This window comes from Anolis carolinensis, unplaced genomic scaffold, assembly GCF_035594765.1.
Source record: "Anolis carolinensis isolate JA03-04 unplaced genomic scaffold, rAnoCar3.1.pri scaffold_8, whole genome shotgun sequence".
NCBI lineage: Eukaryota > Metazoa > Chordata > Lepidosauria > Squamata > Dactyloidae > Anolis > Anolis carolinensis.
This window is the reverse complement of record NW_026943819.1, coordinates 24760292-24832380: the sequence shown is the minus strand read 5'-3', so window position 1 is coordinate 24832380 and position 72089 is coordinate 24760292. Positions and strand designations below refer to the sequence as shown.

Sequence of the window (72089 nt, the reverse complement as noted above, 5' to 3'; positions counted from 1 at the left end):
GTTCTCTGCTGCTGGGAGGTGGTACTTGAGGCATAAGTTCCAATGAATCATTTGGGCCACATAGTTGTGCCTCTGTTTGTAGTCTGTCTGTGCGATTTTCTTACAGCAGCTGAGGATATGATCAATGGTTTTGTCAGCTTCCTTGCACAGTCTGTTTTTTGGGTCATCAGCTGATTTTTCAGTCTTGGCCTGAATTGCCTTTGTCCTGATGGCTTGCTCCTGGGCTGCAAGGATCAGGCCTTCTGCCTCCTTCTTCAGGGTCCCATTCGTGAGCCAGAGCCAGGTCTTCTCCTTATCAGCTTTTCCTTCAATTTTGTCAAGGAACTTTCCATGCAATGTTTTGTTGTGCCAGCTGTCAGCTCTAGTTTGTTGTGCAGTTTTCTTGTGCTGGTTTTTTGTCTTGTACTGGTTTTTTTGATTATTAGTATTATTATTATTATTATTATTATTATTATTATTATTATTATTATTACAATATTTATATCCCACCCTTCTCACCCAATAGGGGACTCAGGGCGGCTTACAATAAAACACATATATAAATTGAACAATTCATTGTAAATCAATTAAAAAGTTATTAAATTACATCAGATATTCATTAAAACACTTATAAAATACAGATGGGCATGTTCGAATCTAAAAGACTGGGTCTGTCAATTGAGTTCCAGCATACATAATAGTAATTAGTGCTGCTAATTGTTATTTGAAAGCCTGGCCCCACAACCAAGTTTTGACTTTCCTACGAAAAGATATTGATGGCCTTCATCTCAAGCTGGCTCTAAATATGCCAGATAAGCAATATACAAACCAATGGTCAGTTTTTGATCCCATGAGCTCTCTGATGCAACTCAATATTCTTTGACACATATTTCTCTTTAAAGGGGGAATCTATTCCTGCAGGTCTCCAGAAATTGTGTGTTTTTTGTCAATACAGGACTTCTATCTTCTCTGAAACTAAAAAAAATAAAAGAGCAAGGAAAGTACACTTCTGTTTCTGTAATTCTGAGCATTTCCTGGCTGTTTGCAGCCTGTGATCACTGGATAAGTAGCTTCTCAAGAGTGTTAGGGGTGAAAACTGGCCCAGCTCTTGAGAAGCTACTTATCCAGTATGCCTGGTCTACAGGAGTTCCTGCCCCCAACCCTTCTGGTGATATAACCTTGGAGGAGAAATTGTTTTTCTCAAGACCTCTATTTATCCAAGCTTGTCTCCTGTGTCTAATTTGAATGCAGGAACCAAGTGCAAGGTTGGATTTGAAAGAATGGAGATGCCAACTGGTTTACAGCCCAAATTAGTATCCAGGCTTTCCATCCAGTCTCGCCTTTTCATTTTAATTTACTGTGTTTTACTTTTGTTCAGACAAGCTATGTGACTCCTTGCCGAAATGTCTATTCATAATAAATGGATAAATAATGGAGGAGCAGCTGCTATGAAAATTATAATTTGTTGAATTCTCCAACCATCCAATGGAGTTTTATAACTGATTACAGATCGCAAGAGTAACAGCAATAGACATGGATAAACATACAGTAGAGTCTCACTTATCCAACATAAACGGGCCGGCAGAACGTTGGATAAGCGAATATGTTGGATAATAAGGAGAGATTAAGAAAAAGCCTATTAAACATCAAAATAGGTTATGATTTTACAAATTAAGCACCAAAACATCATGTTATACAACAAATTTAACAGAAAAAGTAGTTCAATACGCAGTAATGTTATGTTGTAATTACTGTATTTACAAAATTAGCACCAAAATATCACGTTATATTGAAAACATTGACTACAAAAATGCGTTGGATAATCCAGAACGTTGGATAAGCGAGTGTTGGATAAGTGAGACTCTACTGTATTTGCAACGTGGACTTAACCGTGAAATCATGAAGTCCTTTGTTGGGATTCTAGATTGAACTGTCGTAAACCTCCATTAGATGTTACTCTGCTTCCTCCTCTTCATTCTCCACCTACTACCTGTTTCCCCTAAAATAAGACAGCCCCAGAAAATAAGATCTAGTAGAGGTTTTGCTGAATTGCTAAATAAAAGGCCTCCCCCAAAAGTAAGACCTAGCAAAGTTTTTGTTTGGAAGCATGACCGCCAAACAGAACACAAGAGCATGCAGGTTTTGTAATTGTATCACCATAGATTGTTGTACATAGAAATAATGGTAGTAACAAGAAATTCTTGATAGGATTCACAGTTTGTCTGGTTATGCTGGTTTGTGATGACAACTACTGTACAGTATATAATAAATGTTCATTTTTTTTTGTTCAACAATAAATGTGAATTCTTCTTCATGGAAAAATAAGACATCCCCTGAAAATAAGACCTAGCGCATCTTTGGGAGCAAAAATTAAAATAAGACACTCTCTTTTTTGGGGGGAAACACAGTAGTATGCTGCCAAAGCAAGCCTCTTTCCATGACAATGACCATAACTGAAGTGGCCAGGCATAAATTGTCATTTAAAAAAATTAGGAGGATCACTGCATTTGAGCATGAATTTCTATCAGGGCCCTCATGCCAAGGCTTGGGGTAGTGATATGAGGTGAACCAACAAAACCTGAAGATCCTCCTGTATTTAGATAAATAGGTGATATATAGATATAGATAGGTGGTGGATAGATAGATAGATGATGATTAAAATCCCATCTCTCCATTCTCTGTGGTGGTTTGCTGAGATTATAGTTTTGTCATGTCATCATATTCCATTCATCCATCTGAAGCTTCCTCCATGTTATTTCACAATTTGTCCTGGTGCTCAAGGAGCCAGGTAACAGTTTTGCTTTGAAGAATAGGCAAAGAAATGCTATTAATTATTGTAGGTTCGAACTATCTGCCCATTTAACAATAGGATACTCTGCCATTATTACTATGCACTTTATTGACTACTTAGGCTAAGAAACTACCTCTCCCATGTTGAAATATGCTGCACCTTGGCCCAGATCCGTGTTTAGTCTTCTGTTTTTAATATTTTATGCTGTATGTCGTTTTTTATGATGGTTTTATTGATGTTGATGTTTTATTGTTGAAATATTCGCTTCACTGTTTTATTGTTGTATATGTCGGGCTTTGTCCCCATGTAAGCCGCTCCGAGTCCCTCCGGGGAGATGGGGCGGGGTATAAAAATAAAGTTATTATTATTATTATTATTATTATTATTATTATTATTATTATTATTATTATTATTTGGCATTGTGGTAGTGGTTGGCCATGTGGACAAGGTGGTGAATCCAGTTTTAGAGGAACTTTGAGGATTGGGTTTCAGCACTTTGGACAGCTACTTGAATGTGCCAATGCAAGCTGATGGTGAACATGGATTGCCTGTCAGGATAGACCTTAAAGAGCTAGAACCAGAGCCTAGTAATGTCACTTTTTTTTTTTTTACTACATCTCAGAATTTTCCATTTAACAGACTGGCTCAGGGATTTGGGGCACTGTATTCAAAAAAAATTTTTTTTTCTGAGTTCTGCTGTTGTTGTTTATTCGTTCAGTCGCTTCCGACTCTTCGTGACCTCATGGACCAGCCCACGCCAGAGCTTCCTGTCAGTCATCACCACCCTCAGTTCCTTCAAGTTCATGCCAGTCACTTCAAGGATACCATCCATCCATCTTGTCCTTGGTCGGCCTCTCTTCTTTTTTCCTTCCATTTTCCCCAGCATCATAATCTTTTCCAAGCTTTCCTGTCTTCTTATGATGTGGCCAAAGTACTTCATCTTTGCCTCTAATATCCTAAAGTCTAAGGCCATTGCCTACACTGAGTTTTTTCCATGCACCATAAAGTGACATAACCATAATATGGCAAAGAGAAGTGTAGTACAAGAAAGTGTGCTGTTCAACCCAGAACTAGCATCTCCTCTTTCAGCTGAGTTCCTACCAAGCAAAATTCCCAATGCTTAATAAAATCTGAACAAACATTTGGCTCGCGACTTTTTTCCTCACCTAATTTGTTCTTCATTCCCTTCCCGCACATCTTCTCCCTTCCTTTTTCCCCCCTCGAAGGCGAGGAGTTGCAAGATGTCAGTTTCATAAAATTCTATTACGCCAAGGGTGGGAGAGCGCAGGAGGAGAAATCGCTTGATATTGTGAATGACCTCGATAAAATATACATGGCTGGGAGTAATGAAATGTTTGCCACAAACACAAGTGCTTGCACTTGCCACACATTTCCTTTTCTGAGAATGTTGTCTCCTTTGAGTTAAAAGTACAAGAGGGCCAGATTTCATCCAGTTTAGTCAATTTCTCTCTGGCAAAGCAATAGGGGCTGTTATGTGCCTTCCTGCTGTTTTCTATAATACATAAACACACATTTTTCTATTAATTTAATGTTTATTTTTAATTAAAACTTTTAGCAATAAAGCAAACAAAAACAAAAGCAACGATACTTATAAATACATAAGCATAGACATAGACAATGACAGCCTAAGAAAAAGTAAACAATTTGCTGGAAATAAAGTAGAAGAAAAAGGGGTTAAATTTATAGCGAATCTGACAAAAGATAAGATGGAAATCCACTTCATGTACATTAGTAGTTTTAGAGTTGTAGGTAGAAATGTATTAATCTAATGTTTATGAGTGCCAACGTGATGTAGTGGTTTGAGTTCTGGGTTATGACTCTGAAGACCTGGTTTTGAATCCATGATGGAAACCCATTGGGTGAACTTCAGCAAGTCACACTCTCTCAGACTCAGAAGAAGTCAAAGGCATGTGCCTTCTGAACAAATTCTGCCAGGAAAGACCCATGATAAATTTGCCTTAGGATACTGGTTCTCAACCTGTGGATCCCCAGGTATTTTGGCCTTCGACTCCAGGAAATCCTAACAGCTGGTAAACTGGCTGGGATTTCTGAGAGTTGCAGACCAAAACACCAGAGGACCCACAGGTTGAGGACCACTGACATAGAATCATCATAAGTCAGAAATGACTTGAAAGCATTCAACAACCACAACCTCTGCATGGGACATCCTTATCCCAGATCCACTTGAAAATGGGAAAAGATCTGGAAATCAGGGGATAAGTCAGCAGGTTAACAAAAATGTTCAGGACAAAAAATTGGAGTCCAAGATGCAAAGAAATGAGGATTAGTGTCATGCCACAAGCCAAGTTAAGGGAGGATGTGGGGAGGGGATATATTCCAGACACAACTGTCAGATATTCTCTATGTACATAAAAGGTAAAGGTTTTCCCTTGACGTTACGTCCAGTTGTGTCCAACTCTGGGGATTGGTGCTCATCTCCATTTCTAAGCCAAAGAGCCGACGTTGTCCAAAGACACCTCCAAGGTCATGTGGCTGGCATTACTGCATGGAGCACCGTTACCTTCCCGTCAGAGCGGTACCTATTGATCTACTCACATTGGCATGTTTTCGAACTGCTAGGTTGGCAGGAGCTAGAGCTAACAGCGGGCGCTCACTCCGCTCCCAGGATTTGAACCTGGGACCTTTTGGTCCATAAGTTCAGCAGCTCAGTGCTTTAACACACTGTGCCATCAGGGGCCCCTAAGTACATATGTATGCTAAAGTGAAGCTTATGAGTGAACTGTATCAAAGATGTGAAAATGTGTCAAACTGGGAGTGAGAGGGAAATGCTCCCTTGTTTCTCAGCTGCAGAGCTTCTTTCTCCTCTATGAAGTCTCTTTACCATGACTGAACTGCAGCGTTGACTGCTGAGCTACCAGGTGGGCGATCCACCAAAGACTCCTTCTTTTCTTCAAAGTTGGGGGAGGCATACAATGTCTCCCAAGACAGTCTAGCCTTTTTCACATTTCTCATTTAATGTCTACTGTGGTACATTCTTCCATCACAGGTTGCCTGATGTCAGCTCTTTCAATACTTCCTACGACTCAAGAGCAAGGAGGTGCGGAGTGATTTTTCTACTCACAGAAATAGATAGAAAGGCTTTATGCACTAAAATAAGTTTGCCTCTTTTATTGTCACACAGGAGTGGACAAATTGTGGCTTATTTATTTATTTATTTATTTATTTATTTATTTGCAGTATTTATATTCTGCCCTTCTCACCCCGAAGGGTTATTGCACAACAAGCAGGTTTCAGACCAGGGAAAAACTGTACAGGTCAAATTCTTCATCTGACTGAACATATCGAGGAAGGCTACGAGAAAGGCTGCATTACGGGAACAGTTTTTGTGGACCTTACGGCAGCCTATGACACGGTGCAACATAGAAAAATGCTGCATAAAGTCTACCATATCACCCAGGACTTTGACTTTACAAAAACTGTCCAGACCCTCTTAGAAAACCGCAGCTTCTATGTGGAGTTTCAGGGCCAGAAAAGCAGATGGAGGAGGCAAAAGAATGGTTTACCCCAAGGCAGCGTTCTTGCACCGACCTTATTTAATATCTTCACGAACGATCAGCCACAACCACCACTCACAAAGAGCTTTATATATGCTGATGACCTTGGCCTTACAACACAAGCAAAAGATTTTGAAACAGTTGAAAAGCAACTCACCAATGCCTTGAAAGATCTCTCCAGCTACTACAAAGAGAACCACCTGAAGCCGAACCCTTCCAAGACACAAGTGTGTGCTTTCCACCTACGTAACCGCGAAGCCAACAAGAAACTGAAAGTTACTTGGGAAGGCCAAGAGCTCGAACACTGTTTCCATCCTAAATACCTTGGTGTCACCTTAGACCGAACACTAACCTATAGGAAACACTGCATGAACACCAAGCACAAAGTAGCTGCACGCAATAACATCCTGCGGAAACTGACTGGCAGCGCATGGGGAGCAGACCCACAAGTAATAAGAACATCAGCCCTGGCCTTGTCTTTCTCAACTGCAGAGTATGCCTGTCCTGTTTGGCACAAGTCTGCCCATGCAAAGCAGGTGGACATAGCACTGAATGAAACATGCAGAATCATCACAGGATGCCTTAAACCTACACCTGTTGATAAACTCTACAAGTTAGCTGGCATTGCCCCTCCTGACGTGCGACGGGAAGTTGCTGCTAACGGTGAGAGAAAAAAGGTCGAACACTGTGAAAGCCACCCACTGCATGACTCTCAGCCTCCTCCCACCAGACTCCTATCAAGGAAGGGCTTCATGAGAACCACCACTCCTCTTGATGTTCCTCCAGCAACAGCAAGGGTGTCTCTCTGGGCAGCTAAACCTGGCAATTCTAACTGGATGGCCCCCCAAGAGGGTCTTCCTCCAGGGGCAAACCAAGAATGGGCAACTTGGAAGTCCCTGAACAGACTCAGAAGCGGAGTGGGCAGATCTAAAGACAACTTGGCAAGGTGGCACTACCTGGAGGAATCCTCCACCTTGTGTGACTGTGGAGCAGAACAAACAACTCCGCATATGTATGCTTGCCCACAATGCCCTGCCTCATGTACGGAGGAGGAGTTGTTTAAAGCTACAGACAATGCGGTTGCTGTTGCCCGCTTTTGGTCCAAAACAATTTAGTTGCTTGTGATTTCTTTCTTTTCTTTTTTTTTTTCATTATTTGAAATGTATTTGTTGTACAATACTTTTGACACGAAATAAATAAATAAATAACCCTGAAGGGGACTTAGGGCGGATCGCATTGCACACATGAAGGCAAACATTCAATGCCATAACATAAAACAGAGACAGAGACAAACGCAGGCACGGGCGGGCCTCAAACTCATGACCTCTTGGTCAGAGTGATTTGTTGCAGCTGGCTGCTAACCAGCCTGCGCCACAGCCTGGCTTATAATTCACTTGTGGCCCCAAGCCTGTTTCTGCATGCCCCAATGGTCCCAGCTCCCATTAAAAAGTTTTAAAATCCTTCCAAATTGTTCTCCACCCTCCAATGATACAGTAGTGGAGCAATTTTGCTATATTTTGGGCCCTGTCTGTTTTTAACCAGAATGTAAAGAAAAAGTGACTTTCTCTTTGCTGATTTATCTTTTACAGAGTAAACACTATAAATGAATGAATCATTGATAAGGCAATAAATAATAGTGGATAATACTATGTAAAAGATGGTTGGCAAATGTGACCTCTCGTCAACCTCCTATCATTCATCTTCCTTCCTTCCTTGATTGATTTATATCCCAGCTTCCTTCCATTATGGGAACTCTAGTTTTTTTTCTGATCATCTGTTCGTCCAATGGTGAGCAAAGTGAAGGTCCAAAGGCTTCCAAACTCAATACCTTTGGTCCACAATGTCTCTAAAAAATTTGTCCCCAAATGCCCTCTAGTTAGTACGGTGGTCATTTTGAACACTTAGTGACTCTTCCATGTTGATAACATCTAAGTTAGATCAACGTAATACTTTCTGAGCAGAAGATAAAATGCAAATTTTGAGTTGGAATCCAGACTACATTAGTGGATCCATTTATTAGTTAAATTTATATCTTGTCATTCCTCTAACCCTGGCATGGGCAAACCTCAGCCCTCCAGGCTGTTAGGAATTGTTGGAGATGAAGTCCAAGACACCTGGAGGTCTGAAGTTTGCCCATGCCAGTTCTTACCCAGTGTTTTTCAAATTGTGCTCCTCCAGGTGTTTTGGATTTCATCTCCCAGAAATCCCAGCCAGCTTACCAGCTGTTATGAATTGTGAGAGTTGAAATCCAACACATCTGGTGGAGCACATTTTGAGAAACTCTGCTTAACCCTATGATGTAGTTCAGTGGTTCTCAACCTGGGGTTCCCAGATGTTTTTGACTTACACCTCCCAGAAATCCCAGCAAGTTTACCAGCTGTTAGGATTTCTGGGAGTTGAAGGCCAAAAACATATGGAGACCTCAGGTTGAGAATCACTGATGTAGATTATTCCAAGAAAGAAAGTGACTGCTCAAAGGGAAAGGAAAGCTGCGGGAGCAGAAAACGAAGGTATTGCATTCCCAGATGAGAATTCTGTCTCCAAATAAATTATCTTTCAGCCCCCAGTAGCTGAAGACAGTGGATATTCAGTGTGTTAAAGCGCTGAGCTGCTGAACTTGCAGACCGAAAGGCCCCAGGTTCAAATCCGGGAAGCGGAGTAAGCGGCCGCTGTTAGCTCCAGCTTCTGCCAACCTAGCAATTAGAAAACATGCAAATGTGAGTAGATCAATAGGTACCGCTCTGGTGGGAAGGTAACAGTGCTCCAGTCATGCCGGCCACATGACCTGGAGATGTCTACGGACAACACCGGCTCTTCGGCTTAGAAATGGAGATGAGCACCAACCCCCAGAGCCAGACATGACTGGACTTAACGTCAGGGGAAACCTTTACCTTTAGGCATCTAAATAAAGGGATGAAACACCCTAAAAGCAATATATTCCTTCTGATCTTGGAAGCTAAGAATACTTGAATGGGAGACCACCAACAAATACCAGGTGCCATAGACTATTTTTCAGAGGAAAGAACTAGCAAAGTCACCTCTGAGTCTTTTGCCATAAAAACTCTCTGAAATTCATGGGGTTACCATAAGTTCAAAGACAACTTGAAGGCACAGACATACACATATCTGGTCTCAAATAGACACCTTATTCTTTTTCTTGAACTGACTTTGATAGCAGGCTTTGTGATTGAGAAGTTAGATTCATAAGTAAGGTAAAGGTTTCCCCTGACGTTAAGTCTAGTCATGTCTGACTCAGGGGGTTGGTGCTCATCTTCATTTCTAAGCCAAAGAGCCGGCATTGTCCATAGACACCTCCAAGGGCCCAGGCTGTGGCGCAGGCGGGAGAGCAAGCCAGCTGCAATTAACTGCAGTGAATCACTCTGACCAGGAGGTCATGAGTTCGAGGCCACTCGGAGCCTATGTTTGTTTGTCTTTGTTCTATGTTAAAAGGCATTGAATGTTTGCCTATATGTGTAATGTGATCCGCCCTGAGTCCCCTTCGGGGTGAGAAGGGCGGAATAGAAATGCTGTAAATAAATAAATAAATAAATAAATAAATAAATAAGGTCATGTGGCCGGCATGACTGCATGGAGCGCCGTTACCTTCCTGCCAGAGCGGTACCTATTGATCTACTCACATTTGCATGTTTTCGAACTGCTAGGTTGGCAGGAGCTGGAGCTAACAGTGGGCGCTCAAGCCACTCCCGGGATTTGAACCTGGGACCTTTCGGTCTGCAAGTTCAGCAGCTCCGCGCTTTAACGCACTTCGTCACCGGTGCTCCTATTCATATTGGATTCATATTGGATACCAAAGATTGGGTCCTTTGCCTTTCTGATATAACTTTCCATGCCATTAAGCACTCGAATTTCCCCTACATGTCTTTACAAAAGGAGGCCAATTTCCCCATGAGAGAGATTTCTGCACAATCCCTGTATTGTATCTGCTAACCGAAATCCCCCAAAAGCATCTTTTCCTCCATTGTGTGCCCAGATCTTGAGCAGCTAAACAATGAGTAGGAGAGACATCGGACTCCAAACACCTGACGCTGTTAGTGACTGTGTTTTGCTATCGTAACATCAAATTCAGCTGAGTTTTGTAATTTATAAGCAGAATATGCATATGTTTAGAAACCTCCCTGCCTTTTTTGAGAAATGAAAACGGAGAGGGAAGGAAAGAGGGAGGGAGAGAGCCGGATACACAAAGCGCACCTTTCCAAGGAAGAGGCAAGGAGAAAGGTACGCAGAGACAGCTTTCAGTCTCGGCACCTGCGTTTTGTGTGAGTGACAGAATGGGGACACAATTGCATATGGTAAACGGTTTGGGGCAAGGAAGGAGGGAAGAAAGAGGAGAGAAAATTGCCTTAATATGGCAATGGGATTTAGATTCCTGCCGCAGATGCACATAAACCTGATAGTGGCCTCCGATTCAGGGGTGATTTTGTTTGGGATATTAGTATTTCTTTTAGGTTTTTTTGTGGGAACACTAATTTATATCTTCTGCCTCTAGCCAAGTCACAAATTATGGGATAATAAATAATACAAATACGAATAAATACCCATGCTATAAATACACTTCGGCATGCATATTAGGCATAATGAGGGTTTTTCTCTCGTCCTCCCTCTTTCTCTCTCTCCATCTCTCCCTCTCTCTCTCTCTCTCTCTCAAACCTTAAAATCCTCTGTTTTACAAGCCTTCATTTTGGCATAATGTGCCCATAAAACACAATGGCAGTGCAGTGTGGAGAGGGCTAAATTAAAAATTAATGGGCCCTGCCACTGTCTGGCAATCTCAGCGCCAGGCAAAGACAGAAGGGCAGAAGGGGACCGGCTTCGTGGTAGAGCATCGAGAAAGCATTATCAGCCAATAACTCAGAGTCACTCCTTATAGAAGCCTTGCTCAGATTCGAACCAGTTTTCTTGGCTCAGATGCATGGAACAATTGGCAGTTCCTTCCTTCCTTTTATTTACATTTCCCCCTTGCCATTCTCATGTTTGGAAATCATTTGACATGGAATCAAATAAAACTAGAATTGCCAGGTGTCTCTTATTCTAAGAAACCTCCCTTGAAAGTTGGAAAGCTTATTTATTTATTTATTTATTTTATTAGCGCCATTTATATCCCACCGGGCTGTGGCGCAGCTGGCTAGTAACCAGCTGCAATAAATCACTACTGACCGAGAGGTCATGAGTTCGAAGCCCGGGTCGGGTTAAGCCCCCGACCATTAAATAGCCCAGCTTGCTGTTGACCTATGCAGCCCCGAAAGAAAGTTGCATCTGTCAATTAGGGAAATTTAGGTACGCTTTATGCAGGAGGCTAATTTAACTAATTTACAACATCATAAAACTGCCAGCAAAACATGAGGAAAGGAATGAGGAAGTACAGCCACTAGTGGACAGTGAAGCAATAGCTCCCCCTGTGGCCGGAATCGTGAAGCTGGAAAAAAAATGTTAAATGCCTCTGTGTCTGTCTATATATGTCTGTTGGCATTGAATGTTTGCCATATATGTGTTCATTGTAATCCGCCCTGAGTCCCCTTCGGGGTGAGAAGGGCGGAATATAAATACTGTAAATAAATAAATAAATAAATAATTCTCACCCCGAAGGGGACTCAGGGAGGTTTACAAATATATATACATACAATATATTATATTAGTAGTATAGCACAATATAAGCACTACATAAGAATTATATATTATTATATTGTAATATACGACTGGTGGTGGCACAGTGTGTTAAAGTGCTGAGCTGCTGAACTTGCAGACTGAAAGGTCCCAGGTTCAAATCCTGGGAGCAGAATGAGCGCCCACTGTTAGCCCCAGCTCCTGCCAACCTAGCAGTTCGAAAACATGCCAATGTGAGTAGATCAATAGGTACCACTCCGGCGGGCAGGTTACAGTGCTCCATGCAGTCATGCCGGCCACATGACCTTGGAGGTGTCTACGGACAACGCCCGCTCAGAGAGCACTCTGTACCAAACTGGTGATGAAACTAGTAAACTTGCCACACTTTGGTAATCCCCTGAAACACCCCTAACCCCCAGGTTGAGAAACACTGATTTAGATAGATCACAAACAATTGAGTCGCTCCTTGGCTGCCAAATCTATGTGCCTTCAAATTCTCTGTTGACTTGTGGTGATCCCATTAATTTCATAGGTTTTCTTGGACAATGAATACTCAGAGGTAGTTTGGCGGTTCTCTCCTCTGAAACAGAGCCATCAACACATGGTATTCATTGGTGGCCTCCCATGCAAACATGAACCAGAGTTAACCTTGTTTCGCTTCCAAGACCAGACAGGGCCTAGTGTCAATCTTAGGTAAAGGTAAAGGTTTCCCCTGACGTTAAGTCCAGTCGTATCCGACTCTGGGGGTTGGTGCTCATCTCCATTTCTAAGTCGAAGAGCCAGCGTCGTTCGTAGACACCTCCAAGGTCATGTGGCATAGAATGCCGTTACCTTCCCACCAGAGCGGTACCTATTGATCTACTCACATTGGCATGTTTTCAAACTGCTAGGTTGGCAGAAGCTGGAGCTAACAGCTGGTGCTCACTCCACTCCCCGGGTTTGAACCTGGGACCTTTCAGTCTGCAAGTTCAGCAGCTCAGCACTTTAACACACTGAGCCACCGGATGCTCCTAGTGTCAATCCTACATGTCAAAAATCTCTACTGTCCCTCATTGCTATTTTGAAAACCTGACAACACCAAACAAACCAATCTAAAATTACATTGATTTAAAAAGATACTGCCAAACTGGCATTGCAAATTAATTGTTTTACAGATATTTATATTGAATGGCAATGTTATGCAGTGGAACTGAGATGCCAAAAGATGCAACTGAATAAATAAACAATTTCTGAGAGGGCCATCTGTCGGGGGTGCTTTGAATGCGATTTTCCTGCTTCTTGACCAAAGGTTGAACTGGATGGCTATGAGGTCTCTTCCAACTCTATAATTCTATGATTCTATGACTTAGCTCAATATGGCTAGTAGATGGTTTTGGAGGTTGTTGCCTGCCTGCTACTCCAGAGTTTACCAATACTATCCAAGACTCTGGATACACACTGAGGACAACCCTTCAAAGTTTAGATTAAAACCCAGGGTGGATTCCTCACCGTAATGACCAATTAGCTATTAGTAATTGTTTCCTTCATTTGGATAAGAGGTTTCTGTTTTCACAAACTGACAGTATGTGATTTTTTTTTTCATTTCCCCCCTTGTTTTGTGACTTGTTCTCTTTTCTCCTGATGCATTACATAAATCCATAAACCACTTCCAATCTTTCATAAAATCTCCCATTGGTTTCTCTTTTAAAATCCATGCCGTTTATCGACTCCACAACCTTAACAACCCATTCTTTGGTTGTTGGTACTTTTATAATTTGATATAATTTTGGAATAAATGTATTTACACGCTCTAGTCCTGCTACATATATCTGATGAACTGGATTGGAATCAAGAAATGCTTGTAATGCTGACTTGCTTTTTTCTCTCCGTTAGCTCAATATGGCTAGTAGATGGTTTTGAAGGTTGTTGCCTCCCATGTCAGTCAATCCATTATGCTTTTTACTCCAGACTTTACCAATACTATCCAAGACTCTGGATACACACTGAGGACAACCCTTCAAAGTTTAGATTAAAACCTGGGGTGGATTCCTCACCGTAATGACCTATTACTAATTGTTTCCTTCATTTGAATAAGAGATTTCTGTTTTCACAAATTGACTGTATGTAGTGAATTTTTTTTTTCATTTTTTCCCTCTTGTTTCATGACTTGCTCTCTTTTCTCTGGAGGCTGAGAAACTGTCACTGAACAAGGAGGAATGGGACTCTTTCCTTTGGGAATATTTAAGGCCAGGCGTAACAATGCAATAGACTGAATTTGGGATTGTTTGATGGAAAACCTCAAGGGAACAGCCCTCTCCCCAAATAGTTGTGGGCAGCTCAATAGCCAGCACTCTTTTCTCCGAGTCGCTGTTAAATCAATATCTCAGCTTGAAGCCGGGAGGTGCCGCAAAGCTCTTGGTGCTTCCATCACTCTCCACTCTCGGATGAGTCACAAAGCAAATTCTTTGCCGTCATTCAACTCCCAGGTGTTCTGGCCGTCTTCCATCTCTAGGGCTTCTGCATTCAACCTCCTTAAATTTTCCTGCTTGGGGAAAAAGAAAGCAAAAAGCCATACGCCAATATTTGATATATCTCAAGCAATCAGGAGCCTTTTGCAAGGGTGCCATTAGTTTGGTTGGATAGAAAAAGGTTTTTCTCCCTTTCCCCATGCCACCCACTGAAGTGGAATGGGATGAAGGAGACTAAAGAAATTACCGTATATATTCGAGTATAAACCAACCCAAATATAAGCCGAGGCACCTAATTTTACCACAAAAAAACTGGGAAAACATTGACTCCAGTATAAGCCAAGGGTGGGAAATTTCAGAAATAAAAATAAATACCAATAAAATTACTTTAATTGAGGCATCAGTAGGTTAAATGTTTTTGAATATTTACATAAAGCTCAAATTTAAGATAAGACTGTTCAACTCTGATCAAATCATTATTCTCATCTTCTTCAATGTAAATGTGCTTATGTATCCTTTTAATGAGCCTCGGTGGCAAAGTGTGTTAAAGCGCTGAGCTGCTGAACTTGCAGACTGAAAGGTCCCAGGTTCAAATCCCGGTAGCGGCTTGAGCTGTTAGCTCTAGCTCCTGCCAACCTAGCAGTTCGAAAACATGCCAATGTGAGTAGATCAATAGGTACCGCTCCAGCGGGAAGGTAACGGCGCTCCATGCAGTCATGCCAGCCACATGACCTTGAAGGTGTCTACGGACAACGCCGGCTCTTCGGCTTAGAAATGGAGATGAGCACCAACCCCCAGAGTCAGACATGACTGGACTTAACATCAGGGGAAACCTTTACCTTTACTTTTACCTTATCCTTTTAATTATAATAGAGTAAAATAATACATGTAATAATAATAATAATAAATACAGTAAAATAATACAAGTAATAATAAATAGAGTAAAATAGCAAATGCAATAATAATAATAATATCAGATTGAAATAATAAATGTATTATTAATAATAATAAAAATAAAGTAAATATAATAGTAGCAACAATAATAGAGAAAAATAATAAATGTAATAATACCAATAATAATAGAGAAAAATAATAAATGTACCATATATTCTCGAGTATAAGCTGACCTAAATATAAGCCAACCAGGACCCTCACCCAAGTATAAGTCGAGGTGGGCTTTTTCAGTCTTAATAAAAGGGCTGAAAAACTAGGCTTATACTTGAGTATATACAGTATGTCCTTTTTATTTATACAGTGCATAGTTAACCTGTGGAAATCACAACCATCAGACTCAAGGAAAGCTGTTGACTTGAATGGCTCTAAAGGGGATTAGATAACTTGGGACATAGTTTTCAATGTGTTTGGCACTAAGAAAACTGGCTTTTCTTAAGCAGGCATTATAAGACCTGTATCATCCTACACAACTCCTTGAACACTTATGGTTTCGTTCTGCATCTTTCTGTGTCCTGACACATTCTATATCCTCCCACGTGTGTATATATAACCCCTGTCATTATATATCGCTCCATCAGTGTATCTGAAGAAGTAGACTGATAGTCACAAAGGCTTATGCAAAACTAAATCAGTTTAGTTGAGGATTTAATTTTTTGGGGGGAGGTGGGAAGTTAACCAGCATGAGAATATAAAGAAAATAAGGACCATTTGAGTACATGGGCTGGGCTGTGGCACAACTGATTAGTAGCCAGCTGCAATAAATCATTACTGACTGAGAGATTGAAACCTGACGTCATATTGAGCTCCCGACCATTTAATAGCCTAGCTTGCTGTTGACCTAAGCAGCTCGAAAGACAGTTGCATCTGTCGAGTAGAAAATTTAGGTACCACTTTATGTGGGGAGACTAATTTAACTAATTTACAACACCATAAAAACTTCCAGCAGCATAAGGAAAGGAATGAGGAAGTACTCCATCAAGGACTCAGTGTCACAAGTGGACGATGAAGCTGCAGCAAACCCTGTGGCCAGAACTGAGCATACCCTCATGAAGCTGGAAGCTGGAAATGTTAAATTGCTTCTGTGTCTAATGGCATTGAATGTTTGCCATGTATATGTGCATTGTGATCCCCCACCCCACCCCGAGTCCCCTTTGGGGTGAGAAGGAGGGTAATATAAATACCGTAAATAAATACATACATACATACATAGCTGCTTATGTACTGATTGAGGCTCAACACACATACATACACATGTAACATGAAGACAGCCGACAATCTCAAACTGAAAATTTCTACTTCAAATTACTTTACATTTCTACCTTCTCCAAATTACCCCCATTAAAATGTGTAGTGTAAGGAAGAAACAGCTTAAGAGAAACAATCTGATAAAATGTAATGTCAAAACAAGATTAACATCATAGCCTCTGCCGCATACAAGTGTGCATGCCCCCCCCCCCCCCCCACACACACACAACAATATTTCCAAAGACATCCCTAATGTGGGCGGATGTGCCTTAATCCACAGAAATGGCACAAAGCATTGTTGTGCTATGATTAAAGCAATATGTGACAATTCCTGGTTTCCACCTTTTCAGAGCATTAGTATTCATCCCCTGTGAGATCAGTCTGGGCAATCCTTTTTCAGCTTGGCTCCATTCGCCACCTGCTTCCCATCTTATTACAATGGTCCAAATATAGTTCCAGAACCAATGCAAACAAAATCGTGGGCGATAATGTCCTTGTTCAGCATCACGACTACTGAAACTGCATTCTAGCACTAAAGTTGCATCTACACTGCAGAAGTTTTGCAGTTTTTCACTACTTTCACTGTCACAGCTCAATGCTATGAAGTCCTGGAAACTTATGGTTTGGTGACGCACCAGCACTCTTTGACAGAGAAAACTAAAGACTTTGTAAAACTGCCACTTCCAGTATTCCATAGCATTGAGTCATAGTGGTTTCAAACTGCATTAATTCTAGTGTAGATCAGTAATTTATTTATTTATTTATTTATTTACATCACTTTTACCCCGCCTTTCTCTCCGAGGAGACTCAAAGTGGCTTACAGTAAATGGCAAAAATTCAATGCCTAAAAACAACGTAAAAACAACAATTCATATAAAACAATCTACAAACAACAGTTCATATAAAACAGATACCATTACAAAATAAAATCACATTATATAAAATTTTAAGAATGTCCATGATTAAAATCCATTCATCCAGAATCCTCAAGTCTTCGTACAGAATTCTCAACCTTCCGAATGCCGCAACCCCGTAATACAGTTCCTTATATTGTGGTGACCCTCAGCCATAAAATTATTTTTGCTGCTACTTCATAACTACAATTTTGCTACTGTTATGAATCGTAATGTAAATATCTGATACGCAGGATGTATTTTCATTCACTGGACCAAATTTGGCACAAATACTCGATAAGCCCAAATTTGAATATTGATGGGGTTCGGGGGGAATTGATTTTGTCATTTGGGAGTTGTAGTTGCTGGGATGTATAGTTCACCTACAATCAAAGAGCATTTGAAACTCTACGAGCGATAGAATTGAACCAAACTTGGCACACAGAACTCCCATGACCAACAGTAAATACTGAAAGAGTCTGGTAGGCATTGACCTTGAGTTTTTGAGTTGTAGTTCACCTACATTCAGAGAGCACTGTGGACCCCAAACAATGATGGATCTGGAGCAAAATTGGCACGAATATTAAATATGCCCAGATGTGAATACTGGTGGCGTTTGGGGAAAATAAGATCTTGGCATTTGAGAGTTGTAGTTGCTGGGATTTATAGTTCACCTACAATCAAGAAGCCCATTGAACCTCACCAATGAGAGAATTGGGCCAAACTTCCCACACAGAACTCCCATGAGCAACAGAAAATACTGGAGGGATTTGGGTTCCTAAAACCATCCGAAATATGTGTTTACTCATGAAATCCCCCATGATCCTCCCAGAGGTCCCAACCCCCAGGTTGAAAAATGCTGGTGTAGATTTACCCTCAATGTCATTGTACAGTAGAGTCTAACTTATCCAACATAAATGGGCCGGCAGAACGTTGGATAAGCGAATATGTTGGATAATAAGGAGGCATTATAGAAAAGCCTATTAAACATCAAATTAGTTTATGATTTTACAAATTAAGCACCAAAACATCATGTTAGACAACAAATTTGACAGAAAAAGTAGTTCAATATGCAGTAATGCTATGTAAATCAAATCACGTTTTATTGATTAGCCCAAAACATTTAACACATAGACATACATACAACTTACAACCCGCGTTAAAAAAGAAGTTAAAATAAACAAGCTGTTAACAAGAACCCATTCAGGTCAAATATCTGCATCATTATTCACAAAACACACTGGGACCCACATATTAAAATTTCATTTTTGCTGGCCGGCCAGAATCCTAAAATAACACACAAAACAGCCCTTTTCCTATTCAAAGCAACACAGCTGAGAATTGCATATTTGGAATCAATTGAGGTAAACAGGAATGCTATGTAGTAATTACTGTATTTAGGAATCTAGCACCAAAATATCACGCTATATTCAAAACATTGACTACCAAAATGTGTTGGATGATCCAGATCGTTGGATAAGTGAGTGTTGGATAAATGAGACTCTACTGTATCTCTACTATTAGTTGTTCCATTAAGTAATGTCTGTCTTGTGACCAGAACCTTCCTTCATACTTTTACAATGCAAAAGGATTTCACTATAAAAGTAAAACTACAGCCAAAATCCTATAAGCTATTCCCACTGAAAAATTGCCTATTGAATCAACTATTAAATAAATAAACAACCAACCAACAAATAAATAACAACAACCATGGGAATGTCACATTCTCTTTGGACTTTAAACACCTGGATGCTTTGCTTTGCCTTCGAGACACACTAGTTCAATGATGTTGCTCAGTGGTGTCGATCTGCTTTGGTTTGCTAAGCCACCTTTAACAGATTTCATTGTAAAGAAAGCTCTTCAGCATGTGAAGAACCTATTTTAAATAAATGAGAATTTAACCCCTCTAGTTAAGAGGAGCATTGTGCTATACTGGTTGTACTGAACCTGCTCTTCCTCTTGGCTAATGGAACATATTGTGGGATCTGAAGAGGAGGAGGAAAAAGTAGCATTTGACTTTGAGGACCGCTTGCATCTCATGCATAATGAACACAAGCAGCTGGAGGCCCGCTCGAAAGCAGTAATCCTTGATCAACCCCAGAGTTGATCTAAGGATGAATAAAAGGCTCCCGGGGCGACTTCAAATCATGAACAAATTTTTAATATCAGGAATCTGTTTGTGACTTAGCAGCAAGGAGAGGAGGTCAAAGTGCATCTAACAAATTATTTCCTGCAAACATTTAGCTCAGTTCTGGTTGCGAATGGCTTTTATGTGTTATGTTGGTGGAAAGAGTGAGTCAGAGACCAAAAAAGAAATAGATTTTCTTGAAAATAGCTACTTTTGTGGATATTTCCTTCAGACTCTGATTATATGCCAAAATGATAGGTAAAAATGTATAGGTCTAAGAAATGGAAGATGGATGGGAATTATCTAAGTAGACCGGAAGATAGACCAAACCTAGAAGCAGAGCTTGAAATGGGAAGGAAAATGAGGAGAAACAATGGAGAGGATAATAATAATAATAATAATAATTTTATTCTTATATCCCGCCCCATCTCCCCGGAGGGACTCGGGGCGGCTTACATGGGGCCATGCCCAGACACGACAGCACAAGTCAGATAAAACATTAAACCGAGCAGTAAAACTTCAACATGATTAAAAACAGTCATAAAAGTCAATATACACAATAATATTAAAATCCCGATTTGGGATAATCATTTGGATATGCCTTAGAAGTCGCAGACATAAACAGTGATATACAAGCAATGTACGCCTTTATTTTTACATGAATTTAGAGCCCCGGTAGCTCAGTGTGTTAAATCACTGAGCTGCTGAACTTGCAGACCGAAAGGTCCCAGGTTCAAATCCCAGGAGTGGAGTGAGCGCCCACTGTTGCTCCAGCTTCTGCCAACCTAGCAGTTGGAAAACATACCAATGTGAGTAGATCAATAGGTACTGCTCCGGCGGGAAGGTAACAGCGCTCCATGCAGTCATGCTGGCCACATGACCTTGGAGATGTCTATGGACAATGCCGGCTCTTCGGCTTAGAAATGGAGATGAGCACCAAACCCCCAGAGTCGGTCACGACTGGACTTAACGTCAGGGAAAACATTTACCTTTTACCTAGATGTCGCAGACATAAACAGTGATATACAAGCAATGTACGCCTTTATTTTTACATGAATTTAGTCAATTCACATCCTTTGGATCAATACAGGTCGAAAGGATACAGATAACATTTTCATCCAGAAACCCATATATTTCTGGTATTGTAATGCAATTCATACCAGAAAAATAAAAGGGGTTGTCATGTGCACATTTGTAAAACGCACCTATACATTTAATGCACAGAAACGTTATTTGTTGATAGCGCACATCCACTAACATTTGACAATATGCACAAAGATATACATGGCTTGTTTGCTCCATATAGAAAAATAGCATTCCCGTGAAAGCAGCTAAGTGGAGATGGAAAGAGGATATCTGTGAAAAAGGGACTTTGTGGCTTTGTCCATCCACACACAGTTTTCCAGGCTGTATGGCCATGTTCCAGAAGTATTCTCTCCTGACGTTTCGCCCACATCTATGGCAGGCATCCTCAGAGGTTGTGAGGTATGGAGAAACTAAGCAAGGAAGGTTTATATATATTTGTGGAAAGTCCAGGGTGAGAGAAAAACTCTTTGTCAGACCACTCCAACAACTATCATGTCAGACTACATAGAGAAGCCATTGAAATTCACAAGCATGTGGACAACTTCAAGAGAAAGGAGGAAACCATGAAAATGAACAAACTCTGGCTACCAGTATTAAAAAAAACTCAAAAATCAGAACAGTAAATAAAAAGCAACACTCTGAAAACAGAGGAGTTCCAAACATGGGAACCAGGGGCAGCTAACGACGCTGAACAAAGGATGCCCCAAGGCAGGAAGAAGCCAGGAGATGAAGCTATTCAATGCTAATTAAGGTGATTAACTACAACATTCACACTGGCCTCCAACTGACAAGAGTTCTTCTCTCACCCTGGACTTTCCACAGATATATATATAAACCTTCCTTGCTTAGTTTCTCCATACCTCACAACCTCTGAGGATGCCTGCCATAGATGTGGGCGAAACGTCAGGAGAGAATACTTCTAAAACATGGCCATACAGCCTGGAAAACATACAACAACCCTAGCCAGATGATTGTTCAATCTCCCATCCAATTTCCATTCAATCTCCATGAATGGCTATGGAGAGTTGGCTTCAATAGTAAGTCCATGAGTGTGTTGAGTGGCCTGTGGTAGCACAGCTCTGCATGCACAATTATGACACTAGTTTTGGAAGTTGCTTCAAGTCCCTGGGTGACTCTTATAAAGTCACAGCAATGGTTTAAACGATGTATCTTCCAAAGCTTCATTCCTTGAAAAATATGACATGTCCACCACCCAGGGATCCAAGTATTTTGTTGTGATTATCTTGCTTATTTTGGATTTCATTTCTGGCAGCCAGGAGGTCGGAATGTCTAGCTCAGCTTTGCTAACATGCCCACTGGTATCCGCTGTGTGGAGTGAATGGTCACCTAGGGAACCATTACTGAGATCTGATGGTGTCCAGGGACATGGTTGGAAGGCATGCCATTGCAGCATTTTATGAGGAGGCCTCCACAGCTTGCATCCTTGAGAGAACTTGCTGGAAAGCTAACTGTTTCCATAGAAACCTGATGGAAGTCTTCCTGCCAAGCTGTTCCTCTTCCAAGAGCAAACAAAAAAGCCCAGAGATAGCAAATGGGGAAACAATTGATACAAATAGGCAACTGCTGGCTGCTGCCTTTGGCATCATCAATGGAAATAGGAAATATGGATCTCTTGGGTATTTCCTCAATGTCTTTGTTCAGGTAATGTTTAGAGAAATTTGGACAAAACTTTCCTTAGAGCCATGGCTGCTCAAATAATCTCCAAACAATTATGATGGTTTCAGAACAACAATATAGTATAATGATCTGCATTAAGCTTCTTTAGCAACCATTCTCAAAGGATTTGTTTCCCTCTTGCAAAAACACATCAATGTGGTCCTTCTATGAAGTTTTGTGCCATACAGTCTGGACTGCAATAAATTCTTTGGAAATTTCCACAATACCAATTTGGAACACTTGGGTCAAAGACTTTTTGTTGCCTCAAAGGATCACAAGTTCTCAATGAGGATTTTCTGATCCTTGGAACCAGTTGGCATGAATCGTATTGGTTCTTTGAACTTAATAAGTCAATATTTTTGTAAGTCCCATTGAGTGGTGAGAACCTTTATATTGTAGTGGTTTGGATATTATACTAGCATTCTGGGAAACCTGGATCTGAAATCCCACTTAGTTGTGGAAACCCATTGGGTGACCTTGGGCAAATCACACAGTCTTGGCTTCAGGAGATGGTAATGGGTAAGATCAAGTAACCCAGGTCGTATCCTGGCCATCAGTTTGCGCTTTACTTATCTCCCGGCCCAGCCTCTCACAGTTATCTAGGCCCACACTGGAATTTTGACCACTGGTAGCTGAATTCACCCAATGGAATAATTCTGAAACTCGTTTTAATTTTTTACTTTTAAATGAGCATATTTGTTTTTAATAGTAACTATGTTTATGTGTTTTGTTAGGTTGTGCTGTATGTTCTTCTATGTTTGGTATTGAATGCTTTACCTATATTAGAAATCGCCCTGAGTCCCTTTCGGGGAGATAGAGTGGTATACAAATAAAGTGTTGTTGTTGTTGTTGTAATGGCAAACATAATAAATCTTGCCAAAAAAAGCCCTATGATAGGTTCTCCATAGGTCAGAAGGAAACTCGAAGGCTTGCAATACTAATAAGAGTCAATCTATTTGCTTTGGAGGACCTGTTTATGGTCCCGGTAGATATTCTAGGAGAAATGCTTAAGTTCAAGTATGGAGGTATCAATGAAAAAAGTCTAAAGCTTAAAAACATGGCTCTTTAAGCAAGCCTTTGATCTTACATTGGTTTTTAAGGATTAGTCCAAGGACTTACTGTGGGTATCACATCAGCTGCTATGTCAATTGAAACAACTTGTTTTTATCCGGAGCTATGACTGCATTTTATGAATTTTAATGTTTTACATTGTAATTTGTATATGAGTGGTTGTAATTCTGTGGTTTTATTATTTCAGATTTATGTATTATCTATATGTAGCACTTCGTGGTATTTTGTTGGCCACCCTGAGTCCCTTCGAGGAGGTGGTGGTGGAGTAGAAATACAATGTATTATTATTATTATTATTATTATTATTATTATTATTATTATTATTATTATTATTTAATGACCATGTGTTAGTCCAGATAGCTGAGAGTCAGAAAAGCTGTCCCAAAGTTCTTCAGAAACAGAATCTGATTTATGTCTTCCTTTGTCTTTGGAGCACCAAGTGCCTAAACCAGAATATCTAGTTTTGCTTCATCCTAAAGGCTCTCAATTTGCTTCTATGCACCTTTGATTAATCCTTGAAACATCTCCTTTGTTCTAAAAGTTCTGATCAAGGAAAACAGGGCCTCTAGAGATAACTGGAAGGTCTAGATTTTCATTACTGTTGCTCATTCCTTTCCTCAAAGATATGAAACAGTGTTGTGCCCAAATCCTTTTCAACAAAGGTTTATTTTTTCTTCTTCCCATGTAACAGCGGCTTCTGTTTTCCCTTTCTCATCTCAAGGTGCTTTATAATATCTTTTGAATTGCTTTTAGTGGTGGTTCTTGAGCCTCTCTTATCATTGCAAGGTGGTAGGTGTGTTTTGCTTTCTACACACATCTTTCGTTTGCTTTTCAGAGATCCCCGATGACCATGTTTGCTCATTTTTAAAATGCTGCATGGAAGAAGTTATTTTGTTATATCTTCTATTTGATGTAAATTGAAATGTGGGAAGTGAGGGAGGTCACAGGGTTTCAATGAACAATGAAGGATGTTGTGTGTGTGTGCGTGTATGCCTCAATTATCTTATAACTATGGTACAAACAAAAACCACATTTTCTTGCCATTTTGTTCTTCCCCACTCAGCATCAACACTTTCTATTTATTTTTTTTAAAAAAACATTAAAACATTTATATCATATTGCATAACAGCTCCAGGAAGGTCACAACTAGATTTTAAAGCCATTTAGAACAATTTAAAAAGGAGAAGAAAGAGTTTGCAGTAGTAGTCATGTTTATTGCTGTCATAGACCTAAGCCTATATGACTGAAATTAAAAACAGACAGAAAAATGATAATCCCCTAATGAAATTATAAACTTAATAAAACATTAAGTTCTTTGCTGTTATCAACTGCCACCCAAGTGACAAATAAAAGAAAATTGAAACAGTTTAAAATCTGTATAACACTAGGCCAAAATTAGATACCCAAAGGTCCAGATAAAAATCCATGTTTTAACTTGAAGCCACTATAGTGCCTCAAAGGGAATGATTTCCTCAACTGTTCTCCTTGCCATAGCAAAGAATAAACTTGTCCACATTCTCACAAAATGTATTGTCTAACTGGTCAGACTAAGGAGAAGGTAACTCCAACATATCTCAGTCCTTAGGAAGGTGAATATACGGAAAAATAACAGGGAGTTGTTATGTAGAAAATGAAGTGAGATTGGTTCTTGCTGCTGCACAAATGAGACATGAATTAATAGATTAAAATAAATGAGACTCCATCTAAACTTTAGAAAGAATTTCTAGATGCTAAATACTGCTTGAGAATAGAAGAGCCAACCCCAGAAGGTGGTAGGCTCTAGTTCTTTGTATGTCTAAGCAGTTACTAGATGGCCATCTCTTAGACATATTTTAGTTGTGCATGGGATTGGGCTATGTGACTTTTACCATGCCTTATGGTTTCACAATTCCACAATTCTAAGCATTCCTTCAAACGCTGAGGTCACAAAACACACAGGGCTATAAACATCAGCAGCTGCACCATGAATGAGAATTGTTGGGAAAAAAAGTGGGAGAAATTTTTGATGCCTAGTTTAGTGGCAAAAAGTTGGAAAATAGAGATGTTCTTCAATCTTATCCTTGGCTACAAAAGCCCCAATTTATCTACAAAAAGATTGTTTCCAAAGCCTAGCTTATTGAAGTAGTGGAGCCATTTTCATTCAGATGATGGGTAAGAGATTACACGCTACTGAAGGAATGGAAAATCACTCCCCACAGCTATTTGATGGATGAGGAAGGCAAAGGGCAACTGGGCAGCATTTGGGTTTGCTTCTCTAGCCAGACAAATAAGAAATCATCATAGATCTATCAAGGTCCTCTGGAAAGTGAAGGAAGATACCTCCTTCAGTACAGGAGCACAACTGAATGTTGCCTGGCCACCCTTACCCTCACCACAAATTGGCTGTGAAGACCCGTAGTTGTTGTAAACTCCAGAAGTTATAAGTTGGAAGTAAGGTGTTGGAAGGTCACTGCAGATCGACCTACTGGATGTCTCCCTATTGCATCAAAATGACATCCAAATGTGTCATTAACAATGTAGGACTTCAACATTATGTGAATGAGCTTCTGTTGGAGAAGTTTCCTAGATGTGATCTCAAATGCTTTTGGAGCAAAGATCTCACCACATTCACTCAGAAGAAATTTTTCTGTCGGAAAAGACCATAATGCAGTGTTATATGATATATCTGAATGAAAATAACTTCATCTCCAGTATCTAATCTCTCCATTTCAAGCAGCATTAGTTAACAAGTAATTTGGTTCCATGTAGTGATAGACTTTTTGTCAGGGAATCAGCGACCCCGACTGATTGATGAGCTAGGTCCCACCTCCAGCTCACCCGTCAGACCACTTTGCAAACGGCGAAAGTGGCACCGACCAAGCACGACAACCTTGTTGATTTATGTCTGCTGAAGCTAGCGGTACTAAAGCTTTATTTACATTATTTACAGTGCTGATTGACCAAAACTTTCTGGACACATGTTGCATCCACACGAACAAACACGGAGCACCTCTGTTTCTCTCAAAGTCCATTCTCTTTGTACACCGAAGCACCTCCTCTGCATTCCACAGCCTGAGATGTATCTTCCTGTCACATAGCACAAACGGAAGTCCTTGCCATTTGCCCTCCCAGCAATCAATCAGGGCTTGCCACAATTAACCTCTTGGCTGCTGGAATGCTTGCCAGAACGAATACACACAATCAAACAGCAACAATAGATTGAACATTTCACTCTATATCACAAAACACTAACACTTTTCACCTTCTCTCCAGTATAAAAGTGGTCATTTTATTGATCAGGAATCATTTTATTGATCAGGAATCATGCTTCTGCAAGTACCCAACCTTGCCCTGTTTTGATCACACCAAACTCTTTCTGAGAAGTAACTAACTAGAGAAATTTTGGCTGTTTTAAACTCAAATATTAATATGGTATAATGCTTGCTCTTCTGCCCCATTGCTATCACATATGATGAACACAGGTCCTTCTTGACTCACATGCCATTTTATGATGCCTCTAGAAGGGATCTGACCCAAATTACTCCTTAGATTACTTATTTCCAGTGTTATGAAGTTTATTATGTGAATAGTATGGCTTAAGAATGACTTTTCTGGTGGGCTGGTAGGAAAAATAAGGGTTTTCTGCTATAGTTCACACTTTTTTGAAAGGATTCCTTTGTGTAATTCCACTGACACAAGGGTATATTTGGCTTGTGGAATCTACAGCCGACTCTATTTATTAATAAGAGGGAAAGGGAAACAAACCTTCTATATTGATGAGTTATGCCTGCAAATGTCCCCACCACCACCCAAGAATTCATTTTGCTGTTCCCACTGCTGATATATTGGTTGGATGAGGCAGGAGGTATTCTGCATTCTTGCTATAAATTCCATCTCTTGGCTTTTTCTCTAGGGAGCAACAGGGGGGAGAATAGCTTTCTGGAGGATCACATTTTAAAAGAAAGGTGTATAGGCTAAAAGTACAAAACACAATAAAATGGGGAGTGAGAGTGAAAAAAATATGCTTTCATCCAACTAAACGTGGCTTCAGAAAGATCCCAAATGGATTCTTGATGGAGCAATTTTGTGTAATGCATTCACAGGAAATATGCTATTTATGGATCAATGTTTAGAGATTGTTACCTCAAGAACCAAATACAAAACTTCTAAATATATATACCGTAATAAGTCCTTAGATAAATATATATCATTTGGTCGTAGCTTTTGGAAAACAATAGCTCTGTTTTTGCAATGCAAATGTCCCTGATCCTCTTTTCAGTTTGTGCAAATTTAGTTATCACTATTAAATTGAAAGTGTTAGACAAGTTACCTTTTGTATTTAAACTCCCAGAATTCCATAGACAACATGGCCATATGCAACTTTCCCAAGTTCTGGGATTAAACTATATGGACATTAGATTTTATTTTTTTTTCTTATAGGCCATTCAACATTGTGTTGTTGATATTGATTCTTTGTTTGTTTTTCTTTCTTGGGTCAATAACTTCCCTGGTCCTACTCTATGACATCTTCTTCTGGGAAATTTTCAAAGGCTGACTCTGGGACATTGTGCACACAAAGCATGTTCTCTGTCACTGAGCTTTGGCCTTTACATCTGACCTCTAAAGTGAAAGTAAAGTTTAGACACTGAGAGCCAACTAAATTGGCTATAAAGCTAACTTTGCTGCAAACATTCAGCTCACAAAAGATTCAACATAAATATTCCCTTTCCTTGTCAGTGGAGGCCTTGTAACCATGAAGGATGGTCTGTTCCCCACCACCACCACCACCACCCCATCCCACGTGTTACACTTTAAATGAACTTCTTGAATTGGACAGAACTGTCAAAACCATCTTATTTAAGCATGCCTTCAAGCTTTTCCTTTGTTGGAAAGCAGAAGGTTCAATGGTAGTGTAGTAGTAGTATAATAATAATAATAATAATAATAATAATAATAATAATAATAATAATAATAATAATAATAATTGTGACAGCTGGACAACAAAACATTGCATGGAAAGTTCCTTGACAAAATTGAAGGAAAAGATGATAAGGAGAAGACCTGGCTATGGCTCATGAATGGGACACTGAAGAAGGAGACAGAAGGCCTGATCCTTGCAGCCCAGGAGCAAGACATCAGAACAAAGGCAATTCAGGCCAAGATAGAAAAATCAGCTGATGACCCAAAATGCAGACTCTGCAAGGAAGCTGATGAAACCATTGACCATATCCTCAGCTGCTGTAAGAAAATCACACAGACAGACTACAAACAGAGGCACAACTATGTGGCCCAAATGATTCATTGGAACTTATGCCTCAAGTACCACCTGCCAGCAGCAAAGAACTGGTGGGATCACAAACCTGCAAAAGTATTGGAAAATGAGCATGCAAAGATACTGTGGGGCTTTTTCAGTCTTAAAAAAGGGCTGAAAAACTAGGCTTATACTTGAGTATATACCGTAAGTCTGGAGGCTTTTCCATTTAAGGAACATCATAAGAAGGGAGAAATGACTCAGTGAATTTTGTCCTTTGTCCATCTGCCTCCCCAAATAAGAGAGAAATTTTTATTTTGATATGAGAGGTTCTTATGACTCAACACATTGGCTAGGTGATATTTTCACGACCTTTTCTCCTTCCTCTTCTCCTGGCTGTCAAAAACTTGAAGAATGGGTCCAAATTACCTTACGGCATTGGAACTGCTAGATCTTGAAATAGTTTCCTTTCCAGAGATGGTTGTCCCAGAGATCTTGTTCCATCTTTCATTGTAAGGAAAAGGTGTCATCTTCAATTACACTTTAAAAGCTTGTTTATAAAGTCTGTTATGCAAACATGGACCAGGCTTAATTTGTCCTGTCAATGTGGCAGAAAAGGTGGACTCTTCTTACAAGAAGCATCTTTATCTGCAACTTTTAAGGAATAATAGCTGTGACAGGTCTTTTTGTTACAGGGAAGGAGACATGGAAATTGCCTTGCCTTTGCTTCATGTTTATTCCTTTTCCACCTCACCTCCACCCCCAAATATGGGAACTTCCAATAAACAAAAGGCTTCAGAGAGCATAGGATAATTAAACATTACTGCCTTTGATTAGCCACGGGATGGAGATGCAGTGGCAATTATCACTGCTGTGTCAGAAGGCTTTGATGGAGGAACAACAGGGAGCTTTGTTGACAATCTTGTGAGAAGACTATGGGTTGAGAAGCAAGCTATTTTTTACTCACATTGACAAGCAGACATGGCAAAAATTACAGATCACACTGATCTGTAATTTCTCCTTTCAAATAATTTGAAGGCACATCACCAGCTTTTGAAACCTTTGAATTTCAATCCACTCCAAAAGGTCTACAACATGGTTCATTCAGGGAATGGGCTGATCATGTTATGCCAGCTATTCATCCCTGAGAATATATCCAGGAGTAAGGAGAGATACCGTGTTTCCCCGAAAATAAGACAGTGTCTTATATCAATTTTTGCTCCCAAAGATGCTCTAGGTCTTATTTTCAGGGGATGTCTTATTTTTCAATGAAGAAGAATTGACATTTATTGTTGAACAAAAGAATAAACATTTATTATATACTGTACAGTAGTTGTCATCACAAACCAGCATAATCAGACAAACTGAATCCTGTCAAGAATTTCTTGTTACTACCAATATTTCCATGTACAACACTCTATGGTACGTACATTTACCAATCCTGTGTGCTCTGGTGTTCTGTTCGTTGGGGATGCTTCCAAACAAAAACTTTGCTAGGTCTTACTTTCGGGGGAGGCCTTATATTTAGCAATTCAGCAAAACCTTGACTAGGTCTTATTTTCTGGGGATGTCTTATTTTAGGGAAAACAGGGTAGATTTCATCTGGCAGCCACTAGTGTGTTTCTTAAACCTCACAGCTCTGAGGATGCCTGCCACAGATATGGGTAAAACATCAGGAGAGAAAGCTTCTAGAACATGGCCATCCAGCCCAAAAGACTCACAGCATCCCAGATAAGAGTTTGGACAAGGGTAGAAACCCATTTTAAGACAGAGGAAGGGCTTCATATTCTAGCCTCATAGATCTGTGAGGATTAGCTAATTCTTATATTCAGGCTGGATTGAAACCTGGAACCTTTCGGTCTGCAAGTTCAGCAGCTCAGCGCTTTAACACACTGAGTCACCAGAAGGGAGCGGAGTGAGTGCCCGCTGTTAGCTCCAGCTTCTACCAATCTAGCAGTTCAAAAACATGCAAATGCGAGTAGATCAATAGATACCGCTCTGACGGGAAGGTAACGGCATTCCATGCAGTCATGTCAGCCACATGACCTTGGAGGTGTCTATGGACAACGCCAGCTCTTCGGCTTAGAAATGGAGATGAGCACCAGAGTTGGACATGACTGGACTTAACGTCAAGGGAAACCTTTACCTTTACCTATATTCAGGCCAGGATCAAGAAGATGTATGACACATGTGGAGCATTCATAGGTGAAGGTCTATGCCTCTGACCCAGGGAATGCCATGCTCTACTTCTTGGGAGTTCATCTTCCAATGAAGACAAAGCAGACTTGCCTTTGGAGAAGCCACAGCAGATGCCTGATAGCCAGCCAAGTCCTCCTTCATTTCTGCAGACCAAGTCAGGTTCAGAAGAAGAAGACCTGGAGGAGAAGCCCCAGAGAAAGGTGGAGGTTATATGTGCAAGGATTCAACTACCAATGGCTTAAATATATATACAGTAGAGTCTCACTTATCCAACACTCGCTTATCCAACGTTCTGGATTATCCAACGCATTTTTGTAGTCAATGTTTTCAATATATCATGATATTTTGGTGCTAAATTCATAAATACAGTAATTACTACATAGCATTACTGCGTATTGAACTACTTTTTCTGCTAAATTTGTTGTCTAACAATTATGTTTTGGTGCTTCATTTGTAAAATCATAACCTAATTTGATGTTTAATAGGCTTTTCCTTAATGCCTCCTTATTATCCAACATATTCGCTTATCCAACATTCTGCCAGCCCGTTTATGTTGGATAAGTGAGACTCTACTGTGTGTGTGTGTGTGTGTGTGTGTGTGTGTGTGTGTGTGTGTGTGTATATATATATATATCAAAAACAAAAAATGATTTTGCTATTTTATGTAAGGGGCACCATTTACCTGTATTTACTCAAATCTAATTCACCATCAAATCTAATGCGCACCTCGATTTTTAAAACCCTGAAACCCAAAAAAGTATTTACCATATTACACAAATCTAATGCACATCCTAATTTTGGGAAGGTAATTTAGTCAAAAAAGGTGAGCATTACAATCAAGTAAATATGGTACTTTACTATTGTATATAATGAGATTCGAGCATTCATGGATTTGGTATCCACAGGAATCCTGGAACCAAACCTCAGTGAATATCAGGGACACATTATGTGTCCCTCACAACCTCTGAGGATGCCTGCCATAGATGTGGGCGAAACGTCAGGAGAGAATACTTCTAGAACATGGCCATACAGCCCGGAAAACATACAATAACACTATGTGTTGTTTGCCAAATATTGATGAGACTGAAGCAAATTGAAGCAAAAAAATCTAAAGTCTTTAGGCTGGATATATTTAATCAAAGTTTTGATATAGCTGAATTAGTCATGACTAACTCAGCCCTTTGGTTTAACTGGTTCTTGTTTTAAGCATCATTCAGATTGGAAACAGCTCCTTGAATTTTCAGTGGTAAAATATTATTTCTCAGTGAAATTGAAGTCATCGTTCAATTCTGAATGGTAAAACTGGGCATTTAAACTGTTCCCAGTCATGTATAAACATTTGTTTCACCTCTGCACATTTGAAAGGATGAGAAGCAAGTAGTGAGAAAACAAAAGCATTGGTTCTTCCATCTCCAAGACTAAATAATCTCTTGTTTCTCTATTGCTTTATTTTTACCATCAGCCCTAAACTCAGCAAACTATTTAAAAAAGCAGTCAGTTCTTCCCCGAGTGTGACTGCCGAGAATGTTCATTTCTTCCTATTTCATTGCAGTATAAGCTATTGTTAGCAGAATGTGGCAATTTCTCCAAGTATTTCTGCTGGTGCCTGCCGATAGTTACACAATGTTGAATACCATGATCGGCACCACAGATAGCAATAGGATTATTGTGTGAATTTTGAACCGCAGTGTGTGCATGCAAGGTAATAGGTAGCGCATAATTCTTTATCATTCTTGCAGCCCTGCTTTTATTTGGGAGTTTTGACAGATCGAAACAATGAATACAGAATGTGGGAGGCAAAATGTATGTGGCAAGTCAAGAAATTAGTTGAATTTCATTTTTTTGGGCGGGGGAAGTGGGAATCCAGTTGCTATTGACAGTTGTGTGTGTGTGTGTCTGTGTGTGTGTGTGTGTGCATACGTACGTGTGCTTCTTACAGCTAACAGATGCTGAAAGAAAGGGAGAAGCAAACAACAAAAACACACATAAAATCAAAGCACTGCAATCTGCTCAGCAGCTCCTGCCTGACAAGATGAAAATGATCAGGGACCTTCCAGAAAATAAGTGATTGATGTTTCTGACTCATCCAGAACAGGCACACAGCACCCAGGAGTCATTTGTACAGATGTCCCATGTATTCTGAAAGATGATTCTCCATTTTTCTGCAGTAAATGCTACAATTTGTGAATGCACAGAAAAGACTGAGTTTGGTTTTATGTTCTATCACCCCATTGATGGTGTGTGGCTTCCATCTCTATGGAATGGTAATCGGTTCTGAATTTGAGTCTGTGAAAGAGCTATCCAAGGTACCAAACCTATTTTGTATGTAAGTCCAGCACCTTGGATAGTTCTTTTAAAACTCGCCTTAGCCCCACTGATATGGAAATCATCATCCAGCACTACACAGTTCTTAATCCGCCACAATAGTATTGCAGCATATACAAACAGAATCCTTGGAGCCCAGATCATGTGATGCCCCATGGGCCTCTGAGTCTTGACCCTAGCGCCATTATGGATCATGGTGATGAAGACATGGGATTTCTGCCGTCTCAGCAAGAGACTGTTCCATTCCAGATGCCTTTTGTTGACAATTCTTGCCAAGAGCTCATTAAAACGGACCTTGAACAGGCTATTCCCAGCGCTTCTCCCCCTTTCGCGAAAAGGGAGTTTTTTGAAACTAGTCTCTCAGAGAAAGCGCAAACAAGAAAAAGCGCCAGATTAGCAGCCAGACAGAGTACTAATTAGCTCGTTTCTCCTGAGAGTTTTCAGGGAGGAACGCATCTGGATGAAGATGTGTTTCAGTTCTTTTCCCTTGGGAAAAGAAGCACTGGACACCTGTTTGTAGAAAGATTTGAAGTTCTTTAAAAGTTTCCCGCACCGGGCTAGCCCGCGCGGAGTCAACAAGTCAGCTCAAGGATTAACTTAGGTTCCAGCCAAGTGTGGACTGCGTTTTGAGTCCGCTAACTCCAGTTTCATCGTGCCTTGCCTTGTCGTGTTCTTGACCCGTCTCATCGTGTTCCCAGCCTTGTATCTTGTGCCAAGTATCCAGTCTTGTCTTCAGTTTCCTGCCTTGGACTTACTTTGATCTCTAGTAAAATCTTGGACGTTTCCCCACTCAAACTGCTTGGAAGTTGAGTGTGTTTTGGTTTTGGATTATAACTTTGAACTCTAATATTATATACTGGACAATATATTTCTGGACTATATTTGACCTTCCCTGAAAGGTCTATTGATGAACTTTATTTTCTATCTGTTTTTATCCTATTTACTCATTTCCTTAATAAAGATATTAGACTGTTATTGGCCTCCGTGTGTTGGTTCTAGTGCTCTGCGGCCAGGGCGTGACAGATCATGGTTATTAGAAATAGCTGCTTTGTGGGTAAAAGGCCTTAACATGGCAATGAAGCAGATGGCAGGGGAACAAGGTGTGTTAATGACTACCTGATTATGGTTTGGAAAACATCTGCATATCTTTAAATGCCATATTGATGCATGAGACAAAAAAGTCATCTATAGGCACCTCCAACCATGAATAAGCTCCTATGATTATCATGGAAGGCTAAGAAAGAAATGATCAGAAAAGTTCTAGCTATATATCCATTTCCTTGGGTATTTCAGAAAGAATTCACATTATGGGGTTTGCAACTTGGCAAGCTTAGATGTGCCTTCCTTAAAAAAACTATTTGGATAAATGGCAACCTTAAGATTATATCTGAAGTAGGATTCCAGTGTTCTGGAATATTTAGGAGTCAACCCAAGATTTTATCAAAGTATGATTTGTTTTATTGTTGATTGACTTGTTTTATCATTGAGTTTTTTACATTGTCTGTTTTGCCTGGGCTTGACCCCATGTAAGCCGCCCCGAGTCCCTTCGGGGAGATGGGGCGGGGTATAAAAATAAAATTATTATTATTATTATTATTATTATTATTATTTTATTATGACACAGCAAACAAGATAGATATGCTGGATTTCGTATCACAAAATCACAAGTCGAACACTTCCCAAGTGTCTAGGACTATGTGATATTATTATTATTATTATTATTATTATTATTATTATTATTATTATTACACAGCAAACAAGATAGATATGCTGGATTTCGTATCACAAAATCACAAGTCGAACACTTCCCAAGTGTCTAGGACTGTGTGATATTATTATTATTATTATTATTATTATTATTATTACACAGCAAACAAGATAGATATGCTGGATTTCGTATCACAAAATCACAAGTCGAACACTTCCCAAGTGTTTAGGACTGTGTGATGTATTTTCGGATGATGCGTGCAGATCCCAGTAGGGTGGCCTTTTGCAGTTGGCAGATCATGATTTTGTCAATGTCTATTATTATTATTATTATTATTATTATTATTATTATTATTATTATTATTATTATTATGGGGGTCTCAAACACACTCTCATTTTCTCCACAACCAGAAGCTTGGGACATATTTACACTACCTTTATGGAATCTGGATGAAATGTCCAAGACTTCCCATAAAAATGTAATAAATGTATAGTTTTAGAAGGGGTGCTGAAATGAAGCTATTATTTTACCCTTCACTGAATTATATTTTCTGGGGTTCTTGACACTTACATGGGGTTGAAAGTGTATGGACATATCATGTAGACATGCCATAGGAAGAACCGAAGATCAATTTCCGGTCTATCAAGGTTTCTCTAACACTGCATCTACGCTGTGGAATTAATGCAGTTTGAGACCACATTAACTGCTGTGGCTCCATGCTGTGGAGGATTTAGTGAGAGAAGGCTAAAGTCCTTGTAAAACTATGACTCCCATGATTCCATAATACTGAGCCATGGCAGTTAAACCAGTATCAAACTATCAATTCTAAGTTTCACCACTGCAACCCAAGGATCTACAAAACAATCTTCTGTTGTTGTAGACAGCATAAGAGAAAACATATGATAACAATTTTGCTGGCCTCAGGATGCGATCAGGAGTCCCATGTGAGAAAGGAGGAGCACCAGCAAAAGCTATTTGAATTATTGTCTCATTGGATCTCTGTTTATTGAGGTCCAAATCATGTTTCCACCTTTAATTTGCAATTATGCCAGTGCACAATTGATGAGGCACTTTCAGCAAATGATTTCCATTAATGAGCTCCTTTCTGAGATAATGTTGGAGGCTGGAAAGAGCTGGAAAGAGAATGGTTCACTAGGACTATCTTATATTAGAGAAGTGGGGGGGGGGGGGAAGCATAGTGTTTTGACCTGGAAATGTGGACCTAGAATTCACAGAAGCTTCCAACCAGCTTCTGAATTAGTATGGTTTGCCCCTAGTATACACAAACACATATCCAGAGTGTTTTCCCTATATTTCTTCCTATCTGATTGTTTGGCAAGACCTGAGAGGCATGTTCCAAGCCAGGATGAAATTGAAATTCTGAATTGTTAAGATTAATTTAATTTGGTAGTAGGTGATGATATATAGATAGATGGTAGAGACAGACAGACAGACAGACAGACAGACAAATAGAGGTCCTTTTAACCACTGGACCGGTATCAGTGGTTTCATTTATCCACATCCAACAAAATATGCCCTAAGTATTTTCTAGATCCTCCAATGCAATGGTTCTCAACTGGGGTCCCCAGATGTTTTTGGTCTACAACTCCCAGAAACCCCAGCCAGTTTACCAGCTGTTAAGATTTCTGGGAGTTGAAGGCCAAAAACATCTGGAGACTCCAGGTTGAGAACCACTGCTCCTATGTAATTCTGTGATATCACTGGGCAAGAAGTCTTTCCTTTCATTGGGGTTCACTATTGTCCAAGGTTTCACTTATTCATGTGAAATCCAGGAATGTATCCCTCATGGATATGCGTGTCATATTATACACACATATATTACCTAATACTTGCAGAGGGAGGAACAACATACAACACAAAGGCTGAGAACCTGGATCAGGAAACACATAGTAAGTCATCACAAGTAGAACTATGAAATGTTTCCCATCACACCCTCATCCAACTCACCTAACTTTTAGTTGCTGCAACCTGCCTTCAAAAAGCATCAATTTACTGTCCAACTATGTTTCTATAGATGGACATGGAGCAACATGGCATCTCTTGGGATATTCCAGGAGTCCTTCAGAAGTCCTTGATAGTGTCATCAGTGCTGTGAATGTGTCCAGCCCTAAGGACATTAGTGGGACATTTTTCTACCACTTTTCCACTTTCGATCAACCAAAAATTTTGATATTTGAGTGAAGAGGTCTTCATCTCCTATAGGTGGTTTGAGGGGAATTTAGTCATTGCAGGAGATTGGTTGAGAATGCCACCTTCTGCAAATACTAAAGTACTACTTGCTTATGCAAGCATAGGTTGAGCTTACATCTGCATAAGTCACTGTCAGCCAATATTAATAACAGGGGAGGAAAAAACTATGTGAGACCATTGAGTGAGACAGATTTGGATTTAGCCTTCCCAATTCTTAGCTTAGCCTCCAAGTCAGTCTACTTCTACTATTAATAGCAGTAGCATATTCAGAGAGAACCAGTATGCTGTGGCTTGAGTAGGACTCTAGGAACCATAATTCCCTGTTTGACCTGTTCTTGAGCAAGTTTCCCACTCTCTGCCCCAAAACCCCCAAGATAGATTCATGTGTATTTAAGATTTTTTTTAAAGATATTTTAAAGATGTTTTTAAATTGTTAGATTTTAGCCTTTCTTGTAAGCCCCCCCGAGCCCTAGGGGAGTGGTGGCATGTAAGTTTAAATAATAAATAAATAAATAAATAAATAAATAAATAAAATATACTAGGGTTTCCATAAATCAGATATGACTTGAAGGCATACAACAACAACATCAGCAGCAACAGCAAGAACAAACCAATAACAACAGTAACAAAAGAATGGAACAATACTGTTTTCAGACTCCCCCAAAAATGCAGACCCTTGACATCCTTATAAGCATGTTTTGAACTTGCTAAGGCATCATTATGAAGCATTATTCTCTCAATCAATAGAAATCAATCAAACTAATAAAATATTGCAAGTGCATCAGATTTTTCTTGCAGAAACCTAATTGTCCCCTAACAGTAAATTCTAGTTTATGAGGTGGCTGAGGCCATTTATTCTAATTGTGGGGCTGACTATGAAACCTGGGGGAAAAAGTTAACATACTTGGTAAACAGGAGATGTTTTTGTTTGAGCAGCAGGCTATATATGTCAAATCACAAATATGAATGATGGGGCCATGGTATTTTCTATGTTGTTATATAATCTCTGAAGCCCATAACCGATTATGAGGTTCTGTTTTATGAGCTCGCGTTTACAAAGTAAGTCATATACTCTGCCTTGACAAATCTCTCCATGGGTAGGCCAATAATTTCATTTCACTTTGCTTTGCTTTGGACAAGAATTTATCAAAGCTCACATTCCAGTTTTGCACATTCAAGATGATAAATACTCGAGATCAAACATTTTGGTGTGAGGGACACCGAAACTGATGGATTTTTCCATCAAACCAGATGATTTGGAGTGCTTAGCTCTTAAAAGTTGAACTTTGACCCCCCCCCCTGTATTCATTAGGGAATGAAAAAATATTGTAATAATAGATTAATAATGTTTTTGCTATGGGTCATGAAGCTCTAATGAGAATTTTTAGCAGGAAGTCGTGCACTGAGCAAAGAGCTGGACCAGATCCCAATGATTCTATGACGGTATGACTCTATTCTGCACAAAATAAATTTTGATTGGGATTCTGCCTCGATGTGCAGAATGATCAAACTACTCACTGACATGATACACAATCATGTGAGACAATTGTGGTAATGTACATCAGGACCATGTGCAAAGTATACCATTGCATAAGTGAGTCATTCACCATATAATGGGCACCATGCAATGTTGTGATGCCTTCACACAATAGGGCACCATAACAGTGGAGACCTTTTTTTCCAGTTGGGTACATAGCTTTTGGCTGTTGTCCATTCTGGATCACAAGTGTCCCATAACTCTGCTGGGGGGCATTAACTTCTACTACTATCATATAAAGGCAACCTGTTGTTGTGACTCAGCAGCAGAACCAGAGTGAAGATGAGGAAGGGGATTTTGGGTTTCAGATGCAGGAGCCAGAGGATGGGATGCAGGATGAATTTCAGGATGATGTCACGGGGATGAGAAATCATGGAGTTATACAGGCTGGTTCAGAAGGGCAAGAAGCGCAGCCTGTGGATGAACTCCTGAACCAGCCTGTCATAGATAACAACCAGGGAGACATTCCCATGGGAAATAATGAGCTGGATTTGTCTCAGGCTCCTATTCAGGTGCAAGATAATGATTTAGTTGACCTTGACCATCAAGGAGCGTCATTGCTATCTAGAGCAGATCGTTTGCAATGGAAAGGAATGCCTAGGCACAGCCTGAGATTAGCTGGAAAACGGGAGGCCTCTGAAGGGAAGAGAAATGCATTTTTGGGTTGCTTTTAAAAGTGTGTGTTTAGAGACAATTCTTTGTCAAAGCAAATTCTCGCTTCATCAGAGTGGATGTGTCTTCATGCCTTGGAAATTCTCCTGTTCTTGAATCCTTGCAACCAGTGGACTAATGTTTCTTTGGAAATGGACTCATGCTTTTTAACTATAGACTATTGGATTTACTGACTCTTTTTGCAACTACTTTGGGATCTTTATTTCTGCATGCTTTGATTATATATATTCTGCTTTAGCTTAATAAAATTACAAAAGACTATTTTCGTGTGTGACTTGGTGTCCACAGCAAGGTGAACTATTCTGAGGTGCGACACCTGTCCCATAGATTAGCTATACCACTGTACATAATGTTTGATTCCATAACAATCATAGCACTGGCACAATTGTTCTGCTCATAGGAATACAACTGTTGTGCAATTCTAAACTATGTGACTGGACGTTGTTTATAAGGTCACACATTTCCAACAGGATGACAGCTATTTTATACCTGAAAAAACACCTCTCAATAAATCCCTAGGTCCTCCAGTGCAACAGTCAACCTCTACTGGAAGATGACTATCCATCTTGCTTTTGTGCCACCCCAGAGACCAGGAAAAAAATCCACCTAAACATTAGGAAAAACATCCTGACAATAAGAGCTCTCCAAGAGTATAATATGCTGCCTGGGAGTGTGGTGGAAGATTGTAAACAGAGGCTAAATGGTCATCTGTTAGGAGAGCTTGGTTTGTTGATTCTTGCATAGCAGAATGAGGTTGGATTGGGTTGTCTTCTCACTCTCATTTTCTATTATATGTCCCATCCAATGAATACAAAAAGAAAATTTCTCTCCAGTGTAGATATGAGTTACTAGATTTCAGGAGGAATACCTGTTTCATGTTTCCTCTCTCACTTTTCCATGTCACTTAAACTACTATCTCTAGACAGAAAGCCAGTGGATAAGAGAGAAGCTAGAACCCTGAGTGATGCTCTCTTGTCAGCACCAAAATAATTAAATTGGCCCCGAAGGCCTGTTCGATTCCTTCATGTCTCTGCACTTCTGTTAAGATGTTTAGGTGGCACTGAAACAATTTGTTTTAGGGGAAATATTACAGTAGAGTCTCACTTATCCAACACTCGCTTATCCAATGTTCTGGATTATCCAACGCATTTTTTGTAGTCAATGTTTTCAATATATCATGATACTTTGGTACTAAAATCGTAAATACAGTAATTACTACATAGCATTACTGCGTATTGAACTACTTTTTCTGTTAAATTTGTTGTATAACATGATGTTTTGGTGCTTAATTTGTAAAATCATAACCTAATTTGATGTTTAATAGGATTTTCCTTATTCTCTCCTTATTATCCAACATATTCGCTTATCCAACGTTCTGCCGGCCCGTTTACGTTGGATAAGAGAGACTCTACTGTATATGAAACAATGCAGCCGTAATTTTCTCTTCTATTCTACATTTTCTAGGCTGTAGACATATCTAGAAATAGCTCTCCATAAATCCATGCAAATATGCCTACATTTCCACCATCTCTCCTCTGCAGCATAACTATAAAGTGCACCAATTCCAGTAGTTTCCTAATGCATAAAATATTACAGAGAAAGAACATTTGGCATGATTATGTAGATGCAAAAGAGCCAAGGGATGAACTTGGATGGGCCCAAGATTAAACATCGTAGGTCTTGAGTGCTGCCCACTCTTATTCTCCGCTCTGTTACAGATATAGGGATGGATACTGATTCATTGCAATGCTATGATTTACACATAAACAATCACTCAATGTTCATGAATCCCTTGAATAACAGACCGGGCTGTGGCGCAGGCTGGTTAGCAGCCAGCTGCAACAAATCACTCTGACCAAGAGGTCATGAGTTCGAGGCCAGCCTGTGCCTGCGTCTGTCTCTGTTCTATGTTATGGCATTGAATGTTTGCCTTATATGTGTGCAATATGATCCACCCTGAGTCCCCTTTGGGGTGAGAAGGATGAAATATAAATACTGTAAATAAATAATAAATAAATAAATAATGTGGAGAATATAAGGTGCACCTTGAACTGCATTTGGTATTCCAGGAACCAACCATGGCTAATGCTTCAATGTTGATAGAGTTGTTTAAATCCACTCTGGGTTTTAGTTTGAACTTTAACAAAGTTGTCCAAAGTGCCAGACATGGGTGCTGATGGATACAAGGGCAGGCACCTTGGAAAGATCCTTTCAAGGTCAGAATAAAAATGGCTTTCTCACCACATCGACCTCAGAATTTTAGTACAAAAACACTATTGATTTAGGACATTGAAATCACATAAACAACAGCAAATGCAGCACAATCAATTAAGAGCCCTTTCTTCAACAGTCAGACAGTTCCCGAATGTCTGCTTGAATTTAAAGTGCCTCATGGATCAGGTTGATGAAGGGAAATAATTCCTCCATCAACAGCCCTGAGGAGTCAGTGGATCCTGATGATTTTGAGACAGGAGGACACTGATTCCACTCAATGTTTTTTTTTATTTATTTACAGTATTTATATTCCGCCCTTCTCACCCCAAAGTGGACTCACATTGTACTCATATAAGGCAAACATTCAATGTCATATAACATAGTACAGAGACAGAGACAGACACAGAGGCAATTTATACCTTCTCCAGCTTCCTGAGGGTAAGCTTGATTCCGGCCACAGGGGGAGCAGCTGCTTCATCATCCACTGCAACGGCACTTCCTCATTCCAACGGCAGCTGGGTGATTTTTATGGTGTCTAAATTAGCCTCCCCACATATAAGTGGTACCTAAATTTCCTACTTGATAGATGCAGCTATCTTTCGGGTTGGTTAGGTCAGCAACAGGCAGGGGCTATATTTTATTTTTAATTGTCGGGTGCTCACCCCAACACGGGCTGGCCTCGAACTCATGTCCTCTTGGTCAGAGTGATTTATTGCAGCTGGCTGCTAACCAGGCTGTGCCACAGCCCGGCCCCTGAGCTCTGCTTTTGGTTGTTTGCTTATTTATTTATTTACAGTACATACCCCTATATAAGCATGTAGGAGACATAAACATGGTATGGGAGACATGATGCAAAAGGAAAAAGGAGTGGAAGCTTGGAAGAAGATTAAGTCTAGCAGATATAGATTCTTTTCTCCCTCTAAGACTAAGGCAGTGGCAGTTGGGGTGGATGAAGGTTCTCTCATCTGCTACTAGACTTGGGTATAAAAGAGATATGCAAGCATCTTCTTTCTCTCTGGTGCCTGGGGAGTAGCAATGGGATAGAAGGTGGCAATTGGGATGGAGAGAGAGCCTTCCATCTGCTTCTGGGTCTGTGCATGACTGAGCTGGACTTTAAAGGAATTATTTAATGGACTTGGCTTGGATAGTTCATATTAAAAGCTGTGCATTTCCTTTTTTGTGCCTCAATTGGCCCAAGATGGAAACAAAACAAAAAAAAAGGAGTGAAAATGCTACACATGTTTCCTAGAGGCCTTTGGAGGGCAATATGTTTTGAAATAAATTGTAAAATGCCTCCAAATCACTGGATTAGTCCTTGAGACCAAAAAATGACTCCAGAGTTCTCATGAGGTTCATGGTCCACACTTTGCCCACTCTTAATATAAATATGTATGCACACCCTGGAAGGGTTCAATGAGGCATTTTCTCTTGGCATTTCTATGGGTATCTCACCTCTAAAACTGGACAGATTATTTCCATGAAAATCATCCCTTTGACATCTTTGCTTCCAATGAACTAGTTCCTTAGGAAATGAATCATCAGTTGTCTTCCACTTTTCTTTTTCTGCTTTGAAAGGGACTTTAAATTAAACATCTCAACTGAAACCATCTGGGTCCTTGAAATAAAGAGTTTCTTTTCTTGATTATTAAGTTAAAGTTATTCTTTTTATACTGCCGCTTATGATCTGAGTAATTGGGAATATATAAAGTTTTTTCCCCTTCTCTTCTGCTAACTAATGTGCCATTTACCACAAAGAAAAGGCAAACCCAGACAAAGCTGGGGATAGATGCTAGTCAATATCTCTTTAGCACTTCTGGATGAAGCAGCTTTATTGAGACCGAGGGTTACACCTGGATTCCCCTAAAACATGTTGCACAATGAGAACCACAAGGGAGAAAGACCCAATGAATAAAGCAACAAGATAGCTATAGCCCCAGCAGCTTTCCTGCTGCCTATTCAGTATAATCACCTCTGCCTACCAGCCGTTTTACATTTGAATGCTGAAAAAATATAGCCAAATAATTCACCTTGAGTTCTGAGGTTTCTGTTATCGAATTTCTGAATGCTGTTTTCATACACGCCGGAGACCATTTCTAAATGTCAGCACATGGCGTTCCAATCCCACAATCGACACCTTGCTGGAGAGACTTCACAATTCTGTAATACAGGTAGCAAAACACAAGGAATTCAGGCCACGGCAATGCAGAACATCCAAACGCCAAAGAGAATCTAAAAAGGAATAAAACATGATTTGTTTGTGAATTTACTGAAGAATTGGGGAGGGAGGGGAAATCATATTCCCTGCAGGCTGAATAATACCAATGCCTTTTACACTTTTGTAAAGTTTAGCCGAGCTAAACCAACTTGTTTCGCTGGATCGGTTGTGGGTTTATGGAAATGTTAACACTGCCGAATCTGGCTCCCGATCTGCAGAGACTCTTCCCTTTATCAACAAAGACACAGAATAAAGAGGAATTCTTTGAAAGAGCAGCTGACGCTTCAATTTGCTTTGCAATTGAGGAACTATTAGGAAATGGTTTCCTAAATGCCATTCATCCTTTATATGATAGCAGTGCTCAGGGACCTGTGTTAAAAAAAACCCTGAGTTACTCACAGGAATAGGAATTGCTTGGAGCTGAAAATACTAAAAAGATGCTTCCCCAAGTGCATATAATGCAGATTGTTGGTTTTCTGCAATCTGTTTCAGAAGATTTCAAAATAGAGTTTGTTTTATTAGAAGACTAATAATATTTTTTTTAAAAAAAGGAATCCTGATATCTTCTAGAGTCAGGCCAATATTCAACAGGTTACCCTTATCCCATGATATGGACACATTGGTGGTGAAAAGTCCCAGAGATGTTAAAGACATAGTAGCTTTGTTAGGAAAAATACTTGGCAATCCCAATTGCTTGATCATGCCAGAATTATACATTTGCCAAATTGCTAAAAGTATACTAGAATATATTCAAGGAAATCTATTATATTATATTATATTATATTATATTATATTATATTATATTATATTATATTATATTATATTATATTATATTAGCTGTGCCTGGCCACGCGTTGCTGTGGCTAGGACTTAATTTTTCTTTTCTTTTTGTTGTATGAACATAGAGGCATGGATGAGAGGTTGTGCTGTCAATTTTTGAGGTTGTGGGACATTTAGTTTAGTTGTTTTGTCCAGTGCCATGATTCCATTACCCTTTTATATATATAGATTGGAGCCTCCGGTAGCTCAGTGTGTTAAAGTGCTGAGCTGCTGAACTTGCAGACTGAAAGGTCACAGGTTCAAACGTGGGGAGCCGAGTGAGCGCCTGCTGTTAGCTCCAGCTTCTGCCAACCTAGCAGTTCGAAAACATGCAAATGTGAGTAGATGAATAGGTACCACCCCGGCGGGAAGGTAACGGCGCTCCATGCAGTCATGCTGGCCACATGACCTTGGAGGTGTCTACGGACAATGCCGGCTCTTCGGCTTAGAAATGGAGATGAGCACCAACCCCCAGAGTAGGACACAACTGGACTTAACGTCAGGGGAAACCTTTACCTTTTTATTATATTATACACTTTTTCACTGAATTTGCTTCAAGTGTGCTGTAGGCTCAGTCCAAGATAATATTTGAGCATGGACATAGTATATATACCATAACAGCATATTGGTCTAGAAAATGATAGTAACACCATTTTCTTTGGGTGTGCATTGGACCTTGATGCTCCCAGGTGTAGCAATGCTACATGGCCACTAACTGGACATTTAGGGACTCTTATGGGTTGTATTGTGTATCTGGGGAAGGAAACAGTGTTATATTCTGCAGTAGAAGACAATCTTTTCTCCTTGACATGAAAGGGCACCCAGATTGCAACTTAGTGCACTCATATTATAAATCAGAGTTGGGGATGGAATGGCACTGAGGAGCTCTCTGGTTGCCCTCCTCCATCCAAGACAAGTACATTGTACAAGAGATACAGACACCTCTTTTCTCTAAAAAAAATACTTAGTTTGGCATTGAGGCAGTGCTGAAGCATGGAGCTGTCCAGCATCTGATGGACAGCCAGGAAAATGGGAGCAGGTTTTATCTCCAGGGTGTGAAATTGTGGAATCTAGAGGATGCCTAGCAGACCTTGGAGAGCAGCTTCCCCACCCATTCCTTCCCATAAAAATGCCCCCCAGATGTCTCCCGACCCATATTAGGGTCTGTGGGGAGCATTATCGGCATGCTTTTAAACTTTTCTAGGCCACTTGAAGCCCAAGGGGGCTCAGAAAGTGACAAAAACATTCCCATAGCCCCTAGAGAGTGTTTGGGGGTTATAGAGAGAGTTAATATTTATTTATTTATTTACTTATTTGCTACATTTATATCCCGCCCTTCTCACCCCGAAGGGGACTCAGAGCGGCTTACAAGTTATATTTCCATACAATTTATTATATCATTAGCATAGCACAATATTAGTAAAAGATAAATGTTTCCCCTGACGTTAAGTCCAGTTGTGACTGACTCTGGGGATTGATGTTCATCTCCATTTCTAAGCCGAAGAGCCGGCGTTGTCCATAGACACCTCCAAGGTCATGTGGCCGGCATTACTGCATGGAGCGCCGTTACCTTCCCGCCGGAGCGGTACCTATTAATCTACTCACATTGGCATGTTTTTGAACTGCTAGGTTGGCAGGAGCTGGGGCTAACAGCGGGCGCTCATTCTGCTCCCAGGATTTGAACCTGAGACCTTTTGGTCTGCAAGTTCAGCAGCTCAGCACTTTAACACACTGTGCCACCAGAGGCCCTTAGCACAATATTAACATTATATATTACTATATTGCACTATACCACTATAAAGGTAAAGGTAAAGCTTTCCCCTGACATTAAGTCCAGTCATGTCTGACTCTGGAGGTTGGTGCTCATCTCCATTTCTAAGCCAAAGAGCCAGCATTGTCCGTAGACACCTCCAAGGTCATGTGGCCGGCATGACTGCATGGAGCGCCGTTACCTTCCCGCCGGAGTGGTACCTATTGATCTACTCACATTGGCATGTTTTCGAACTGCCAGGTTGGCAGAAGCTGGAGCTAACAGAAGGCGCTCACTCCACTCCCGGGATTTGAACCTGGGACCTTTCGGTCTGCAAGTTCAATACTGGGGCGAAGTATTAGTATTAGTATTAGTAGTATTATATTGCATTACATTATAATATTAGTATCAATATTACATGTATATATTCACTGTGGGGCCCTGAAGACCACATAAACAATCAAGGGAGCTGCATGTATCTCACACTTGTTCCCTCTTGTTCTAATCCCCTGGAGTTCCAGTATACCTGCTGGAACAGACTGGAGATGTGAGAGTTGGAGTTGAAAGAGTGGTAGGGATGAGGCCAACATAGCCTCCCTCAGAAAGGGCCAGGGAAGGTCCCACATCTTATTCCCATGCAATATACTAGTGGTCGGACTCCTACAAAACATCTTAGAACTTCGGTAGGATCATATATGATGATAGGAGACATGATAGCCATGTATAATATGTGAGGGGAAGTCACACGGAGGAGGACCAAGCTTGTTTTCTGCTGCTCTGGAGACTAGGACATGGAATAATGGCTTCAAACTACAGGAAAGAAAGGAGATTCCACCTGAACATTAGGAAGAACTTCCTCACTGTGAGAATTGTTCAGCAGTGGAACTCTCTGCCTCTGAGTGTGGTTGAGGCTCCTCTTTGGAGGCTTTTAAGCAGAGGCTGGATGGCCATCTGTCAGGGGTGCTTTGAATGCAATTTTCCTTCTTGACAGATTGGGGTTGGACTGGGTGGTCCATGAGATTTATTTATTTATTTATTTACAGCATTTATATTCCGCCCTTCTTTCTCACCCCAAAGGGGACTCAGGGTGGATCACATTACACATATAGGCAAACATTCAATGCCTTTTAACATAGAACAAAGACAAACAAACATAGGCTCCGAGCAGGCCTCGAACTCATGACCTCCTGGTCAGAGTGATTTATTGCAGTGATTGATTGCAGCTGCTCTCCAGTCTGCGCCACAGCCCGAGCCCGAGCCCGAGATCTCTTCCAACTCTATGATTCTATGATATAGTACTATAAGACTCCATATAGGTCTTATCCTTGCAATCGTTTTGACATTCTTACCACAACATTTAAATCAACTCTGGAAGAGACCAGTTGGTGGCCCTTTGTACACTAGATTCTGTCTCTATTCCACCATTTGTTGGCCTCTATTCTAGAAATGCCTTGAATGAAGAAGATAATTAAAAGCCAAAAAGATGGCAAAACATAGTATAGAGCAGGGGTCCCCAAACTAAGGCCCGGGGGCCGGATGCGGCCCTCCAAGGTCATTTACCTGGCCCCTGCCCTCAGCTATAATATAATATTTTTATATCAGTTTTAATTATATATATATATATATATATATATATATATATATATATATATATAAAAAATATTGATAATAATCTTATGTTATACAATATAATACTAATAGTAATACCATATCATAATATTAATTATATGTTATATATTAGATATTATATAATAGTATAGTGGTATAGTTCAATATAGTAATATATAATGCTAATATTGTGTTATGCTAATAATATAATATATTGTATGTACATACAGCTGCTCTGAGTCCCCTTCGAGGTGAGAAGGGTGGGATATAAATGTAGTAAATAAATGCAGTAAATAAATAATTAATTTTAGACTTAGGCTCGGCCAAAGTCTGACATGACTTGAAGGCACACAACAACAACAACAATCCTAATTAACTTGACTATCTCATTGGCTAGTAGCAGGCCCACACTTTCCATTGAAATCCTAATAGGTTTATGTTGGTTAAAATTGTTTTCATTTTTAAATATTGTATTTGTATTGTTCTTTCGTTGTTGTTGCTGTTGTTGCACTACAAATAAGACATGTGCAGTATGCATAGGAATTTGTTTGTATTTTTTTTCAAATGATAATTCAGCCCCTCAACAGTCTGAAGGATTGTGGACCGGCCCTCTGCTTTAAAAGTTTGGGGACCCCTGGTATAGAGCCATAGAGTCCTGACTCTGTGACTCTAAGAAGATAACAAAGATGCAAACCTGTGTTTCGAGAGTCATTGAAGTCCTTTTTAAAATGAAGACAGAAACACACTCTTGTGAAGGGTCAACTAAGTCAGACGACACTTCATTAGCTTTCATTCGTTTCTTTTCAACATTATAAAACACCTTAAATTCCTTTGATTCTGAAAGGTTCAATTAAAGCCCTTACCTTCCCATTTCTTTTGTCCTGCAGGCACAGTATTCATAATAATAATAATAAAAAAAAGGCAGAAGAGAAACAATCTTTTTTTCAAGGACAGAAAAAGCCACCACCCGCATGCCTGAAAATTGTTCAAACAAAACAGCAGCATTTGAAAAGACGGGGATGGGGTTCTTTGTTTTCATCTCCCGCTTGTTTCTTCACCTTCTTCTCCCTGGCTTCAAGGTTTTAAAGTATTAGCAGGGGGAGAAAGGGACTTCCAAAAGCAATAAAGCCTCATGCTGTTGTTATATCATTCCTTAGAGTCAGAATGTAGAAGGGGGGATGCAAGATAAAAGACAATGGCAGGGGCTCAATAGAGAGGAAAACACCCCCTTTAAGGCGAGAGTCAAAAACATCAGCCTCTGTCTCTGCATCCAGTAACTCAGAGACACAAACAAAATACAAGGAGACAGTTTAAAGTTAAACACTTGACAGCAGCTTCCACACTTTGTAAATAACAGTTTAAACATCTCTCACAAGTCGGCATCAAAACATGCCTGGGTTCTACAGTCCCTGTTTAAGTGGGAACAATTTAGCCTTGTTATTCTGCAAACAACTTGAGACCGTCAAGCAAAAAAAAAAGCCGGTTGTACATTCACGTCTGCGGAATAAGCTAATCTGAACCAAGACTTTTCAGGGGCTCAGGGAGAAAGATAGTTCTGGGCACTATGATTCAGGGAAGATAATTTATTTTTTTATTTCGTGTCATAAAAATAAATAAATAAAATAAAATAAAATAAAATAAATAAATAAAAGCTGGTTGTACATTCACGTCTGTGGAATAAGCTAATCCGAACCAAGACTTTTCAGGGGCTCAGGGAGAAAGATAGTTCTGGGCACTATGATTCAGGAAAGATAATTTTTTATTTTATTTCGTGTCATAAAAATAAATAAATAAAATAAAATAAAATAAAATAAATAAATAAAAGCTGGTTGTACATTCACGTCTGCGGAATAAGCTAATCCGAACCAAGACTTTTCAAGGGCTCAAGGAGAAAGATAGTTCTGGGCACTATGATTCAGGAAAAATAATTTATTTTTTATTTCGTGTCATAAAAATAAATAAATAAATAAATAAATAAATAAATAAAATAAAAGCTAGTTGTACATTCACGTCTGTGGAATAAGCTAATCCGAACCAAGACTTTTCAGGGGCTCAGGGAGAAAGATAGTTCTGGGCACTATGATTCAGGAAAGATAATTTATTTTTTATTTCGTGTCATAAAAATAAATAAATAAAATAAAATAAAATAAAATAAAATAAATAAAAGCTGGTTGTACATTCACGTCTGCGGAATAAGCTAATCCGAACCAAGACTTTTCAGGGGCTCAGGGAGAAAGATAGTTCTGGGCACTATGATTCAGGAAAGATAATTTTTTATTTTATTTCGTGTCATAAAAATAAATAAATAAAATAAAATAAAGTAAAATAAAATAAATAAATAAATAAATAAAAGCTGGTTGTACATTCACGTCTGCGGAATAAGCTAATCCGAACCAAGACTTTTCAAGGGCTCAGGGAGAAAGATAGTTCTGGGCACTATGATTCAGGAAAGATAATTTATTTTTTATTTTGTGTCATAAAAATAAATAAAATAAATAAATAAATAAATAAATAAATAAATAAATAAAAGCTAGTTGTACATTCACGTCTGCGGAATAAGCTAATCTTAACCAAGACTTTTCAGGGGCTCAGGGAGAAAGATAGTTCTGGGCACTATGATTCAGGAAAGATAATTTTTTATTTTATTTCGTGTCATAAAAATAAATAAATAAATAAATGAAATGAAATAAAATAAATAAATAAAAGCTGGTTGTACATTCACGTCTGCGGAATAAGCTAATCTGAACCAAGACTTTTCAGGGGCTCAGGGAGAAAGATAGTTCTGGGCACTATGATTCAGGAAGGATAATGAGAAGCTGGGATGTGTCCAGAGGAGAGTGACCCAAATGATCAAAGATCTGGAAACGATGAATCCCTCTGAGGCGTAGTTTAGGGACTTGGTATGCTTACTTTGGAGAAGGGGAGGTGAAGAGTTGACATGATAGCCGTGTTTAAATATTTGAAAGGATGTAATATGGGAAGGGAGGCAAGTTTGTTTCTTGCTGCTCCGGAGACTAGGACACAATGGAGTCATCCCACCTAAACAATAGGAAGGTGAGAGCTGTTCTGCAATGGAATGTGCCACTGTGGACTATATTGGCCTGTCACTCTCTGGATGTTTTTTTTTTTTTTTTTAAATATTTTTATTAAGCTTTTAATCTTGTAAAATAGGATAAATTTACAATGAAAGAGTGGAGCCTCCAGTGGCCTAGGGGATAAAAGCCTCGTGACTTGAAGATTGGGTTGCTGACCTGAAAGCTGCCAGGTTCGAACCCCACCCGGGGAGAGCGTGGATGAGCTCCCTCTGTCAGCTCCAGCTCCATGCGGGGACATGAGAGAAGCCTCCCACAAGGATGGTAAAACATCAAAACATCCGGGCGTCCCCTGGGCAACGTCCTTGCAGACGGCCAATTCTCTCACTCCAGAAGCAACTCCGGTTGCTCCTGACATGAAAAAAAAAAAACAATGAAAGAGTGAGAACATTTTGTTTTGATAGAAAGTAAGAAAGTGAAAAGAAAAAACAGTGAGAGAGGATAGAGAACAAAAAAAAACAAAAAAAAGAGGGGGGAAGGTTTTTTTTGTTTTGGTTTTTTTGACTTCCTTCTTACTTTGATAGTCCTATAATCCATTTCCAGTCCATATTTCCTTGTTTTAATTCTACTTCTCCTCCGTCTTCTTCTTATCCCTAAGATTGTGTATTTTTAGCAAATGAGGTCTATCTTCATTTGTTTCAAGTATTTTATTTATTTATTTATTTACAGCATTTATATTCCGCCCTTCTCACCCCGAAGGGGACTCAGGGCGGATCACATTACACATATAGGCAAACATTCAATGCCTTTTAACATAGAACAAAAACATGACAAACATAGGCTCCGAGTGGGCCTCAAACTCATGACCTCCTGGTCAGAGTGATTCATTGCAGCTGGTTGCAGCTGGCTTGCTCTCCAGCCTGCGCCACAGCCCGGAACCTTTTACAAGGTCCCAGTTTGTTTCTTTCTTAGGTAATCCATGGTTGGGCGTCAACCAGTATGTGAGTCTGTCTCTCTGGATGTTTTAAACAGTCCCATAGGCAAAACAAGAGTCCAAGAGTCCATAGGCAAAACAACAGTTGATAAATCCACAAGAACAAAGGTCCAAAGGTTACAAAGATCAAGGAACAGGAGAATCTCTAAGGCAAGGAAGCATGGACATCCACACAGATGAAGCGAGGATTTGCTTTGACAAAGGTCTGTCTCAAAGCACACAGTTTTAAAAGCAACCCAAAAATGCATGGGGGTAAAAAAATTGTTTTTGGAAGTTTTTGGCTTTCAGATTTCCCCTTAAGAGAGACTCAACCTGTATATCTATATCTTATTCTAAGACAATATCTTCTTTGTGGGTTGCAGGTGGGAAGAAGAAAGAAAGGAAAGCACAAAGAGGAATAAGATACTTTCTTTCACACACACCCATTTTTGCCATGTTCAAAGAACCCTGGGCTCAATAACTCCCTGCTTGTTGCCTGCCTCCAATGAAGACAAATTGAAACAAAACAGACCATTAGCTTTGGCAAAACAGACAACGATAGAAGCATCAGTAGCCAATTGCTTTGTGGTCAGATGTGGTTCTACCCTATTCATTTCTTATTCACCACCAGCGCCATGAGCAGCAACCTGGGCAATAAATGTGAACACAACCATACCATATTGTATGGCCCTTGGAAACTGTCCAGGTGATTATTCTAAATGGATTGGAGGGGAGGTAAGAGGGAAAGAGACCAACATTTCCTGCTCTCCTGCAGAAGTGCCAATTGGAAATAAACATTTGCACAAAATTACGGTCATTTGCAGATGATTTTATAATCTGCGGTATCCTACAAGTCTCCTTTAAAGTACCTTTTGGATTTCTTGGCACTAAAATCTAGAAATATATATATATAAAGAAACCACACTGCCGACACTCAAGTGTGTCCTATTCTCCATCAAGCTCGTCTTGCAATTGTTATTCCCCATAAAACCTAAACCAGTTAATAGAGGTGGTAGCAGAATAGAGTGCATCCCTTAAAGTAATTTATATCATATTGCTCCTAACGTGGCTCAGGACGGTGATTTTTTTAGTACCGCATTCATTTCACGCTGACATTTTTGGCTCCAGTGAGTCTTTTTGCTTCCCGACGGTGCATGCACGTGTTTACATACTTACACGGTAATTTGAAGATAAACACAGCAAAGGGATTTGATTAGAACGGAGGAATGAGAGTGCTCCTAAAACAGCAGAACGATGGAGCAGAATCCTGACTCAATTACCATGTAAAATATGAGGAGTGTGATGACAGCCTTCATTTTGTTTTGCCTCTTTCAAGCCCAGTTCTCCTCAATCTTGGAGGAGGGATGGTAGGAACAACTACATGGCCATCAAACTATCGAGGTATAAAAAACAACTTGAGAAGGACATCTTCCACAAACTCAGGAATATCATTACTCAGATCCTACAGTTGAAAGGTACCTGACTTTTTGAAATGTAGATACAGTAGATCTCAAGAAATTTATTTGCCCTGATGTAAGGATTCAGCTATTCCATCAATCCTCTCTCTGACCGGCATGATTAGAAAGTACAGTAGGCCCACTTTTCATGTGAGGTCATTGAAAGTAGTTTCATTTATTTGCGAAGAGCATTGAATGCCATAGATTCACTCTAAAGTTTCTAGGGAGAGCTAGAGAAATGTTCTCTTTATGACTCCAGTAAGATCCTATGCTCAATTTCCACCACAAGCTATGCTGGAAGTTTACTATAGAATTGTGCTGGGGAGCAGTTATATGGTGTGATTTGACTGGAAGTCCAAGACACCATGCATTTCAGGTAAGAAAAATAGGCTACCATATTACATGAAGATCATATGATGCAAAGATCCCAGAACAGATCTTTTTATATGTATACGTGGGCCTACTGTGTTTTGCATATTTTTGATGATGATTCAGTAAATCACCAGCAGTAATAAGATCTACCAACTGAAAAATGGCCAGTTCAAAGCCCGATCGGGGTGAGCACTCGACCTCAAGCCCAGCTCACTGTTTACCCAAACAGTTCGAAAACAGCTTATAAGCTCTAAGTAGAGAAATTAGGTACCACAAATTGCGGGGGAGGTATTTTTTGACACCATAAATAACAAGACCAAAAATGCAGTGACCCGAGAGGAAGGTAGAAGGAGGAAGTCATGATGGCTCTTCGTCTTAGAGAATGCTTAATTTGTAAAATCATAACCTAATTTGATGTTTAATAGGCTTTTCCTTAACCCCTCCTTATTATCCAACATATTCGCTTATCCAACATTCTGCCAGCCCATTTATGTTGGATAAGTGAGACTCTACTGTACCTACATAATGCCGAAAGGTCGCAGGTTCGAATCCCGGGAGCGGAGTGAGCGCCCGCTGTTAGCTCCAGCTTCTGCCAACCTAGCAGTTCGAAAACATGCCAATGTGAGTAGATCAATAGGTACCACTCCGGTGGAAAGGTAACGGCGCTCCATGCAGTCATGCCGTCCACATGACCTTGGAGGTGTCTAAGGGTAACGCCGGCTCTTCGGCTTAGAAATGGAGATGAGCACCAGCCCCCAGAGTCGGACACGACTGGATTTAATGTTTACTTTTACCTTTTACATAATGCCTTGTACATATAGCCAGAAGTTAATTTTATAAACAATGTTTTTAATAGTACTGTGCATGAAACAAAATTTGTGTTCGACAGAGAACAAATGTATTACTATCTCAGACACGGATGAGGACAATTTTGGAATATTTTGGATTTCAAAATTTCGGATAAGGGATACTCAACCTAGATCATTCTTTGGAGGATCTTGTGCATTTTATTGTATGGCCCACATAGCTCCCCCTGAATATGTTGTTTGTTTATGTCTACCACAATTCCGGTGCCCAAAGTCCTGTCCATGGTCCTGCAAAGCTTCTATTTGACCCTCCTGACTGTATGGGCAGCCCACATCTGCCTCTGGTTATATTTTATTGGACTGTTTGCCTAAAATTGCAGAATTGTAAGAGCCTCACATCCAAACCCCTTGTCAGGAACATGCAACTAAAGATGTTCATCCAATCTATGTTTTTCTTGGCTCTGACACTTCTTTTATCAACAGGGAACGTAGAGAACCATTGTGACTCCTACACCAGTAAAAGAAATTGATTGTCCTCGTCCAAGGAGCAGCATGCTAACCATTTACCTGCACTGCCACTCATTATCTGTTCCTTGTTCAGTGGACACCTTTTGCTTGCCTCCTCGCAGTGGGAGAGCTTTCCCCCTCTCTTTCCTGTTTGTCCTTTGCCCCCACCCGTTTTCCTTTTATAGCTCTGCCTCCTTCAACAACAATGTGCCCTTATGTACATCTCCCTCTTCCACATACTGATCAGGAAGCAAGGAAAACCCTTCAAGGTCCAATGAACACATCAGCCAGTTCGGCTGGAAAAAAATAGAGAGAGAAAAACAAAGCTAAAAACCAATGGCCTGCTAATGAGAAGCTGGGGAGGGAGCCGTTGTCCCAGCTATTATTAGAAACACTTCAATGGAGGGTAAAGAATGGGAGAGCTCAGAATCGGAAGGGACCACAAAGGTCATCTAGTCCAACCTTTGCAATGACACTGAAGCACTTTTGAAAGTGACCCATCCAGCCCCTTTTAAAGGCCTCCAAAGAGGGAGAGTTGAACTGTGTTATATGAAACTACGCTGACCATATAACGCAGTTTCAAACTGCATTACATGGCAGTGTAGAGGGGGCCTGAGTCTATGGGGCAGAAAAATAATAATAATAATAATAATAATAATAATAATAATAATCAGAAACTCCTCAAAGCACAGCAGACAAAAAACCAGTACAAGAAAGCCACACTACAAACTAGAGCTGACAGCTGGCACAACAAAACATTGCATGGAAAGTTCCTTGACAAAACTGAAGGAAAAGCTGACAAGGAGAAGACCTGGCTCTGGCTCACGAATGGGACCCTGAAGAAGGAGACAGAAGGCCTGATCCTTGCAGCCCAGGAGCAAGACATCAGGACAAAGGCAATTAAGGCCAAGATTGAAAAATCAGCTGATGACCCAAAATGCAGACTGTGCAAGGAAGCTGACGAAACCATTGATCATATCCTCAGCTGCTGTAAGAAAATCGCACAGACAGACTACAAACAGAGGCACAACTATGTGGCCCAAATGATTCATTGGAACTTATGTACCACCTCCCTGCAGTAAAGAACTGGTGGGATCACAAACCTGCAAAAGTCTTGGAAAATGAGCACGCAAAGATACTGTGGGACTTCCGAATCCAGACTGACAAAGTTCTGGAACACAACACACCAGACATCACAGTTGTGGAAAAGAACAAGGTTTGGATCATTGATGTTGCCATCCCAGGTGACAGTCGCATAGATGAAAAACAACAGGAAAAACTCAATCGCTATCAGGACCTCAAGATTGAACTTCAAAGACTCTGGCAGAAACCAGTGCAGGTGGTCCCGGTGGTGATGGGCACATTGGGTGCCGTGCCAAAAGATCTCAGCCATTGGAAACAATAGACATTGACAAAATCACGATCTGCCAACTGCAAAAGGCCACCCTACTGGGATCTGCACACATCATCCAAAAATACATCACACAGTCCTAGACACTTGGGAAGTGTTCGATTTGTGATTTTGTGATACGAAATCCAGCATGTCTATCTTGTTTGCTGTGTCATAAAATAATAATAATAATAATAATAATAATAATAATAATAATAATAATAATAATAATAATAATACATTATTTGGAATGGCACATTGGGTGCTGTTCCAAAAGATCTCAGCCAGCATTTGGAAACAATAGACAATAGACATTGACAAAATTACGATCTGCCAACTGCAAAAGACCACCCTACTGGGATCTGCACGCATCATCCGAAAATACATCACATAGTCCTAGACACTTGGGAAGTGTTTGACTTGTGATTTTGTGATACGAAATCCAGCAGGTCTATCTTGTTTGCTGTGTCATAATAAAATAATAATAATTTTATTTTTATACCCCGCCCCATCTCCCCGAGGGGACTCGGGGCGGCTTACATGGGGCCAAGCCCAGGCAAATCAGACAATATAAAACACAGCAATAAAACAAATCAATCAACAATAAAGTAGTCATAAAACAAATGAGGTCACTTAACACAAACATGCTTGATAAAATCCTGGGTTGGCTCCTAAAAAGAACTGGGCCATAAAAGTGCTAGTAGTGAAACCAGAAAACAAGCTGCCTTGTCTTTTACATGACATCCCATCAGCTATTACATGATGGCTGTCATGTCTCCACTCAGGATGCATCTACATTGTCAAATTAATGCAGTTTGACACCAGTTGGTTCAATATTATTGAATCCTGAGAGTTGTTGGTTGGTCAAGCTCCAGCACTCTTTGGCAGACCAAACTAAAAACTTTGCAAAACTACATCTTAATAATAATACAGTAGAGTCTCACTTATCCAACACTCGCTTATCCAATGTTCTGGATTATCCAACACATTTTTGTAGTCAATGTTTTCAATATATCGTGATATTTTGGTGCTAAATTCATAAATACAGTAATTACTACATAGCATTCCTGCATATTGAACTACTTTTTCTGCCAAATTTGTTGTCTAACATGATGTTTTGGTGCTTAATTTGTAAAATCATAACCTAATTTGATGTTTATTCAACATATTCGCTTATCCAACATTCTGCTGGCCCATTTATGTTTGATAAGTGAGACTCTACTGTATTAAAATAACTTTATTTTTGTACGCCGCCTCCATCCCCCCGAAGGGACTTGGAATGAGCCCAATCAACATAGTTAAAATATAACATACTAAGTACACAGACAATAGCATAAAACAGAATAAAACAGGAACATTATAACAAAATATAAAACAACCATCAAACCAACCAATAAACCTGGTATAACTGTAAGTTCCTGGGCAGTTTTGAGGGTCAGACTGATGGATAGCATTGATAGTCTAGCATTGATCCATGGCAGTTAAAGTGGTATCTAGCTGCATGCTGCGGTGACATCTCTAGCCCATCCCCTGTTCAGATATCAGCCAAAACGCCAATGCCTTAAATCAAGAAATAGTTCTCTAAGATCTACAGAGATACTCACAGGAATGCCTCAGCAAGCGAGAGTCCAAAAGTGGCAGGCTAAAACCCGGAACCTCAATCCATGGCTGATATCGAATTAGAGACTCCCTCCTGGGCACACAGAAGACTGGGCAACTTGGAAGGCGCTGAATAGTCTGTGCTCTGGCACCACGAGATGCAGAACCAACCTTAAGAAATGGGCTACAAAGTGGAGTCCACGACATGCGAGTGTGGAGACAGACAAACCACAGACCACTTACTACAATGCAGTCTGAATCCTGCCACACTTATAGCAACACCAGAGGTACTCCAAGTGGCCAGGACATTTAGTATCAAAGTTTTTAACTGTGTTTTTAATGCATTATAACTGTACCTTCAGTTTGCTTCTGGTACGATAAATAAATAAAAAAGTAGTGTCAAATTGCATTTATTCCACAGTGTAGATGCCCTTTTAGTCTTTTCTTCAAGCTAAAAACTGGAAGATTATGGAAAGATAGGCCTATATTTCTTCCAAACAGCTTTGAAGGTCCTTTAGCTCTTGTTTTATCTTCAGAACAACCCTGTGAGATGGATTCAGCTATGAACTGCCATGGCAATATTGGCAAATGGGGTATCTGAAGCCAAAATAGTCCCTTTTTGTGATGGCTGATAGAGTGAAAACTAATATATTTAGACAGGACTGTGGAGTTAGAGTCAATAGAAACATACTGACTCCAGCTTCAAAATAAAAATGATAATATCCAGTGCCTAGTACAGAGCACAGTAACTTTCGTAGAAATTTATGAAAGTTTCCTTGATCAGAAATGTTAATTAAATCAATGTGTTTTATCTCCCATCTGTCTTAGTAGCTTGATGATCCAGGTGGTGGTGAAGAAATGCTACCATTATACCCCAAGAAATTTGTAATTACGAATTAATAAACATTTGCTCTTTATGAAGGAGTTGGACAGAAGAATAATAGAAGAGTCAGGCTGAAGGTTCAGTATCCAAACAAGCCCTGGTTTGAGACTACAATTGCCAGAATTTTGCAGACAGCAGGGCTATGATGCTAGCCAAGGGATTCTGGGAGTTATAGTCCAAAATAGCAATTTAAATGAGCCTCTACCATGTATGTTTCTGGACTGATGGCACCAAACATTATCAAAGATATGTATGTGTATATATGCGCCTTAGAGCCACCTATATTGTTTTCCCCAATACTGATTATTGCCTTGATCACCAGTAACTTGGCTCTTTCTTATAGCACTTTGTAACTGCCAAGTATATCAATTAAATTTTTTTCAAAGTCCTGTATTAACATTAAATAACTAATTAACAATCTAATCCTTGGGGTTTGTTTATTCGCTGTTACGTAACTCATTTTAATGAAACTCGTGATTACTTGGCAATATACAATTAAAAAATAATTAAAATCTAATTTGAAGCTTGCCCCCAAATCAAAATGGTATTTATTTTTCAAGTTTGCATGAAAGGCTGTGTGACAACCTTTATACCTGCTATCGAGTGCATCAGAATAAATACCTGAAATAAAACAATCCCAGTCCACTTCGTGATCTCCCTATGAGAGCGGGAAAGGAAATTGATCCGTTTTACTCCTGAAAAAAGCAATCTGGGATTTATGGAAGAATCATGGGTCATAGAACCAGCTTTGGGAGATTCATTTGACCTTAAGGGACACCTTCTGATATGTAGGCACTGTGTTTATGTTGCTAACATTCATATTTTTGCAACAGCAGCACTGTATGTCCATTATTTTATAGTGTAATGCACTATTTTCTGGTTATGTTGTTTTCCTTTCCTGTGTGCTTGGTCTATCTATCTATCTATCATCTATCTGTCTATCTTTAATATGGTGCTTGTTGTAAGTTTTTAAAAATTGTTTTATTTGATATCTAAATTGGGTTTTAATCAGGATATGATGTTTTAATTGATTATATATTGCTGTTCAATGTATTTGTATGAATTTTATATGCTGTATGCCGCTTTGAATCCCACCCACGGGAGAAAAGCGGGATAGAAATGAAATAATAATAATAATAATAATAATAATAATAATAATAATAATAAAATTACAATCTGTCAACTGCAAAAGACCACCCTACTGGGATCTGCGCGCATCATCCAAAAATACATCACACAGTCCTAGACACTTGGGAAGTGTTCGACTTGTGATTTTGTGATACGAAATCCAGCATGTCTATCTTGTTTGTTGTGTCATACAATAATAATACTAATGTCATACAATATTGTGTCATATAATAAGAATAAGAATAAGAATAATTCTTCATTGGAACTTATGCCTCAAGTACCACCTCCCAACAGTAAAGAACTGGTGGGATCACAAACCTGCAAAGGTCGTGGGAAATGAACACGCAAAGATACTGTGGGACTTCCGAATCCAGACTGACAAAGTTCTGGAAAACAACACACCAGACATCACAGTTGTGGAAAAGAAAAAGGTTTGGATCATTGATGTCGCCATCCCAGGTGACAGTCGCATTGACGAAAAACAACAGGAAAAACTCAGCCGCTATCAGGACCTCAAGATTGAACTGAAAAGACTCTGGCAGAAACCAGTGCAGGTGGTCCCAGTGGTGATGGGCACATTGGGTGCCGTGCCAAAAGATCTCAGCCGGCATTTGGAAGCAATAGACATTGTCAAAATCATGATCTGCAAACTGCAAAAGGCCACCCTACTGGGATCTGCACGCATCATCCGAAAATACATCACACAGTCCTAGACACTTGGGAAGTGTTCGATTTGTGATTTTGTGATACAAAATCCAGCATGTCTATCTTGTTTACTGTGTCATACAATAAAATAATAATGATGTAGGTGGGCATTTCAGTGGACCAAATATTGCATTGACTTTATTCAGTGTTGTGTACCTTCACATCATTTTTATAGTAACTCAAAATCGACCCTATCCCAGGCTTTGTAGCAGGATTGGAAATGAAGAGATTTGCCATTAATTTCCTCTGAGAGAGTGTGACTTGACCAAGTTCACCCAGTGGGTCTGAGCTGGGATTCAATGTTGGAGCAAGGATTCAAACCACAGTCTCCAGAGTCCCAGTCCAATGCTCAAATCACTATAATACCTGGGACTTCATATTTGGCTTCTGCTCCAAAAGAGCTAACATCAGTAAAAGAAAAGGTACATTTAAGAGTTTTCCACTTGACATTAAGTCTAGTCATGTCCGACGCTGGGGGTTGGTGCTCATCTCCATTTCTAAGCTGAAAAGCCGGCATTGTCCGTAGGATGCTTCCAAGGTTATGTGGCCAGCATGACTGTATGGAGTGTTGTTACCTTCCTGCCAGAGTGGTACCTATTAATCTACTCACATTAGCATGTTTTTGGACTTCTAGGTTGGCAGAAGCTGGGGCTAACAGTGGGAGCTCACCCCACTCCCCAGATTTGAACCGCTTACCTTTTGGTCAGCATGTTCAGTGGCTCAGCGGTTTAACTCACTGCGCCACTGGGGGGTCCAGTAAAAGAAAACAAGTCACATAAAAGTATGGTGAACTAGATTTAATGGTGGATCTCAATTCTAGGAGACCAAGATTCACCTTCTCCCGTTGAGCCAAGGAGAACCATTAAATGTCCTTGGGCAAGTCAATACCATCTCAGCCTGAAAATAAAGCAATTGAACCCTCCTCCTTGAATACATCTTTCCAGGAAAACTCTAGGACAGGATATTCAGAGATTGGAGTCCACTTGAAGGCACACAACAATAATGATGATAAAAACATAAGATAGCAAAAATAGAAAAATAGAGCTCTTTCTAGAGTGACCTAGCACAGTCACCAAACGCCCGTCTGACAATGTTTGCTCTTTGTTTACATCTGTCCTCTAATTAAAATATAGGACTGCCGTGCTTATGTGTTTCTTATGGCTGCCATTTTGGATTGGTTTCAGAATTTAATGATTTGTGTGTGCAGTTATCTTTGATGCACAGCTGTCAACCAGCTCAGTAATCAAAACTGGGAAGATATGAAACCGCCAACTGAGAATTTGAGCAAATGGATATGCAGGAGGCATAGGTGTGTGTTTTAAGGCAGGCAGATGTCAGTATATGAATCAGGCGTATGTGTACATCTGCTATTCGAGAGGGAAATAATGAAGTAATAACATATGTTTGTTCAGCGATCTCATCCGGATCATGCACAGAATATATATAAAAAGCTGGTAACAGAGCAATGTAGAAATTAGAGAAGATGGATCGCATGTCGAGCTGAATTGTAGAATATGGAAAAAAATTCTACCGCTCCAGAAACTAGGACCGGAGCCTAAAGATTCCAATGGCAAGAAAAGAGGCTCCACCTAAACATTGGGAAGGACTTCCTAATGGGAAGAGCTGTTCAACTATGGAAGAGACTTATTCAGTGGTTGGTGGACCCTATTTTTTTGGAGGTCTTTGGACTGGCATTTTTCAAGAGTCCATCCTTCAGGAGGCATTTGGGGAAGGGGAAGAGATGGGCTTTATTTATTATTTATTTATTACATCATTTCTACCCCGCCCTTCTCACCCATCAGGAGACTCAGGGCGGCTTACAATATAAACAATAAACACATCAAAAAAACAGTTTTCATCAAATTTAAAAATCCATCGAGATTAAAAATTGCAATAAAATTAAGCATATACATTAAAAATATACATAATTATACATTGAAATATATAAATGTATAATTATGGGGAGGTTATATAACTTTGGGGAGGTTGGGCAGGATTGGGAGGGATATGAGTTTTAAAGGGCACTTTAGTGTTGTATTTTAATTCTGTTTTTACCACACTGTTACTATTTAATTGTTTTTTAACTTTTGTATTGAACTTTTTAAATTGATCTAGTATGGATTGTTAGCCGCCCTGAGTCCCCACATAGGAAAAGGTGGGATATAAATAGAGTTAACATTAAAATTATTATTAATACAGTAGAGTCTCACTTATCCAACATAAACGGGTCTCACTTATCCAACATAAATAAATAACTTTATTTTTGTATGTCACCACCATCTCCCCAAAAGGACTCGGAGTGGCTTATATGGGGACAAGCCCAATCAGTCAACATTTACATCATAAAATATACAATTAGAACACCAGTATCGAACTAAAAACAAACTATGGATTAAAATAGCATAACTATAAAATCATTAAAATCATTAAAATCATAAAACTATTTTTTAATGTATGGCTTGGTCGTTCTTGAAAATAAAAGTAAGTTAGTATGGATTAACTTTATTAAAATTCACTCCTTGGGTAAATATGACACTATTTAACTGAGGAGTGAGTTTTAATAAAGTTCAATAGCAAAAATACTACAGTAGAGTCTCGCTTATCCAACGTAAATGGGCCAGCAGAATGTTGGATAAGCGAATATGTTGGATAATAAGGAGGCATTAAGGAAAAGCCTATTAAACATCAAATTAGGTTATGATTTTACAAATTAAGCACCCAAACATCATGTTATACAACAAATTTGACAGAAAAAGTTGTTCAATACGCAGTAATGCTATGTAGTAAAGACTGTATTTACAAATTTAGCACCAAAATATCACGATGTATTGAAAACATTGACTACAAAAATGCGTTGGATAATCCAGAATGTTGGCTAAGCGAATGTTGGATAAGTGAGACTCTACTGTAATAATATTCCATGTGGTATGGGACCGGACTTGATGCCTCTTGTGGAGCCCTCAAACTTTATGAGTCTTATTTTACTTAGGCAATCCCTCGTAGCTTGAGGATGATGGTCCTCCAAGTGTAATGTCTTGGCGGTGGATGCATAGGTGGCAGTGGAGACCGATTGTTGACCCGCATGTTTTTCCGCAGTGAGGACATCGGTTTCCAGATGGAAAGCGGTCTCAATTAGGGTTGGCTTGACACGCCTTTCTCTTGCCATGTTTCTCCCTTAAGCCCACCATTCGTGTCTCTTCGAATTCCGCAGCACTGCTGGTCACAGCTGACCTCCAGTTAGAGCACTCAAGGGCCAGGGCTTCCCAGTTCTGTGTCTATGCCACAGTTTTTAAGGCTGGCTTTAAGCCCATCTTTAAATCTCTTTTCCTGCCCAACAACATTATGTTTCTCGTTCTTGAGTTGAGAGTATAGTGATCAGGCATTCGGACAACGTGGCCTTCAGTCCAGCGGAGTTGATGGCGTAGGAGCGTCGCTTCAGTGCTGGTGGTCTTTGCTTCTTCCAGCATGCTGAAATGCATCCTCATGTCTTCCCAAGAGATTTGCAGGAGTTTTCAGATGCAACACCAGTGGAGTCTTTGCAGGAGTTGAGTGTAACGTCTGTAGACAGTCCATGTTTTGCAGGCGTAGAGCAGGGTTGGGAGGACAATGAGTCTATGGTGACAACAGCCAACTGATTCCTCAGATCACTCCCCTGAACCAATGTTTTCTTGTGTTGTCAAAGGCTTTCATGGCCGGGATCACAGGGTTGTTGTATGTTTTCCGGGCTTTATGGCCATGTTCCAGAAGTATTCTTTCCTGACATTTCACCCATATCTATGACAGGCATCCTCAGAGGTTGTGAGGTATATGGAGAAACTAATCAAGAAAGGTTTATATATATCTGTAGAAAGTCCAGGGTGAGAGAAAAACTCTTGTCTTGTCCATACCTCACAACCTCTGAGGATGCCTGCCATAAATGTGGGCGAAACATCAGGAGAAAATACATCTGGAACATGGCCATACAGCCCAGAAAACATACAACAACCCAATGTTTTCTTGTTGTGAGCCTTCAAGTCACTTCTGACTTACAATGATGTTAAGGCAAATTGATTGTGATGTTTTCGAGGATTTGAAACCTGTTCTCTAGAGTCATGAACCAAAGCTCAAAAGTACTATGCCATGCTGGCTCCAATAAAGACTATCTGGACTGATTTATGGCTAAAGCACGAGGATAGTGGATGAATGGATTTTAATTGTATGTTTTTATATTTTTATACTATATTAATTGTTTGTAATGGATTTTATTTACTGTTATGTTTATTTATGTGTCGGCATCGAATTGTTGCCAGTTGTTGCCTGAGTCCCTCCGGGTGAGAAGGGCAGGATATAAATGTTGGAAATAAATAAATAAATGTCAGGGGATCTTTGACCCAAGGATTGTGCCATTACCTGAGATGGCCCAAAAGAGCTGTTATTAGAATACTTCTTTCTGTTTTGAAACATATGGCACTTTATCACTGCTACTTATTTCCATGATGCAGCACTTTATATTATTGAAACCTGTCCCCACTGGGTTGCTTTTAATTACTCTGATTTTATCTGTTTGGATTTTAATGTATTTGTCCATTATTTTATTTTGTGTATTGTTGGAATGTTTTAAGTTTATGTTAAATATGTTGTTGTTGTTCGGGCTTGTCCCTGTTGTGAGCCGCCCCGAGTCCCTTCGGGGAGATGGGGCGGGATATAAAAATAAAGTTTATTTATTTATAACCCATTACTATTCTCAATGGCCTTTCTAGAGCACTCCGCATTGGAGAGTTGGCTATGAATCCTCCTGAACCGTCCAAGGCCCGCCCGGAGTTTCAGAATCTGTGCAGAAGGGAACTTGGTAAGGACAAAAAAGTCATCTACCCCATTATGTGAATCAACACACAGCCTTCAATTCTCGCTCTGAGTGAGGGCTTGTGCTTGGTTATTTTCTCTGAACCAATTTGACAATCGTTAGATGGAGGCTCGCTGACAATTGATAGCCCAATAAGCCTCGGCACAGCAAGGGCTCTTGATCTCCCGCATAACCTGGAGGGAGAAAAAATGAAAGCGAGAGAGACTCCCTCGGTGGGTGGCAAAACCACTTTGTGGAACCTTTCCCTAATTGCCCTTGCACCCAGCAAGACTAATAAGGCCTCGTGTTGCTGGCATGAGATTTTTCTCTGGCCGCCCCGAGGGAGAGCTTGACTGGAGTGACTTTAAAGCAGCAAACAAAAAACTTATTTTCTGTTTCCAAGTGCTTGCTTCCAAAAGTTTCTTTGACTTGCTTTCTCCTCTACCTGCCCACCCCCCTTCCCCTGCTTTCCCCTTGACCTTCCTGTGTCAGATGTGGCACCAAGATTATTGCTCAAATCAAAAACTCCTGCTTTGCCCAGGGAAGGATGTCACAGTCTGCTTTATCTCCTTAGTGATGAGCTTCAAAGGGCTTGAACCCGTAAATCAAAGATAATCAAATACTGGCTGGCTGCAGAGTGTGCTTTGGGCTAAACAATTCTTTGGAAGAGAAAAGAGGGCATGATGCATGTAACTCTGCAGAAATAAATAATACTGGCTCATATTCACTGCAGGTGTAGCCCCAACAAATACAACCATCAAATGGAAGCTGGTTGGAGAGGGACTCTGTCTCTTTAATAGTTTAGCAATATGATGACCTTTTTTCTAAACCGTTCATTCCCCTATTCCTAGCACTTACGCTCCACCTACAACTTGAAAGACATTCACTGCTGCTTTCGTATCAATTAAAAATAGACAATAAAAAAATGAGATACCGGATGAGAAGGAATGGCTAAATAAAGTTCTAAAAGTAAAGGCAAACCGATGAAAGAGACGGATTGGAGTAGAGTTACAGAATACTTAAAACAAAAAAAATTACAAGACACTGATATAAAAATAAATATATAAAACAAACAAAGTGTAAACACTTATAGAGCTAGTTTACTGTTTTTATTTGGAATACGGTAAATATTCAAAAACATTTAACCTACTGATGCCTCAATTTGGCACAGTAGAGTCTCACTTATCCAAGCTAAACGGGCCGGCAGAAGCTTTGATAAGCGAATATGTTGGATAATAAGGAGAGATTAAGAAGAAGCCTAGTAAACATCAAATTAGGTTATGATTTTACAAATTAAGCACCAAAACATCATGTTATACAACAAATTTGACAGAAAAAATAGTTCAATATGCAGTAATGTTATGTTGTAATTACTGTATTTACGAATTTAGCACCAAAATATCATGATATATTGAAAACATTGACTACAAAAATGGCTTGGATTATCCAGAGGCTTGGATAAGCGAGGCTTGGATAAGTGAGACTCTACTGTATCTATTTTTATTTTGAAATTTACCCATAGCTGCTGCATTTCCCACCCTCGGCTTATACTCAAGTCAATAAGTTATCCCAGTTTTTGTGGTAAAATTAGGTGCCTCGGTTTATATTTGAGTCGGCTTATGCTCGAATATATACGGTACATTTGCAGGTCTGCAGATTTTGTGCGCTCTTGGTTTCAGATCATGGGGTGTCTGTGCTTGGATGCACTTCTAGCTTTTTCTTAGGTGTAGGGAAAGATGCTTCACATCCCCAGGAACATTTCCTGCAAGTTCATTTCACTTATGCATTTATAAAGGTGGATCCAGGAGGATATGGAAAACCGGAGCCAGAGGTGGAATCAACGTAGCAAACTACCAAGGGAATGTTTATTCAATCCAATTTGTGAAGCACCTCATTGGAAGAGTAATTTCTTGACATTGCTGTTCACTCTCGAGCTGATGGGCCTGCAGTGGAAGTTGCCAGCTCTGTGTAATATGTCATCTGAGCTTGCAAACATCACCGCTGAGCTGGGTTTGACACCCGAAATCCATTTTGAGGATTGGCTGTGCTGGCAGCGATAGATCTCCTTGCCAATTGAAAAACAGGGCATAAATCCAGCCATGGAAGCAAACACCCTGTCAGAGCGGTGTAATCTACACAAGCTGGACATATTTATTTGTAAACAAAAGCCCCTGATAGGAGGGTGAAAGATGGAGGCAAAATGTGCTAGTTTGTATTGTGCTTAAGCCTATCGTGGGCCACACTCTTGCAGAAATAATAATATAATAATAATAAAACTTTATTTGTACCCCGCCACCATCTCCCCGTGGGGACTCGGGGCGGCTCACAATGTTACAAAAATAACAGCACAAATACATTAACAATACACACAGTTTAAAACACAAGAAGGTGATAAAACAAGTTAGAACAAAGATTTGAACAACAATAATAATATCAATAGTAATAATATCAAACAACCACCAATGCGATTCAGTCAACTTCAAAGGTGGGGGGACTATAGCAGCAATATAAGATAAAATCATTAGATTAAAATATCCCAGTGAAAGGAACCTAATAACATTCAGAATAGAATTATACAGTAGACTCTCACTTATCCAAGCTAAACGGGCCGGCAGAAGCTTGGATAAACGAATATCTTGGATAATAAGGAGGGATTAAGGAAAAGCCTATTAAACATCAAATTAAGTTATGATTTTACAAATTGAGCACCAAAACAACAAATTTGACAGGAAAAGTAGTTCAATGCGCAGTAAAGTTATGTAGTAATTACTGTATTTATGAATTTAGCACCAAGATATTATGATATATTGAAAACATTGACTACAAAAATGGCTTGGATTATCCAGAGGCTTGGATAAGCGAGGCTTGGATAAGTGAGACCCTACTGTAATTATAATGAGGCTGGTCATCCAATGGCTGTCTCTCCAAAGGCCAGCCCAAACATCCAGGTTTTCAATTGTTTCTTAAAGGATGGTAGGGAAGGCGCCAACCTAATCAAAAGAAACAAAAGTAACATCCAAAAGTAAGAAACCAGAACCTGGAAAAAGTTTCTTCAGGTAACCACACTTACCAGGATCCCCCAGCTGTTTGAGCTGGTGGTGATGGTAGTTGGCGGCTGGAACACAAACATGTCAATTTTTCCAATTTTTCAGCAAAGAATGCAATTCAAATCCTCTGGCAGACATTCCTGGGTCATTCACAGGTCATTGAATTTCATTCACCGGAGCTGACAGCCCTTCTGTTGTTTACATCCGTCTCTGCCAACCAATTGCCCATGGGCTGTTCCCTGTTCCCTATGGGATTCTATATTTGTTCCCAATAATCGTACCAAATTTTTAATGAGGGATGAGCAGATTTCCTCCTAGCTCCATTCTCCCTTTGTTCTCTGGGTCCGCTCCCTTGTGCGTTCTGCTCCTCAACGCCTGCTCAACCAGATGAATTGCTACAATTAATTCTGGAGTTTGCCATAAGTCCAATTTCTCCATTTCATTTTTCTCCCCCTCACAACCCCAGATTTACCAGTGAGTAATACAATACAGTGAGTATGATAAAATACGACAAAGAAAGCACTCTTAATTGCACAGGGATTGTTTTTGTGCAGCCAGTTTTACAAATATACACCTGCAGGTAGGTATAAAACCCTGCAGAAAAGAACAGATATATAATCAAGTCAATGTTTTGTTCTTCTGCAGTCTTCTTATTGCTCAAATGTGCATCATTAACAGATTTATGGTGCTATGCATCCCACTTTCTATAGTTTTCAGTGTTTTATCCCCAAATCCAAGTTTGGTCTGTTTTGTTAACACACCTTTTGGTGATTTAATGTACAGATGGATCTCGATATCCACACGTTCCGCATCCATGGATTTCCAAAACAGGAAACTTTGATTTTATCATAGTCTTTAAGGAACATCATTTTATTACACCAAAACATATCATGGTATTTGAATATCCATGGTTTTTGGTACCCACAATGGGTACTGAAACCGAACTGCAGTGGATAACAAGGTTAACAAATTTGTATGACTGTTTGCATTTTATCTGCATTATCTCCTGAGAGTTGCCATCTTGTTGCAAACATATGTATGATGTCTCTATGCATTATTTACCCTAATCCAATCATTTCTTAATTTAGTCTTTTTATCAGAGAACTGCATTGCAATAATAATAATAATAATAATAATAATAATAATAATAATAATAATGACTATTGTCTTCTGATGCTTACAATGCTTTTAGAAGGGCAGATTAAGTTGGTTCATGTTGAAATGCAGGAGCCCCTGGTGGTGTAGTGGATTAAACCCTTGTGCTGCCAGGACTGCTGACTTGAAGGTTGGGTTGCTAACTTTAAGGTGGCCAGTTCGAATCCAACTTGGGGAGAGCGCAGATGAGCTCCCTATATCAGCTCCAGCTCCATGCGGGGACATGAGAGAAGCCTCCCAACAAGGATGGTAAAAACATCTGGATGTCCCCTGGGTGATGTCCTTGTAGATGACCAATTATCTCACACCAGAAGCAACTTGCAGTTTCTCAAGTCACTCCTGACATGAAAAAAATATTGACATGCAAACCCAACAAATTCCCCTTGTTTAGGTAATTTTGCAGGACTTTGGTAGGTTGCCTTGCCAAATTCATCCCAACTTCTCACCACTTGGAGCCCCTCATATATTTTCCCAACTTCTAATCCACCAAGGATTTGGAGGTAGCCTGTTCAGTTGATTGCTTTCTACGAGTCAAATGACGTGTTTGAACCGTTGCCTATGGTGGCAGCTTTTACCTTGAGGTTCTGGTGGTAATTGCTATTAATTGCTACAGGAGATGGAAGCATCGGGGGCTGCAGAGCTTGATGCATGATAGAGCAAATGCTTTGACTGCTCCACGGAGCTTGATACACTGTGACACAGTAAAGAGCCCCATGGGGCTTTTATCCTCCATTCAACTCCGTTCACATCCTATCCATTTCCCAAATTAGATCAGAAAATAACTCTCTCTCTCTCTGCCTCTCTCCCCTTCTCACTGCCAGCTCTCTTTCCTTCGTTTCCACTGAGCTTGGCTTGATGAACTTGGAACCCTTGAGCGCCAATGCTAACAACATTGCAGCATTTGTGTCCACAGTCCTGATTGTTGGTGTTATTAGAGGAAATGTGCTACACAACAACAACAGCACCGGTGGGGAGCCACAAGGGGTTACTTGAATGTCAAAGGAAATTACTTTCCCATTCTGAGCTAGCTGTGTCCCGGAGACCTTACTGGTTTATATTGCTTATATAAAAGCCCTCTGTTTTAGACATTGGGAAGATAATAACTGTGTAATGGGAAATGATTGCAAGAAGCTTTCGGTCAAACTGTTGTTTGATGAGTTGAAACACGCATGAGCAATTCAGCCTCCTGGTCTGTGATCCCATTGTAGTTAGAACAAAAGAGATTTTAGGTGTCTACCATGTTTCCTCGAAAATAAGACAGTGTCTTATATTAATTTTTGCTCCCAAAGATGTGCTAAGTCTTATTTTCAGGGGATGTCTTATTTTTCCATGAAGAAGAATTCACATTTATTATGAACATTTATTATATACTGTACAGTAGTTGTCATCACAAACCAGCATAACCAGACAAACTGTGAATCCTATCAAGAATTTCTTGTTACTACCATTATTTCCATGTACAACTAGTATGTACATTTACCAATCCTGAATGCTCTGGTGTTCTGTTTGGCAGGTGCTGGGCATGCTTCCAAACAAAAACTCTGCTAGGTCTTACTTTCGGAGGAGGCCTTATATTTAGCAATTCAGCAAAACTTCTACTAGGTCTTATTTTTCGGGGATGTCTTATTTTCGGGGAAACAGTGTAGCTGGGTGGGTGACACTTAGAAGAAAAATGTCACCCTTTGGAGGCATTTGGGGCATGATTTTTTTTTTATTTCTGCTGATGTTAAGCAGGTTTGGAGGGGATCCGTTTGAGCTGGTGAGGAATCTGGCCATAAGTCATGGATCCCACATTTTCTACAAGAACCCTCTGTATGTATATACCGTATATACTCGAGTATAAAGACTTCACTTTTTGAACAGGCATTTGATGAGTGAATTCTGTTGGCTTCAACTCGGTCCAGATTAAGGTTTATGTACAAGGTCTTGTGGACGAATGGCTCGAGTATTTTATAATGTACTAGCTGTGCCCGGCCACGCGTTGCTGTGGTGAAGTCTGGTGGTATGGGAAATAAAGTATTGAGGAATTGGTGGTAGTTAAGGTAAAGGGTAAAGGTTTTCCCCTGACATTAAGTCCATTATAAATGGGTTATATAGCTGTATGGAAGGGGCTTGAGTCTACACTGCCATATAATCCAGTTAAAATCAGATAATCTGTATTTTATAGGCAGTGTGCAAGAGGCCTAAGTGAGGCCTAACTCTGCCTGTCCCCTGGGCTGAGTGGGTTGCTAGGAGACCAAGTGGGCAGAGCTTAGCCTTCTAACTGGCAGCAACTGGATAAAAACAATTATTCCTC

At 39.9% G+C, this 72089-nt stretch overlaps 1 long non-coding RNA gene across 1 annotated transcript; it reads right to left on the bottom strand.

Moving 5' to 3' along the window:
• Positions 1–29925: 29925 nt before the first annotated feature.
• Positions 29926–69633, bottom strand: LOC134293475 (uncharacterized). The gene is made up of 3 exons (XR_010000423.1): positions 68662–69633; positions 43553–43682; positions 29926–31034 (listed from the first exon to the last, which is right to left on the bottom strand). It is a non-coding gene; the product is annotated as an uncharacterized LOC134293475 (long non-coding RNA).
• Between the last annotated feature and the right edge of the window lie 2456 nt (positions 69634–72089).